The sequence below is a fragment of the Daucus carota genome, chromosome 4, assembly GCF_001625215.2.
Source record: "Daucus carota subsp. sativus chromosome 4, DH1 v3.0, whole genome shotgun sequence".
NCBI classification, from domain to species: Eukaryota; Viridiplantae; Streptophyta; class Magnoliopsida; order Apiales; family Apiaceae; genus Daucus; species Daucus carota.
The window spans coordinates 9722118-9783065 of record NC_030384.2 but is presented as its reverse complement, the minus strand read 5'-3'; the positions used below and the strand labels follow the sequence as shown (position 1 = coordinate 9783065).

Genomic DNA, 60948 nt, shown 5'->3' with positions numbered 1-60948 from the left:
TAGAGGTAAGACAATTGAGGAGCCAAGTTACACGATCGTCTCAATCCCCCAATGAGGGCTAACTCACCAGAATACAGGATTCTGACATATAATCGGCCTTCATGTTACCCCTGAGGGACTTCAAGAGCCATGATCACCTCAAGCCCCCACACGAGGGTTAACTCAGCAAATAGCAGGATTGAGGATTGTGGATCATGCCCGGATGAGCCCGGGTTCTATCAGATGAGCCCGATAACTACCAGATGAGCCTGGCAACTAGTCTTCATGTCCCCCAGAAGGGTAGGTCTTCGTATCCCTCGGAAGGGTCGTCATTGAGACTCACTCTCTCCCTCACACACATTATCCAACCATGGACGCGGCCCCTGAGGGCGCGTCCTAATCTTCAACCGCAACAATTTCCCGTCGTAAACATGCTCGCAACACGCTGCGCCTTGAGGGCCACGTTTTGAGGGAATGCCCCGAAAAGGGCGTGCCCTTGTCTCCACTTATAACCAAAATTGGCCATAACAAGTACTCCCCAAGTTTATAAGACATTAAAAATGTCTTGAAAACCTGTATCTCAATAATATTAAATGCTCAAAGGCGCGCCTTCATAACACACCGCATCCTTGCTCACGTTCAGTGAAACTACCCCTTCATGACAACCAACATATTTACTTAACAGCCCTCTAGGTGCTCGTACGAGAGGCGCTTCTTGAAAGAAAGGCGCGGCCTTCAATCTATCATATCGTTTGACACATCACCGGGCTGGAATTTGTAACGATTCTACCATTACAAAAGTTTAAATCTTTATTTTATTTCGCTCTGTGGGACAGTTGTCACGCGTGCACCAACCACTATAAATATCTTTTCACCCTCTTCATTCACCATTCTCACTCTTCTCATTCATCTCCGTCGCCACCTCACTGTTCCGGCCAAAATCACCGCCATTTCGCCCTCCTTTCGCAACATGTTCCCAGACTCCCAGTAAGGCACTTCCACTTATCGAAAGGTACGATTCTATCAATTTTTCATTAATTTTCATCGTTCTTATTGCTTGATTTTTCCGGCCGTCGTTTGGACTACCATAGGTTCTTCAGATTCTTGCATCACATATATGTATATATATATTTGTATATACGTTGTTCGATCTGTGAAACCCTAATCGACGGTTTAAACAAGTTGGTTTAAACAAGTTGTTTGTGCACGGAGCCCTCCTTAGTAATAAGAAGGCGTAACATACAGAGGGCGCGGCCTTCCGCACGAGACGCGCCCGCCCCGTATTTGACTAGAATTTATTCACATCTCTCACAAGAATCCTCGACGACATTCCTTAATATGCACGAGATTTCTTAGGTGATTAGGCTAATGGAGGGCGCGACCTTTAGCCCAGGCGCGCCTCTCAACTATCCTTAGGATCTTATCACATATCCCGTTTGCCCCTTTCAAGGCTCACATATGAGCCGTAGTCATCAAATTTTGCCAAGGAATTCTTCGCTTCTTCATCTTTTAAGGGCGCGCCCTCACTCTTTCTTCTATTTTTCTTTTTCAGCTGGCAAATGAGGGCGCGTCTCCTCATTTTTACCCATTTAGAGAATTTTCGAGTCGTTTTGCGATCTCCGTCTCGCCTCCTGAATACTGCCCACCTCCTCCATTATGTAGTCAACATAGAGTTCCCCAGGAGTTCATAGACGAGACCAACAGACGGCTAGCCGACGGGACCTTTTTAATGGACATGGACTCGTTTTCCTCACATTCTCAGGGCCAATCTCCACCTCATCCTTCTAATACCGATAATCCCTGGGCGCGCCCAGAAGACTATGACTCGGAGTTAGAGTCGTGGTTTGAGGACGCTGAGGCCGCACCCACCAAGACCAATAAGGGCAAGAAGATTGTCACCGATGACCCCCCAAATTCTCCAATCAGTTCACACCACAATCCTGGTCAAGGGGACTCCTCGCACAGCGAGGGCGCGCCCGGCGAGGAACTGTTCGACTTGAACATTACTTCTCCAGAAAGCTCCCCTGAGAGGTATGAACACCCAAAGATAGAATCTTGGGAAGAAGATGTAGAAAGGGTGAATTTTCCAGACAAGAATTCACTTTCCCCAAGGACGGTGGAGAACATTAAAAAGAAAGCCGACAAGATGTCGTGTGTTGATCAAGACTCCCTAATCTCGTGGGACGAGTTTGAATGGGTCCGGGACTACTATCATATGGAGGGTAAATCCGTGTTGCTTAAGGAAGGGATGCGCCCTCACAGATTTGACAAAGACAACATTAGGATCCCTAGAATGGTTACCACCCTCAGACACGTCCCTTTAGGGGTGAGTGCGCCATTGCCTACATTTTACCATGATGTGTGCAAGTCGTTCCAAGTCACGCCCATACAACTGTCCCCGAATTCGTATATGCTTTTGGCTGGCTTATGCATTCTTTATCAGAAGGTGGGATTGTCCGAACCTACTATGAGAGAAGTGAGATACTTCTTCAGATTAGCTCAGAGTGCCCCTGGGTATTTCTACTTAGTTGTTCAGCATGAACACAATAAAAAAGGGCTCTCTGAGGGAAGAAACACACATGTGAAGAAATGGAAAGAAACATTTTTCTATGTTTACAATGCCCTAAGAGTCACTACTTAGTTTACCCCTTTCCTTGTAAGGTTTCTCTTTTTTTTACATGGGCGCGCCCTTCATACTTCAAAGGAGAGGTCGCGCCCTCCATTCCTTCTATGCTTGTTAAGCATTTCAGTTTGTTAAACGCCATACCTCTTTTCAGTAAATCATCAAAAAATTATTCTCACCGAGGAAGAAAGTGTTCGAGCCACCAAGGTCCTTGAACTTCCCAGTGCAGAAAGGAACATTCCTTCCGTAGTCACAGAAGAGAACTTAATTAAGGTCGGCCTTCTTCCCAAAGAAGTGGGCACCAAAGTAAAGTTCAAGAAGTTCATAGATGGCCGTGCTGTTGGGGAGAAATCAAAAGGAATGAAGAGACACTACACCATAAAATGCCTTCTGCAACATAAAATTTCTGTTGCAGCAGGGGGTTTATATGTTGCTAAAGGCCCATAAAAGGGCTAAGGCAACATTTATTTTGTGATAGGATTTTCGCCATTGCCCTAGGGGGTCTAAGGCAACATTTACTTTTCCTAAAGCAACAAAATATATATGTTAGCATAGACTATTTAAGCCAACATTTTACTCTCCTACTCCAACATAAAATTATGTTACCTTGGAGTAAATCTTTTCCTTTTTAAATAATGGGTCCCATTGTGGGCCCCACAGTGTGGCAATAATATGATCCCTCTTATTTTTCAAATATTACACCTATATTAAAGCATATACTAAAACATTCTAAAAATATAATAAACCATTTATTCCAATTTATCAGTATATTACACAATCAATAACATAAATCACTCCAAACATACATACCCACTAGCTAAATCATAATCCAAACAATATCACTACACAACCCGAAAGCCAAGCATCATTATACTAAAACCTATGCAAACCAGTATAAATCTACATAAACTAACTACAATAGATATTTGTAAACAAGATTTTCTTTCTTCTACTTACGCGGTTTGACTTAACCGGTATTTCTCACAAATTAATACAGTGTCTAAATTTCCAACAGAATGTGTGTTATACTCTGAACTTGACCAATCTGTAGTTGCTTCTCTTTCTGAAATCTCAGAGTGCGTAGATACAAATTCGGAGGTTATTGGTTTGCCATGTTGCTCTTCTTCAACAGGTTCTTGTACTTCTAAGGCATTCCCAAAATTCTGTAAAAAAAGAAAGTAACCTTAAAACATATAAAATTGCTGCAGTCAACCACCATAAGGCGTACCACCAATTACCAATGACAGCCAACAATTTTCTTTTTAAGAAAAGTGAGATAGTAAAAATCTATACCATGCATGACAAGTAATTGAGCAAAAATAAAAAATGAACAGTTTCCACTAAATATTCCGCAACCATATAATCTGAAAACACTTCCATTCTTTAACTTTATATAGTGATTCAAACACTACACACTTCAATATTTACAACTAGTTAGATGTATGTTTACAAGTTAATCTGCATTAGTGGTCGTACATGTGTTCTGCCTAGACATTTCGAATTTGACTTCTCCCATCTAGCTTAGGAGTTAAACTACATTCATAACTATAATCAACATACTTGTTGCAATCACAGTATTCAAAAGGGGACTTGTGCTTTGCTGTGGAAATCTATTTCTCTGCTTCCAAATTCTCAATTGCGATGACATGACTAATAATTACTAGCTGAAATAATTGGTTGAGTGGTTAATGTTCACCTGAGAAATGAGAGCTCTGAATACTTATACTATTGCAATCGACTAGTATTAAAATTTGTGCAAATCTATCTAGATGTGTGTGTTTAGAGGAAATAAAGATGCAAAACTATACTAGCCACATGCAAAGCACTACATCAAAATTACAAGGCTAAACGCAACCAGATTAATTGTTGAGATGAAAAATAATGTAAAATTTATGCATATATGAAATCTGGAATACATATTCAATTAAGTTAAAAATAATAGAAAATGAAAAAGCCAGAAGTTCTTAGATATAAAAGTAGAGAACCTCTTTTAGGAAAAAAATTGTCAGATGATAAAGTTTGATGTTATATAAGACACGTAAACTATAACTGAGTTGACAAAAGGGTTCCCAAGGCAATCAAAGAAGCAAAGAAAGTAAGACTGACATACCTTAGAAACAAATTTAAATCATGACGATGACCTTCTCTGTTAAAAAAAACAGGGTATTCCCTTTATTTTGATCAAATCCTTCAGGAAGACTGAAAACAACAACAAAACTCACAGTGGTAATCAATGCTGCCACAACCATTAAGCCTTGATTCATTTCTTTCCCTGCTTTCTCAGCTGCTTGTTGTTTATTTTTGTAGTCTTTCGGCAACAAGTCTTCTGCAGTGTTCCCATCATTATTCCTAATATGCAATAGATGTGGAGAACAGTCATGTCCTGTACTATGTTTACTTGATAACGCTATCCCCTAGTTTTGGAGTTCAAATTAGCCAACTAATTACAAATCAGTTAAAAACTTCTCAAAGCATATCTAAGCATCTAAATATAAGTACCAGTAACCAATTTTAAGGTTTTAAACGAGAAATTTCTAATAAATATTACAAGATATTTTCAAAGAATAAAGACATTTAGAAAAAGGATGTTTAGTACGTGCAATAATAAATGTAAAACTTTCTTACATTAAAAATTTTAATTTATTATGAGATAGAAGTACCATGATCCGCATCATTAATTTGCAGATTGTATAAAACATGTGGTCTTTGCAATAGTGTCAATAGTCTCACTCCACTGCCATGGCCAGAAATAGTCTCGATATGATGCTCATTAATTTTGTCAATATTAAATTGATAAATTACATGTTAACAACCATAATCTATTGGTTTAAAATCTGAAACACGAAAACAATATGTAGTATGTTTTTTGTAAGTAAATCAGATCTCACAAGTAACATGACAATGTTAATAGTAAGAGAGTTAGGGAGACAACTAAATTAAAAACTTACAAATCAAGAACAAAATAAAACCTATAAACACAAACAAATATTTAAAAAACACCCACCCACGCATACAAATAACAACATATATACATATACTTGTGTTATATGCGAATTTGTCAAGATCAGCTAAATAGGCCGAGCCCATCAAAGGAGGTTTGTTCAGCCCAAGAAAGTCAAGATCACTCCAGTCTCAGGGTAACCCTGTCAAAAGATAGGGCGCGCCCTATCTTTAGGCGCGCCCACTTGCCAAGGAAAGTTCATTTTGTCATAGTTTTGAAGGGCAGTGAGAGGTACTTTATGTTTAAGGGGACGCCCTTGAGCACAGGTAGATCTCATTGTTAAATTAAGAAGACCCTACCTTGTAGTCTAGGGAGTTGTCCTCCTTGGGAGGTAGAGGATAGGGAAGAAGACACCCCGGGAGGTCCTATCTCTGTAGTCTGGCGGGTTGTCCCTGTCGGGGAGTAGGAGAGCGCCCTTGCATTTGGGGTAAGCCCAAATGGCTAGGCCTCATCGTATTGGGCCCCTTCCGGGAAGAAGATTCTAGAAGGGGAGGCCCAGCCCGCATGGGTCTCTTAGGAGAAAGAACTACGTAACGGCTTGATCCCCTATAAATAGGGGTACGTAGGCAGATTGTAGGCATCGATCATTCTTGAGAGCTATTCCAGTTAGCAATCTTGAACCCTTTGCTTACAATTGCAGCCACCTCTATAACAAACAACCAACCATCTCCTACATTCTCGCCAACAGAAATCTTGATCCACGCCGCGAACCTCATCTTTGTTAACCTACTAGTTTTCTCCGTTAACAAATTGGCGCTAGAAGGAGGGGATCGTTCAAGATTTTCCATCAAGGAGAAAGATGTCGAATCACGGCGAGACAACGCCCGGCGGGAATCAACCCCCCGATCCTAGATCAGGGATAGGCGATAACCCTCCCGTCGACAACACGCCGGTCGGGAACGCCTCTCAAGACAGGGCAATCATCATAACAGACGGAGAGTCTGGCGTTATGAGACGCCCCATCCCCGGCTCGCCGCCGGTATTCATAAGCAACGAGGAGTTACTCAAAGAGTTGCACTACTTGAGAAACGAAGCGAGAGAACAGCAAGGGCTCAGAGAGCGAGTCGCGCAACTGGAGTCCCTTGTTCCCGGAACACATCGTTCCGGGAAGCAGCCCTTTGAAGAGGAAAGTCAGTCAGGCCATCGCGATGATAGAAGGCCTGTGATTGTCCCACGAAACTTATTCGCGTCAGGCGGCCAAACTACCGCCGGAGGAGAGGGCGCCAGGGACGGAGGAAGACCCCCGCAAGATAGACGAGCGACTGCACATCTGGAGGAGGCCAGTCGAGATGTTAACGCTCTGGCGGAGAGATACAGAGGAAGAGTCAGTAGGGCGGATCTTTTGGCCCTGATCAAAGATCTTGAAAGCAGACCTGAATATGCGAGTACTGGGTCAAGAACGGCAGGCACGGGTCGAGAAGGACATAGGAAGGAGATTCCGCATGGATCAGACTCAAGAAGCTATGACAGATCGCAAGAACAAGAACCCCGTGGTTTGGGAGGAAGATCGGAGCGAGACCCGATCGTGCTTGAAGGACGGCAGGGTCAGGGAGGAACGCGCGAGCATGCGACGTCTCCGGGCAACGGAAAGACTCATCATCAGGTTCTTTTCTTGTCTCCTCTTTGTAAATTATCGTAAAAGTTATATTATATTTCGTTCTGGTAGTAGTAGAATATGTAATAATGAATGGTTAGGCAAATCTTGATCAGACCATTGCCGATCCACACATTCAAGCCTCGTCTCAGGCCAATGCTCATGCCAATCCGCATATTCAAGCCTCATCTCAGGCCAATGCGCCCCCATCTGCTCAGACTCACGCTAATCAATCCAATCTTCTTGCCACGGCAAGTGATCTCATGGCTACCGGAACACTACCATCAATGACTCTGTCACAGCCAAACGTTCAGACCATTCCAGGCATCGGAGCTATTGATGTCAACAGCCTAAGGAAACTTCTGGCACATTTCGACGGAAGCCAAATGTCTCTTTCAAGCCAAGCCCTATCACCATTCTCTGCTGAGGTGATAGAGGCTCCGCTCCCAGCCAATTACAGAAACACCACCTCCGATTTAAAGTTTCACGGCAACTCAGATGCTGTAGAGTTTCTTGGAAGATTCAATGTTGAGATGGGCGTCTACCAGATACCGGACCCTGTCAGGTGTAGACTTCTTGCGGCCACATTCAGAGACAGTGCCTACCAATGGTTCCGGAAATTGGAACCAGCATCCATCACTTCTTGGACAAGCATGCAGACTATGTTCTTGACTCAGTTCCAGGCAACCGTCAAGTACGCTCCACCAGTCACCACTCTGGCAAACATCAAACAAAAGGAAGGGGAGACTCTTCATGCCTACTTCAAACGTTTCAATGCAGAGTCGTCCAACGTTCGGGGGGCAACTGATGAGACACTGAAGAGCTTCTTGGTGGCTGGGCTTCGAGTGGGAACTGATTTTTGGAAGCACTTGCAAGGCAATGATCCCAAGTCTCTGGCAGATTTATATGCAAGGGCTGAGGCATATAAGAATGTTGAACAGTCATTGGCTGAGAGTCGAAAGAATGAGAGAAGCCCGGGTAAGGCCCGACAAAAGAGAAGGGACCGGTCCCCAAGTCCAGAACAAAGGGGGAGGCGACGAAGTCCCAACCGGGTCAACACCATGTATAGAAGGAATTATACACCTCCTCGAGATCATGAAGAAAGGGAAGATCGCTGGACACCACTTGCCGCGCCAATCGATCACATCTTCGAAGTTAATCGTGACAAGGGACTCTTCCGCAGGCCAGCTCCACTAAATTCTTGGCAAGCCAAAAATAAGGACAAGTACTGTGAATACCACGAATCAACCGGGCATGATACCCATGAATGTAGACAACTGAAAGAAGAGATTGAGCTGCTAATCAAAGAAGGCCAGCTTAATGAGTGGATAGTACGAGAAGCCCGGTCCCGACGAGATATTCGAGCCAAGGACAGAAGGGGGCTTGGCTATACTGGCGATCAAGAGAGGGGAAAGCAAGAGGACATCCAGTTCGTTAAAGAAGGAAGCATTCATGTCATCTTCGGAGGGCCACATTTGGCCGGTGAGGGGACCAGGGCTATGGAGAGATATGCAAAGGAAGCAAAAGAAGAAGATGCCAGATGGGTTCACCACCCGCATAATGATGCCCTAGTGATCGCCCTTCGTATTGGTCCGATGAATGTTCACCGCGTGCTCGTTGATAATGGAAGCTCTGTCAACATTCTTTATTATGGCACCTACCAGAAGCTTGGTCTCCCTGATAAGGATATGAAAGTTGAAGATGTCTATATCTATGGATTTGGTGGAGAGGCTGTAAAGGTAAAAGGGACCATTCGGCTCCCGGTAACTCTAGGAGAAGGAACATGCTCATCCACTCAGGTGATGGATTTTATGATTGTGGATCACGACTCATCACACAACGCCATTATTGGGCGACCGTTACTGAAAGAAATGAGAGTGGTCACGTCGATATATCATTTGTCTATGAAATTCCCAACACCTGGAGGGATTGGAGTTGTAAGGGGATGCCGATATGACTCCAGAGAATGTTACCTGCAATCCCTTAAAGGTTTCAAGAAGAGTAGACCACTGAAAGAGCCCTTCGCTGCCAACACTGGTGGGGAGATCAATATGACTTACTTTGTCCAATTTCCTGATGAAGGAGATAATCTCGGGCAATCAAAAGGGAAAGAACCGATGGAAGTAGATTCAGATGCCGAGCTTAAGCCTTGCTCTATATGGGAAAAAGGGGAGACATCTGGAACCAAAGAGGAGTCTGATCTAGACCCAAGGCTGCCCCTAGAGTCAACCAAGACTGGGCCAGCTGAAGATACCGTTGAAATCCAGGTTGGGGAGGCCAGAGAGGCCAAAACATTGAAGATAGGGTCTAAGCTGAAAGGAGAGTTGAAGGCAAGCCTTATCCGTTTCTTAAGAAGCAACTTGGATGTTTTTGCTTGGTGTCATGCTGATATGGTAGGGATCGACCCAGAAGTAATGAGTCACCATTTAAACATTGACCCTACCAAGAAAGGGATGAGACAGAAGAGAAGACCTGTTAGTGGAGAAAGGGCCCAAGCATTAAAGGAAGAGGTTGACCGGTTGTTGGGTGCTAAGCTTATCAAGGAGTCATTCTACCCTACATGGCTGGCTAACCCGGTCCTTGTCAAGAAACCTAATGGGAAGTGGAGAACCTGTGTTGATTTCACTGATTTAAATAAAGCATGCCCAAAGGATAGTTTCCCACTCCCAAGGATAGATCAGTTGGTGGATGCCACAGCTGGACATGCCTTGCTGAGTTTCATGGATGCCTATTCAGGATACAATCAGATCCCCATGCATGAGCCAGATCAAGAACATACCTCATTTATAACAGACAGGGGGTTGTATTGCTATATAGGGATGCCATTTGGACTGATCAATGCTGGCGCAACCTACCAACGCCTTGTGAACATGATGTTTAAAGACCAGATCGGTAAGACTATGGAGGTTTATGTAGATGACATGTTGGTTAAGTCCAAGGAGGCGCAAGATCACATTCGGCACTTGTCTGAGATGTTTGACATACTTAGGAAGTATCGAATGAAGTTGAATCCCCAGAAGTGTGTATTTGGAGTTGAGTCTGGTAAATTCTTGGGGTTCATGGTAAATCATCGAGGAATCGAAGCTAATCCTGCAAAAATCAAGGCATTACTCGATATGAAGTCTCCTCAGAATGTGAGGCAGGTTCAGAGCCTTACGGGAAGGATAGCGGCATTAAATAGATTTGTGTCTAAGTCCTCAGACAGATGCAAGGAGTTCTTTACGGCTATCAAGGAGGCTGGGAAAACGTTTGTATGGACGGATGAATGTGAAGAGGCCTTCCAAAAGATAAAGGAGCAATTGGGAAAGCCACCTCTCTTGGCCAAGCCTGTAGAAGGGGAAACACTGATCTTATACCTGGCTGTTTCAAGATACTCGGTCAGCGCCGTTCTTGTAAAGGAGGAGAAGGATGTCCAGTTCCCGGTGTATTATGTTAGCAAAAGGCTATTGGATGCTGAGACAAGATACACTAGCATGGAAAAGTTGGTATATTCCTTGGTCTTAGCAGCGAGGAAACTTCGTCCATACTTTCAGGCTCATAAGGTTGAGGTAAGAACTTCATACCCTCTCCGTCAGATTATGCATAAACCAGAAGCAACGGGAAGACTCATGAAGTGGGCTGTTGAGCTAGGACAGTTTGACTTGGATTATAAGCCTAGAGCTACTATCAAAGGCCAAGCCCTGGCTGATTTCTTATTGGAATTTGAGGATGATGCTCAGGAGTGGGCAATAGTACCGTATAGTCCAGTTGTTGAACCCATTGAAGGTCTTTTGGTGGAGGATGACACATGGTGGAACTTGCATGTTGATGGAGCTGCCAACTCTGATGGAGCTGGAGTTGGTATAGTTTTGGTTAGTCCCGGGGGGTGTCGGTTGTTGAGTGCCATCCACCTAGGGTTCCCCGCAACCAACAACGATGCAGAATATGAGGCTTTGATCAATGGTCTAGCCCTAGCTGTGGAAATGAGGGCTAGGAACCTTATTGTGTATAGTGATTCAATGTTGGTGGTCCACCAGGTAAATGGGGGGTTCTTAGCTCGAGGATGGAGGACGAACTTATACATGACCCATACACAAGAGTTAATGAAAAGGTTCAAAGAGGTACATTTGGAAAAGGTTCCTCGCGAGAAAAATGAAGGTGCTGATGCATTAGCCAAGGCCAGTTCCAGAAGGGACACCAAGTTATTAGGGACTATCCAATTCTGTGTTCAGGAGAAGCCAAGTGTGTCAGAAGCACAGAAGGTCACCCGGTTCAGAGAAGATCTGATGGAGGTGGAGGATGAAGTTGTGGATAACTGGATGACCCCTATACTTAGGTTCATCCAGGAGGGTCAGCTCCCGGAAAGTGTAAAGGAAGCCAGAAATCTCAGATACAAAGCAGCGAGATTTGTAATATACGATGGTGTCTTGTATAAGAGAGGGTTCAACCAGCCGCTGCTGAAGTGCATTGCAGGGGAAGAGTGCAATTATATCTTAAGGGAAGTGCATGAAGGAATATGCGGCAATCACTCGGGGGGTAGTTCACTTGCACTGAAAATCCTTAGGCAAGGATACTACTGGCCAACTATGAGGAGTGAAGCAAGCAAGTTCGTGCAAGCATGTGACAAGTGCCAGCGATTTGCCACATATTCATCTCGTCCTGCAGCAAGTCTGACTCCGTTACTCAGTCCATGGCCATTCGCTTTATGGGGGATAGACCTTATTGGAGAGCTTCCGAAAGCCAAAGGAGGAGTCAGGTATGCAGTAGTGGCAGTAGATTACTTTACAAAATGGGCCGAGGCCGCGCCTCTAGCAACCATTACTGCTAAGAAGATAACAAGTTTTGTATTCAATTCAATCGTGTGCAGATTTGGTATCCCATACAAATTGATATCTGATAATGGGAAACAATTTGATAGCAGAGAATTGAAGAAGTTATGTGATGACTTGAATATAAGGAGGAACTTTGCAGCTGTGGATCATCCACAGAGCAATGGACAGACTGAAGCAATCAACAAGATCATCAAACACACGCTGAAGGCCAAGTTGGAAGAGAAGAAAGGTGATTGGCCGGAGGAGCTTCCAATGGTACTATGGTCATACAATACTACGCCAAGGACAACCACTGGGGAGTCGCCGTTCATGTTGACCTATGGTTGTGAAGCAATGGTTCCGGTGGAGGTCGGAGCAGGTTCCTTCAGGAGAGACCACTTCCAGGAAGAGGACAATGTTGTTAACCAGAGGCTACATCTAGATATGTTGGAGGAAGTCAGGAGGGAGTCGCAAGTTAGGTTGGCAGCATACCAACAAAGGACAGCTCGATTCTACAACAGTCGAGTCAAGCCTAGACCGTTCAAAGTGGGAGACTTAGTATTGCGCAAGATGATGCCGGGAATGAAGGTGCCAGGTCACGGAGTGTTCGGGGCAAATTGGGAAGGACCCTACCGCATTCGGGCTGAGATCTTTGGAGGAGCATACTACTTGGAAGACATGCAGGGTGAGCCCATCTCCAAGGCATGGAATGCTGAGCACTTGAAGAAGTATTATCAATAAGAACAATATGGACTCTGCTAATAGGAATAGCATGTAGACCTTAGATGAGGAAGAACACCTTGTGTAATCACTTTTCAGTATATAATGGCAAGACTTTTTCATTCATTTTTACTGCCTGCAAACACAGGGCGCGCCCAAACATGGGGCGCGCCTACTTGCTAACAACTTGAAAGAATACTGAGTTGTCAAAGACAGTAACCCCTCTTAAGAATTCTGATTAAGAATAAGCCCGCGGGAAAAGTACTGAAGCAAAACGATCAATATACATATTAGACCAACTGCTCTTTCTGACTTAAGTGAGATCAAGGCTGGGCGCGCCAAGTGATACGGCGCGCCACGTGTTTCCTTGTAAGAATTTTATAACACAAGCATAGTCAGGGAGATTCTCATATACATGATGAAGTATAAGAAAAATGAACAAAAGCAGTTGATAATTAAGTGCAAGAACAGACAAATTATGGAAAGGGACATTCAATAATTAGGGGATCAGTACGGAAGGGCGCGCCCCAAAAATCAAATAAGCAAGTCCCAAAAGTCATAAGTTAGAACAATTTGCAGGGTTACAGGGTCCCGCGCCCAAATAAAATCCAGAACGATTAAATATAAAAAAAAAAGTCATACTTGATCTTGAGAAGAATCAAGATTACCCTGTTGGGAAAGGACGGTTTCAGAGACTAGGTTATCTTGGTTAACATTTTCAGTAGCAGCTTGTTCTAGCTGAAGGACTTGATCGTTCACCTCACCATCTGGGCGCGTCCCATCTTGAGGAGAAGGTTGTTGAAGAAATTTCTTAGCAGATTCTGATGCAGCTTCAAGCTCGATTTCCATCCTTTTCTCTTCAATAGCCTTGGCCTGCTCTGTCTTGAATTCTTCAATCCAGGTTCTGGTGGATGGGACGAACTTTCCCCAGTCATAATCTGGATCCACAGCCAAAAATCCTGTCACATAACTTCTGAACCCCTCAGCAAAAAATGTTTCATGGGCTACAGCAAGTTGATTCTCCATGTCCTCAACTTTAGTTTCCAGAGAAAGGACGCGCCCACTAGCAGCAGTAAGTTCCTGAGCTGTTTTATTTAGCTCTGTCCTAAGATTGTCTGCATCCAGCTTCAAACGAGGAATATCCTTCTCAGCCCTGGACTTATACCTCTCTAATTCAGCTTTGTCCTTGTTGGCAGTCGCCAGTTGTTTCTTCAACTCAGCATTTTCCTCATTAGCGGTATCCAGGAGCGCTTTGAGTTTTTCCGAGTCAGAAGGATTGCAAGTCAAGTGAAAAAACAGCTCGCCCGCGGCGCGCCTGCATGCTTCAGCCGCTTGTTCTCCATTTCGCTGCTGCCAGTTGTGAAACCTGCCTGGACCAAAGTAAGTGTCAGCCATCCGACCAAACCAATCACCTGCAGCAGTGACCGGGGCCTCATATGAAGATTCAGGAGTAAGGTTCGCCACTTTAGGTCTCTTGGAAGACTCAAGATTAATAACATTAGGTTTCCTTTTTTCCAGATCCTTCTTTTTTGGAGGGGATCTTTGGGAAATAGATTGGCCCACAGACACTTTATTGACAGCTTTAGAACCAGACGCGCCTCCAGACTGGGCGCGCCCAGTCTTCAAACCAAATCCACCTGGAAGAGACATGTCTGAAAATACATAAAAGAAAGATTAGTCCGGGATACAAGTACGTATGTATGAGTATACACGCGAAAATTAAAGCAAGGCAGCAATAAAGACAATTAGATAGGCAAGATAACAGTAAAAGAATACAAAAGTACAGGCAGATATATAAGTCAAGATAAAGGATGTAACCATAATCAGGCGCGCCCTGATCTGTAACACCATCAGAATAATCTTCCTCTTCCTCAACCTCGATTTCCTCGACCTCTTTGGCTTTCCTCTTGATAGGACGACCTCCGTAGAAGTCCTGGTAAGAGCAAATTGATCCTACCGCGTTGCTCAGAAAGCCATATTCTTTTAAACGCTCCGTAGTAACAAGATGATTAATAATCTTAGCCTCGTACGGAAGATTAATAATATTTTCTGCTCTTCTTTTGGCGCGCCCCGTGAGAACAGATTGTTTTCGCTCAACTAGACATATGAAAGAATTATTTAAGTATAGAAAATACAGGAGGTTACAAAGATAAGGCGCGCCTAATTAAAAACTTACTAGGAGTAGTGTTGAATTGGGTCCTGACCCTTTCGTCTGGCCAGGTATAGAAGAAAGGCTCCTTCCATTTTTTCTCGTTGCTTGTCTTTCCCTCAGACCATCCAGTAGAATTATGAGTTTTCCAAACTACTAGGTAGTAATAGCCTAGGCTGGATGCGCCCAATCTAAAGAAAAAGCTCAAGTCCTCCATGGTAGGGGCACGGTTATTATGATCTTGGTACAACATATACAAAGCAATGGCTAGCTTCCAGCCATTAGGAGACAACTGGATTGGTGCAATATCAAACCATTCAATTATTGATTTAAAATAGGGATGAAGAGGAGGGCCGATACCTAACTTAACCAACTTCGGCGTAAGGACCATCCTAGGGATACGGAGTCTGGGGTTGTAATCAAAAATGTGAGGTCTCATCCCAGGGTGAGGCGCGCCCAGATGCATCCTTTATCGTAATATCTGAGACACCATTCAATCTCAGCCTTGGAAGCAGTCGAAGATAATCCCACACAGGCCAGTTTACCTGCTTTCTTCCGTCGTTTGGCTTTAAGACTTTCACGAACTTCTTCTTCCTCATCCCAGTCGAAATCCAGCTCACTATCTAATATCCGGGGATGAGCGTAGGGGTTAGGAGAAGGAACAGGAGAAGGAGGGCGCGCCTCATTTGATGAGTCTTCTTCTTCCATGGCATGATAAAAAGTTCTGGCCTCCTCCTCAGCTGCGGCTTCTTCAGAATCTTCATCATCTTCATTAATCTCATCTCCTACTTCCTCTTCCATAACGTTGTCTGGATGATCCTCATCAAAGCTAACAACGTGAGTCTTTTTAAAAGAACTACGAAGATCTCGCTCGTCTTGGTCTAAAAGATCATTAATGTCCACCCGGTTGGTTTCTTGCAACTCAGGGGAAGAAGCTCCACTCTCAGCCATAGCCACGGGAAATTGAGGAGCAAGGGATCTTAATGGAATAGGTGAAGGAAGATATGGCGCGCCCAGATTAGCCAGCTGCAAAAGAAAGAAAATTGAATTGAGATCACTGGGCGCGCCGAGATGCAGATGAAGTAGGGGAAGAAGGAGTAACAATATAACAAAAAGACTGGAAAAGAGATAACATGTGCAGAGGGATTGATCCCAAAGAAGTACGGAAGAATTAGACAGCTATATAACATTAAGGGAAGAGGCGCGCCATGAGATAGGGCGCGCCATGATTAGGAAAGTAGAGAACCATAGAGAACGTAGGGACGCAAGTTATATATGGGCTCAATTACACGCATCTATTAGAAAGGCGAGAAACTACATAGCTTTCCCTACGAAGCGCGCCTAATATCAATATCCCATATTTCAGATATCACTAACATATGTTTCAAGCAACAAGATACTAGGAAACAAGATCAAACGATGATACATACATATATACATACAATCAACATTCGAAGAACACTGAAGAAGACGAAAGGACACATGCTCAGAACTAACAAATGACTCGGTGAAATAAAAGGATAAAGGCATGGGCGTGTACCTTAAGATGTGGCGAACTCTGGGCTGGTCTCAGAAAGAAGAATGAAGCTCGGACGAAGGCTGTGGAGCTCGAAGAAGGTGCGACGGCGACGAGGGTTTTAAAATTGAGAAAGTAAAAATGAAGGAGGATGGAAGAGGTCGGGTATTTATACCCGGGTAAAAAAAAAAAAAAAAAAAAGAAGAAAAAAGAAAAGGGGAAGAATTCAAATAAATCAAAAATAACAGAAAATAGTGGGGTACAGCTGTTCGCGTTAGGGCTTCAACGATTGGCAACACAAGGCGCGCCCAATCTGGTCACGCCCAAATTTGCTAGAAGACGTACAAAGGTAATTTAAAGAAGAGTTAGATAGACAGAGGAAAGATGTTTACAGAAGGCAAAGAGATCTCGCCAACATTTTCAATATTACCAAGATCTGGGGGGTAGTTGTTATATGCGAATTTGTCAAGATCAGCTAAATAGGCCGAGCCCATCAAAGGAGGTTTGTTCAGCCCAAGAAAGTCAAGATCACTCCAGTCTCAGGGTAACCCTGTCAAAAGATAGGGCGCGCCCTATCTTTAGGCGCGCCCACTTGCCAAGGAAAGTTCATTTTGTCATAGTTTTGAAGGGCAGTGAGAGGTACTTTATGTTTAAGGGGACGCCCTTGAGCACAGGTAGATCTCATTGTTAAATTAAGAAGACCCTACCTTGTAGTCTAGGGAGTTGTCCTCCTTGGGAGGTAGAGGATAGGGAAGAAGACACCCCGGGAGGTCCTATCTCTGTAGTCTGGCGGGTTGTCCCTGTCGGGGAGTAGGAGAGCGCCCTTGCATTTGGGGTAAGCCCAAATGGCTAGGCCTCATCGTATTGGGCCCCTTCCGGGAAGAAGATTCTAGAAGGGGAGGCCCAGCCCGCATGGGTCTCTTAGGAGAAAGAACTACGTAACGGCTTGATCCCCTATAAATAGGGGTACGTAGGCAGATTGTAGGCATCGATCATTCTTGAGAGCTATTCCAGTTAGCAATCTTGAACCCTTTGCTTACAATTGCAGCCACCTCTATAACAAACAACCAACCATCTCCTACATTCTCGCCAACAGAAATCTTGATCCACGCCGCGAACCTCATCTTTGTTAACCTACTAGTTTTCTCCGTTAACAACTTGTATCCCATGAAATACACACCCACTAAAAATAGACACGCTTACTAAAAATTAAAAGGGTAATACCTGAATTCGAAGCACAAAACTGATACCAAAGTCAAACTAAACATAGAAGTCTACTAACCCCTAGCTCCAATGATCCAAAACTCAAATAAAAGCACAAATCCACTAAATTTTAAGCTTCGATTCCCTGCAACAAAAGAGAGGATCGATTAATTAAGAGTAAGAAAATAGAATCAATTATAGCAAAAATTCAAAAACCGCAATTTAAAGAAGAATCCCTAATTTTAATCCAGTCAACCCAATGACTAAACCAGATCTTGAGAAGTTTCCCAATTACCAGGGCTGAAGAAGCCAAGTGCGTGATATTACTTAGAAGAATTGTATTGAAGAAGTGAGGATTTATGTAGCGAGAGAGAAGTGTAAGAGAGTGGAAAAGAGAATTACAAGAGAGATACAGAGTTGAAGGAGAGTTAAATGTTCTGTTAAAAGAAGATAAGGGTCAAAGAGAAGACGGTATTTTTGCCGCTGTAAACTGCTCAAACAATTCACCGGGATGTGTGCCTCTTTAAATTCTATTTTTGTACATGTTAAATAAGATAAATTAATACTTAAAATAAGTAGTTATATATATATATATATGTAAATTCTTAAATTTTAGTAATATATTATTATTTTAATTACTATATATATATATATATATATTTATAACAAATAATTATTTACTTAATTTGTGTGTATATATATATATATATATATATATATATATATAGTAAACAAATATTTTTATCAATATTAAAAAATAATAATTTACTTTGTTGATAATTTTTATCTTTTTTAAAATTTTGTATACTTATATATATATATATATATTTTAACACTTATAAAATATATTATTTATTTATTATTTAATATAAATAATTACCTTTGCTTTAATTTTATGAAAAAATTAATATATTAATCTTTGAAAACCCCAAATAATTACTTTTACATAAATTTACTTATTTAATCAATTTTTTAAACTTATTTTAAAATTTTAAATACATTTAGTTTTATAATTACATATTTTTTATTTTAATAAAAAATAATTATTTTATTTTTAATTATATTTAAAAAAAATAGTATATATACCTTATAATAGCCTAAGCTAACATATTTGCATGAATGTTGCAACCTCACACAAGTTCTAGCAAAGGCAACATCACGTTTGTTGTTAAGCTAACATAAAAAACAAAATGTTGTGATAGGGTAAAGTTGGTATGGCTAAGGTAACATAACCTAGCAGCATTCACGACTGTGGCGTTGCGATAGGCCATTTATGGTGTAGTGAGAAAAAGGCGCGAAGTCAGTGATTCGGACAACAACTACGAAGATGGTATAAATACCAGCGCGCCGCCTAAGGCGCGCCCTTTTACAAACAAAACACATCTCCGTATTTAACCTATCTTCGCCACATAATGTGATTTTATTTTATTTTTCTTTTTCTTATACTTGTGCTCGCACTTATTTGCTTCCGGCTTAAATTATCTTTAGTTCCCATGACGGCGCGCCTTCGGTATGGAGGACGCGGCGTTGCACATTTGTATAAAAGGCTAGAATTCTGACTTCTTTTCTCTTTATGTTCATTGTGCAGATGTGACGCGTCCTAGCTTGTTCACTCGCAAGAAACCTACTCCTCTTTCTCAGGCTCAGGGCGCGCCCTCGGGCTCCAAGCCACCTCAGGACAAATCCGCGCCCTCCTCACTGGTCAAGGTCACTCCTGATGTTCCTGAGCCTAACACCGAGCAGCCCAACAAGAGGCAAAAAGCTAGGGACATTGGTGACACCAATGTAACTGAAGAGGAGCTTTATCAATGGAGAAGGAAGACCCAAGAAGACAAAGATTCCTTCATCTTAAAGGGCACCTCCGAGTTACTAGTCCATCTGCACCACAGGGAGTAGCGTAGGCTCGAGGACGCGGCCAGCATGAAAAAGGCAGAAGAGGAGCTGACCAAGCTTAAGGAGGACTTCAAATCACAAAGGGTCCAGCTGAAGAAGGCCACAAGGGGTGGAAGAATTGCCAGAAAATATTAACTCAAGCGAAGGCGCGCCTTGAGCCCTTGGAAAAAGAAGTTGAAAGCTTGAAGAAGTCCAAAAAAGCCTTGACTACTGTCAATAATCAGCTTAAATAAAGTCAAGCCTCCCTCACAGTTGAGGCAAAAGAGAAGATCGAGGGCGCGGCCTTCAATGAAGGTGTTAACAGCTATGTGGCAACTTTTCTGGCGGGCGCGCCTGAGTTCGACTGGGCCCCTAAGTTTGGCTCTGGGATTGCCAAATTCATCGAGGACTTCAAGGTTGAGAAACCGGGGCTCATTGCCTTTAAAAAAGCAGAACTCGAGGGGATCTTGGCCGGCGAAGCTTCCACCAGCCAGGCGGTTGAAGAACAGGCGCGCCCTCAGGAGAATGTCACGAAGCACGCGTCCAATACTCAAGCTTGTTTACTTCATTGTTTATTTATTCCAAACTTAAGCATATTCTGAGGAGCGGGCCCACTTTTAATGCCTCGCAAGTTGTATTTGACTTAACGTTATTTTGAATGGTCGCCTCATGGGCGCGCCCAACTTACTTTGCACGTTTTCACTACGTTAATCTACTATCTCATCTTGCTAGATTATTTTTTGTTAGATGCGTTTACGTTTTGCTATATACATAGGGACTTTCGAGGGCGCGCCCTTTATGGCCCGTTATCTAGCCTTTTATATCATGTTTATGTTGTTTCCGCACATATTTTGGCGTATTACATGCTTAGTATAAATGGAGGGCGCGACCTCGGCTTTTGTTGCCTCGCAAGATGTAACAGATATCTAGTTGATGTCCCATACTTTGATGGCGCGCCTTCATACAGGCCATGCATTGGCTATGGATTTCCAATTGGCATGCTTAGTTACATGAGTTTATTATGTCTAGCATATATATGCGTTATTCCTGACTGTTATAGGTACCATATCACGAGGAGGGTAAGCCCGTTTAAAGTGGCTTTAGGCTATTTTAGATGAGCGGTTTAAGGAAAATGTTTAACACATCTTTGTATGGGAAGTAGAGTGGCTCAAGGCCTTTATTAAAGATGATTGAAACATAATATGGCCTTTGGCCCATAACTAAATACTCTGAAAATAATGCGCTCGAGTACGAAACCGCACCCGTCCCGAAGAGTTGTTAACTCCAAGGGGACATAAAAGGACTAGCAAGAGCCTTAGCTAGGAGAGAGCAATATATGTACTACTCCCCTACACTAGGGATGATATTCGCGTCATTGCTAGTCTATGCAGCCTTCGGCTACTGATAATATTTCTTCAAATGTTCCGCGTTCTAAGGGCGCGGAACAGGCTTTCCATTTAGGTCTTCCAATTTGTAAGTTCCTTTCCATAGTATGACTTTTACCCTGTAAGGGCCTTCCCAATTTGCACCGAAAACTCCATGCAAGGGGTTCTTGTAATTAAGCACAACTTTTCTGAGAACATGCAAGATCCCCAACCTGGAACGGATGAGCCTTCACCTTGCTGTTGTAATACCTCGCTGTCCTCTGCTGGCAAGCGGCCAATCGTATCTGTGACGTAGCCCTGATTTCCTCGATCATATCCAAGTAAAGTCTATGATTGGCGTCGTTGTCGAGTTTGTCAAAGTAATCTCTTCTGAACGATACAGCTCCAATCTCTATTGGGACCATGGCCTCGCATCCATAAGCTAACACGAACGGTGACTCCCCAGTCGTGGTCTTAGGAGTTGTGTTGTAAGACCATACCACCATTGGGAGTTCCTCAGGCCAGTTTTCTTTGCTATCCTCCAGCTTCGTCTTCAGCGTGTGCTTGATGATTTTGTTCACCGCCTCTGTCTGTCCGTTGCTCTGAGGGTGCACGGGTGCGAAGTCCTTCTTGATACCAAGGTCATCGCAAAGGCCCCTCAGCTCCTTGCTATCAAATTGTTTTCCGTTGTCCGAGATCAGCTTGTAAGAATTCCAAACCTGCAAACAATGGAGTTAAAAACGAAATCTTTTATCTTTTTGGTTGTGATGGTGGCTAAGGGTGCGGCCTCCGCCCAGTTGGTAAAGTAGTCCACGGCTACAACTGCATACTTCACACCTCCCTTGGATTTAGGGAGTTCCCCAATCAAGTCGATCCCCCATATAGCAAAAGGCCATGGACTGGTCATGGTGGTTAAGGATGTGGCTGGGTTATGGGTAATGTTGGAAAATCGTTGGCATTTGTCACATGCTCTGGCAAAGTCAAAGGCATCGCTCCTCAAGGTTGGTCAGTAGTACCCCTGTCTTAGAATCTTCATGGCTAAAGAGTTACCCCCCCCCCGAATGATTTCCACAGATGCCCTCATAGACCTCCCTCATCACATGGGTACACTCGTCTCCATCTATACACTTCATTAGCAGCTGATTGAAAGGTCTCTTATACAACTCCCCGTCATACTCCACATACCTAACCACTTTATATCTTAGTCTTCAGCCCTCGGCCTTATCCTCATCAAGATTACCTTCTTTGATGAAGTTCCATATAGGGGTCATCCATGTCGGACCTTCGGATCTGTCTTCCACCTCCATTACATCCAGCTCGGGAATGCTAGGTATCTCCTGAATTTCCAAGCGAATTACGCCCAACAAGGCCACGTCTTTCTGAGATCCTAATTTTGATAAGGCATCAGCGCCTCCGTTGAACTCTCTAGGTACTTTGTTCACCTGTACTTCCTCGAACTGGTCTAACAACCTTTGGACACACTTAAGGTACATAGCCGTCTTAGGCCCCTTAGCTTGATACCCCCCTTTAATGTGTTCTACTACCAACATCGAGTCGAGCTTCACAACGAGTCATTTTACTTTCATTTCAAGAGCTAATTTTAAACCTCCAACTAAGGCCTCATACTCTGCTTCATTGTTGGATAGTTGGAAGGTAAAGTGAATCGCATTCAAGAGTCTATGTCCTTTGGGACTTACCAGTACTATTCTCGCGCCTGTTCCTTCATTGTTCACAGCTCCGTCTGTGTGCAATATCCACCATAGTTCAGGGATTCCTTCCTCAGGGGCGCCCAGTTGTGATGGTAGGTCAGGGTCGTATTTGATCAACAGGCCAGAGTTTTCCCCATCTTCGGGAAACTCCAAAATAAAGTCTGTTAAGGCTTGCCCCTTGATGGCGGTTCTTGGTTTGTAATCAAGATCGAATTGTCCCAACCGGCGTATGCATGATCTGTGGTATGCGGTTCTGACCTCCACCTTGTGTGCTTGGAAGTAAGGTCGTAACTTTCGAGTTGCATGTACCCAGGTGTATACCAGTTTCTCCATACTCGTGTAGCGAGTCTCCGCATCCAGCAACCTCTTGCTCACATAATAGATCGGGGACTGACCTTCTGTGTCCTCCTTTACCAACACGGCACTAATAGAGTAATCTGAAACGGCTAGATAAAGGATAAGTGTCTCACCTTCCTGAGGTTTGGCTAAGAGGGGTGGCTCGCCCAACTGTTTCTTGATTTTCACAAAAGCATCCTCGCATTCCACTGTCCACTCAAAATCTTTAGAGACACCTTTGATGGCCTTGAAAAACTCCTTGCACTTCTCTGAGGACTTTGACACAAACCTGTTTAGGGCGGCTATTCTTCCCGTTAGGCTTTGTACTTGCTTGATAGTAGTTGGGGACTTAATATCCAACAAGGCCTTGATTTTCACCGGATTGGCCTCAATACCTCTGTGATTGACCATGAAACCGAGAAATTTCCCCGACTCTATCCCGAACACACACTTCTGGGGGTTGAGCTTCATCCTATACTTCCTCAGGATCTCGAACATCTGTGACAGGTGAGTCACATGATCATTGGCTTTCTTGGACTTGACCAACATATCATCTACGTACACTTCCATGGTCTTTCCGATAAGATCCTTGAACATCATGTTTACCAACCTTTGGTAGGTCGCGCCTACATGGATGAGCCCAAAAGGCATGCCAATGTAACAATATAGACCTCTATCTGTGATGAAGGAGTGTGCTCCAAATCAGGCTCGTACATGGGAATGTGATTGTATCCCGAATAGGCATCCATGAAACTAAGGAGGGCATGACCTGCTATCGAGTCTACCAGTTGATCAATTCTAGGGAGCGGAAAGCTATCCTTGGGGCACACCCCGTTGAGGTTAGTGAAGTCTATGCATGTGCGCCATTTCCCATTTGGTTTTTCCACGAGTACTGGGTTTGCCAACCATGTTGGGTAAAACGACTCCTTTACTAGTCCGGCTTTCATTAGGCGATCTACTTCCTCCTGTAGGGCCTCGGCTCTTTCTCCACTTATTGGTCTGCGCTTCTGCCTAGCACCTTTTTTGGTAGGGTCGATGTTAAGATGGTGGCACATAACGGCTGGATCGATCCCTATCATATCCTCATGACTCCTAGAAAACACATCAAGGTTGGCTTTTAGGAATTTTAGTAGCTTGCTCCTCACCTCAGGACTTAGTCGGGACCCTATTTTAAGGACCTTGTCATCACTCCCCGGTGTAACTTGCACCTCAACTGTGTCTTCAACTGGCTCCGTATTCTGCACATGCATGGGTGGTCTAGGGTCTAGATCAAAATCAAACTGATGCGGAGTTTCCTTGTGATCTGAGGGCGCGCCCTCGGTGATCTCTTCAATAGGTGAGGGCTAATCCAACTCCATGACAACCTTTCCTTCGTTTAACTTTCTAACTTTCTTCTGGTGACGGGACATGAGGCATGTCCTCTGTTTCGCTATCTGGGTATTGTACAAGGTAAAGGGCATTGACTGTCTATTCTACCTTTGGTGATCCTCCCCTTCTATCTCTAAATCCTTTGACCGACCGGCTGTAGCAATCGCGAGACTCGTACTGACTTCCTTTCACACAGCCAACTCCCTCGGGAGTGGGGAACTTCATAGTCAGATGGTAGATAGAGGTGACAATTCTCATGTCCTTCAAGATGGGACGTCCTATGAGTGCGTTGTGTGTTGATGCTTGGTCGATGATTACAAATTCAGCCACTTGGGTGGCTACCCGGGGGAACTCTCCTGGGGTGACTGGCAAGCAGATGGTACGCTTGGCTTTGATGGCTTTTCCTCCAAATCCATATAAGTATAGGTTTTCCACGGTCATGTCCTTATCTGGTAGCCCCATCTTCTTATAGGTGTCGTAGTAAAGGATGCTGACTGAGCTTCCATTATCCACAAACACTCAAAGGACATTCCAGTTTGCAATGCGGATGGCGACTACCAAGGCGTCGTTGTGAGGATGGTGTACCCACTTAGCGTCATCCTCAGTGAAAGAGACGTCCATAGTTTCTCCTCTAAACAATCTTGGAGGCCTTGCCGAGAGATAGTTCACATTGGTCAGCAGGTTGTCCCTTGCTTCTTTAGCGTACCTCTCTATTGCTTTTCGACTTCATCCACCGATGTATGGACCGACAAATATAATCCTGATACAACCCTCTCTCGCAAATTAAACGTCGGCTTGCTTCTCATCATCCTTGCCTACTTGTGACCTCCAGCGGCCGCGTCTCTTTGGTGGGTGATCAGTTCTATACTTCCTTACCCACTCGGTCAAGTAACCTTCTCTGATCAACTCTTCAATTTCCTCTTTAAGGTGTCTACAATCCACGGTGTTATGCCCGGGTGATTCATGGAAGTCACAATACTTCTTCTTATCTTTGGTGACGCCGTGGGGAACGGGTTGTGGCCTTCGGAAAGGGACCTTGTCCTTATTTACAACATAAATGTGTTTGGATGTGGCTGCCAATGGGGTGTATGTGCCTGGTGTAGGAACAATCGGACCTTGGTCCTGCGTTTTATGATACTAATTAAAAGTTCGAACAGAATATTAACCTTAATCGCTACGGCGCAAGCGATTCAAATCCACGTCTTCTACTGTATTCCTTGATTCTCCTTGGACGAAGTGTGGCCTTCGATCTCCCAAGGTGTGCCTCTCGTTCAAGCTCCGAAAACCCAAAACCCTAGCTGTCTCCTTGGGAAAAATGTCTGCCTCTCTCTGACTCTAGGATTAATTTGTTTTGGTGTGTCTTTCAGCTTTAGGAGAACGAGAATATATATAGGCTACAGCAGGGATCATGGATCATTAGGTCAGGCCTTCCAATGACATTCCGGGCCAGGCCCAATGTCATTAAATATTAATTCTATCCACTAAAGAACTAATATTTGCACTACCTTTCCTAATTCCGTAAATTAATTATTTAATTCGGCTCCCATATTAATTGCTTATAAATTCCCCATGTTTAAGATATCGCATGTCCATTAATTAAATTAATTTATGACAATTAATTTAATTAATATCTTTTATCCTTGATCATCCACTCAACCTTATAATTATGCAAGAACAAATCTGCCTGCAGGACTAAAGCATAATTATCTTTATGAGCTTTCAAGAGGACATCATCACCCGAATATATTTTTCGGACACGGTTTCCTTTTATAGTCAATATCCCACTCTGTATATAATGTCATTGCCCAATACATAAATTCGTAATTTAAAATAAATTACTTAATTTATGAGTCAAGGCATGTGCATTAAATACAAGTGTCAATCACTATATCCGAATTAAGAACTTAAGCATTAATAACATCATAGAATCTTAGTTCTTTATTGTCAGAATTAAAGAAACAATTATTCTACTATTTTGATCCCGTTCAATATACACAAAGTATATAAGTATTATTCAATAGTCAAGATAAACTATTTCCAAATAATACTTCAGCCGTTCCAGTGGTTTGTCTAACACCACCTCGACTGTGAACCCTTATTATATTATATAAGGAGTCTGACAATCTAATCTTCTGCTATCCCATTTGATACTAGATTGTCTACAATATATAATATACAGACAATGTGAAAACATGCATTCAAGATCCTCAAATAATTGTTATATACTTCAAACGAATATTTCAGTATAACCCTAACAATCTCCCACTTATACTCAAGATATTCTTTGAGTATATCAGTGTTTATTACAAGCAATCCACTACCAACTATAATAACTATGTGACCAAGTATCTGACTCATATCGCTTCCACGTGCTCCTGAAAAGCCTTAGCTGGTAAGCTCTTCGTGAAAGGATCTGCCCGGTTATCCTTCGATGCTATGTCAGCCACAATGATATCTCCTCGCTTAACGAACTGTCGTATGAGGTGATACTTACGCTCTATGTGTTTCGCTGCCTTATGGGCCCGCGGTTCCTTGGTATTCGCCACAGCACCAGTGTTCCTTGGTTCCTTGGTATGAGGTGATCCTTATCCGTCTGGAAATCCGAATCGGTATATCCCAGAGGCACTAAATTAGAGGACTTGTAAACCAGCATATACTCCTTAGTCCTTCGCAGGTACTTGAGTATTGCTTTTACAGCACTCCAATGTTCTTGTCCTGGGTTTGACTGGTATCTGCTAACCATGCCCACGGCAAAACAGATAACAGGCCTCGTACATAACATTGCATACATTAGGCTCCCACATGCCGAAGCATAAGGAACTGCCTTCATGTTCTCTATCTCCTTAGGTGTCGAAGGACACTGCCTCTTTGATAGAGTAACTCCATGTCTGAAGGGTAAATTACCCTTCTTGGAGTCCTGCATGTTAAAACGAGCTAATACGTCATCTATGTAGGGCTCCTGAGATAAAGCCAACATCCTTTTCTTGCGATCCCTTATAAGTTTGATCCCAAGGATGTATGCTGCTTCACCTAAGTCCTTCATTTCAAATTGTTTGAACAACCATGCCTTTATTGAAGACAACATCTTAACATTGTTTCCAATGAGTAAAATGTCATCAACATAAAGCACTAGAAAAACCACTGCATTTCCCTCACATCTCTTATACACGCATGCTTCGCTTGGACATTGATCAAATCCATATGACTGGACTGCCTGATCAAAGCGAATGTTCCAATACCTAGAAGCTTGTTTAAATCCATAAATAGACCTCTTCAGCTTACAAACAAGATGCTCTTGGCCTTCTTTAATGAATCCCTCTGGTTGCTGCATATAGATGGTTTCCTCAAGATTTCCATTAAGGAAAGCTGTCTTGACATCCATTTGCCAAATCTCATAATCGAGATGAGCTGCTATAGATAAAAGAATACGGATTGACTTAAGCATGACTACTGGCGAAAAGGTTTCCTCATAATCGATACCTACTTTCTGAGTATACCCTTTCGCAACAAGTCTTGCTTTCCAGGCTTTCACCTTTTTGTCTGATCCCCTCTTTTTCTTGTAGACCCACTTACATCCAATAGGTTTTACACCTTTGGGTGGTTCCACGAGCTCCCAGACCTGATTAGAATACATTAATTCCATCTCAGAATCCATTGCCTTTTGCCAAAGACTTGCATCTTTGTCCTGTATTGCCTCTTCGTATGTCCGGGGATCATCATCATGTTCACCAGAGACCAAGTCCGAAGACTCTCCCAAAAACATGAATCTGTCGGGCTGTCGAACAACCCTCCCACTACGACGAGGAACTGTTGCGGTATTAGTGACCGGTTGCACAGTCTGCTGTAGTTGTTCTACTTGTACTACAGGTTCATTATTCGTCCCTCCCACTAGTTCCTCTAAAACGATACTACTCTTGGGTTTGTGATTCATTATATAGTCTTCCTCTAAGAATCTTGCATTGGTGCTAACAGTGACATCCCGATCCTTAGGACTATAAAATAAATAACCTTTTGTTCCCATGGGGTAGCCTACAAACAGCTTTACTTCTGTACGAGATTCTAGCTTAGTCGCGTTCTTGTTCAGCACATGTGCTGGACAACCCCATATCCGAATGTGTCTCAGACTCGGTTTGTCCCCGGTCCACAATTCTAAAGGGGTTTTAGGAACCGACTTAGAAGGTACTAAGTTCAGAAGATAAGCTGCTGTTTCTAAGGCATGTCCCCAAAAGGACTTGGGTAAATCCAAATAACTCATCATCGATCTAACACTCTCTAAAAGAGTCCGGTTCCTTCTCTCTGCTACACCGTTCTGCTGGGGTGTGCCTGGTGCAGTCAACTGGGATTCTATCCCATTCTCTGATAAATATTCCCTGAATTCCCCAAGCAAGTATTCGCCACCACGATCAGATCGTAGTGACTTGATACTTTTATTATGTCGCTTCTCCGTTTTAGCTTTGTACTCTTTGAATTTCTCAAAGCACTCAGACTTACGGCGCAACAAATAAATGTATCCATATCTAGAATAATCGTCAATAAAAGTGACGAAATACTCATAACCACCTCTTGCTTGGATATTCATAGGTCCACACAAATCAGAGTGAACCAATCCTAACACTTCTTTGGCTCTATTCCCCTTTGCCTTGAAAGGCCTATTGGTCATTTTACCTTCCAAGCAGGATTCACAAACTGGAAATGGCTCCACTGCCAATGAGCCTAAAGGCCCGTCTACTACCAGTCTTTGAATCCTCCTCAAGTTAATATGACCTAATCTCAAGTGCCAAAGATATGTTTGGTTCAAACTAGAAGGTTCCTTTCTTTTATTAGAGGTAGAAGATGTGTTATTCAATACCCTATGTTGTAGTTGCAGTGCGGGTTGACTAGGATTAATTATATACAAATTGTCTTGCAATGTACCAGAACATATAATCCGTTTATTCATCATAATAGAAACATTACGATCCAAACAAACATTATAACCATCCATAGCAAGTTTAGAAACCGAAATCAAATTCCTTCTAAAAGAAGGTACATAAAGACAATTGTTCAAAACCAAAATCCTATTAGAACCAAAAGATAAATGAATAACTCCTACTGCAACTACTGCTACTTTCGTAGCATCTCCCATGAACACGTAGATCTCACCATCTCTAAGCATTCTGGATTGCTGGAACCCCTGCATAGAGTTACAAACATGATCAGTGGCTCCAGTATCTACACACCAAGTGCTCATAGATATAGCCGCTACAAATGTTTCTGTAACTAGAGAAAGAGACATACCAGTATCGTTTGTCTTCTTAGGAAGAGGACAATCCTTTTTCCAGTGACCCGACTGCTTGCACCGGTAGCACTTCCCTTTAGGCTTTTTCACACCACCTTGAACTCCCACTGCCTTCACAGCTTTCTGTGTCTGAGCCTTTTTCTTCTTCTTATTGCCTTTCGGCTTAGAGGAAGAACCTTTCTCAGCCACATTCACTTGAACACTCTGGCGAAATAATCCTTCAGCTGCCTGAAGTTCTGTCAGCAGTTCCGCAAGACTATACTGCCTCTTGTTCATGTTGTAATTCAAGCGGAACTGCTCAAAACTCTTGGGCAAGCTCATAAGGATAATGTCAATCTGGGTTTCCCCGTCAAGCTCTGCACCAAGGATCTCTATCTCATTCAGATGTGACATCATCTTGAGAACATGATCCCTTACAGGTGTACCTTCAGCCATCTGAGTGTTCATTAAAGCCTTCATGGCTACTTGCCTAGCAGCCCTATTCTGATCTCCAAAAAGTTCTTTGAGATTAAAGAGCATATCCGAAGCAGTGGCCATAGCCTGATGCTGATGCTGCAAAACACCCGACATTGCTGCCAGAATGTAACATCGCGACATCTCATCAGCCTTTGTCCACCGCTTATAATACTCTTTCTCCTCATCAGGAGCATTAGCAGCAGGCTGCTCAGGCTTGGGTTCATAAGTGCAAAACTTGTACTCCTCAGCAGTCAACACAATGTCCAAATTACGTTTCCATTCAATATAGTTAGGTCCGGTAAGTTTGTTATCCTTAAGTATGGTGAACAGTGGATTAAATCCCATTATATCCTGAGAATCATGCATGAAAAAATCACATTACACATAAAGAAGGGTGCATAAAAAATTAAGTCCTATTGGTTCCTCTAACAATTATTAAAATTAAATGCACTAACGTTTAAGCACCATAAGTTTCTGGTACGTCACGATGGGTGACATGTATACCACCTAAATTTGTTTAAACGTTACTTCGGTCCTATTACTAAACAATAAGCCACGTTGGGGTGGTCTATATTATTTTTCATAGCTAAGTGTATACCATCATCAAATCTTAAATTACCCGAAACCTATGGAACTTGGTACGCCACGATGGGCGGCATGTATACCTTCCAATATTTCTGGAATAGAATACTTCAATTCAATATTCGTGTCTGGTTTGATTTCTAGGCAGTGGAGGAGTCACATCGGTCTCACTTAATACCCATAAGCCTTCGAAATCGCCCCAAATCAGAGATAAAGAAAATCCGTATCTATTCGTATTAATTTTAGAAGTTTGTTCCAGTAATATCTATAACATTCTAGGCACCATAAATTACATGCCACGATGGGTGACGTATACATAATTTATATTCGCCTTTATGTTAAATTACATACAAACAATGATGGAGACCATGGGATTCAATACCATATTAACTCCCTCTCCCACTTAGAATTTACTTTGAGGATTTTAATCTAGATGCATCGCCCTATGTTATTTCTTCGAAGTCAACATGCATACTATCATGGTTATAGCAACATAAAGAACACATAAAGAACACATAACATGGCAGCATACTAGCATGATTAAAGCATTAATTAAAAACTTCCCTATGTCCATGTCATTCTAGCATGCGAAGGGTTAGTATCACATGGCATAACAACACAAACAAGAAACACATAATAACAATAATCAAGAATCATAATAAAGCACATCCACTATTATGGCCCCGGAAAAATCAGCTTCGAATTCATCCTTCGTCAGAATCCAGATCTGTCCAGAAAACTTCGAGAGCCCGTTTGGAGGCCTAAACGGCCTCAGAATGCCTCGAAAAATCCCGAAAAACACCTTCGAAATCAGCTCAACCGAGGTTTCCCGGGTTGTGGCTAGCTCCGTCTCGTTCTGCCGTCTCCGAAAAGTGCTCATTCGCCCAAATCGGACACCGTATGCAAAAGTTACCCCCAAAACAGTGCTGCACCCCCGAAACCCTAATCGCAGCAGCGGAAGATCCTTGTTTCTTGCAGCCCCGTTGATCAAACAATTACATACTAATTGTACAGACGAACCAGCCTATTCTATTACATCAGATCATAATCTAAAACAATTACAAATTGAATTACAAGATTAAACTATCACGATCAACCCTCGTGATTTACAACAGCCACGATAAACCACGTGGAATCCAAACATAACAGAATAATTAAAACACGGCCATAATAGTGGACAACGACCTGCATCACAGAATCACTATATACATGCATATATAATCATGACATGGACTACATATCATAAATCGCAGAACCGCAACCTCGCTCTCATACCATTGTAGGAACAATCGGACCTTGGTCCTGCGTTTTATGATACTAATTAAAAGTTCGAACAGAATATTAACCTTAATCGCTACGGCGCAAGCGATTCAAATCCACGTCTTCTACTGTATTCCTTGATTCTCCTTGGACGAAGTGTGGCCTTCGATCTCCCAAGGTGTGCCTCTCCTTCAAGCTCCGAAAACCCAAAACCCTAGCTGTCTCCTTGAGAAAAATGTCTGCCTCTCTCTGACTCTAGGATTAATTCGTTTTGGTGTGTCTTTCAGCTTTAGGAGAACGAGAATATATATAGGCTACAGCAGGGATCATGGATCATTAGGTCAGGCCTTCCAATGACATTCCGGGCCAGGCCCAATGTCATTAAATATTAATTCTATCCACTAAAGAACTAATATTTGCACTACCTTTCCTAATTCCGTAAATTAATTATTTAATTCGGCTCCCATATTAATTGCTTATAAATTCCCCATGTTTAAGATATCGCATGTCCATTAATTAAATTAATTTCTGACAATTAATTTAATTAATATCTTTTATCCTTGATCATCCACTCAACCTTATAATTATGCAAGAACAAATCTGCCTGCAGGACTAAAGCATAATTATCTTTATGAGCTTTCAAGAGGACATCATCACCCGAATATATTTTTCGGACACGGTTTCCTTTTATAGTCAATATCCCACTCTGTATATAATGTCATTGCCCAATACATAAATTCATAATTTAAAATAAATTACTTAATTTATGAGTCAAGGCATGTGCATTAAATACAAGTGTCAATCACTATATCCGGATTAAGAACTTAAGCATTAATAACATCATAGAATCTTAGTTCTTTATTGTCAGAATTAAAGAAACAATTATTCTACTATTTTGATCCTGTTCAATATACACAAAGTATATAAGTATTATTCAATAGTCAAGATAAACTATTTCCAAATAATACTTCAGTCGTTCCAGTGGTTTGTCTAACACCACCTCGACTGTGAACCCTTATTATATTATATAAGGAGTCTGACAATCTAATCTTCTGCTATCCCATTTGATACTAGATTGTCTACAATATATAATATACAGACAATGTGAAAACATGCATTCAAGATCCTCAAATAATTGTTATATACTTCAAACGAATATTTCAGTATAACCCTAACACCTGGATGACTCGGGGGGCTCCAATTTCTTCTATCCGTTGTAATGTGTATCTTGCCTGGAGAACGGGGGTACGGTCCTTTCTCTTATACTTCGACTTAGCAACCTCTTTTTGGTTCTCGGCAAGTAATTGCTCTACCTTTTTGAAGGACTCAGCTGCTGCATATAACTCTGAAGAGGTTGCCGGGTCTTTTCCTTGGAGATGTTTCCAGAAGTCAGTGCCAACTTTCAACCCAGCTATGAGGAAGTTCTTCAAGGTCTCGTACGAAGCTCCTCTTAATCCCATAGACTCCTAGTTAAACCTTTTGAAATATGCGGTTAAGGTCTCGTTATCACGTTGCTTAACGTTGGCTAAAGTAGTGACTGGTGGAGCGTATTTGGTTGCGGCCTGAAACTGCATCATGAACATCCGTTGCATGTCCTCCCATGAAGAGATCACACCTTCCCCTAGTTTCTAGAACCATTGCTGAGCGCTATCCCTCAGACTTGCCGCAAGGAACCTACATCTGACAAGGTATGGGATCTGATATAAATCCATCTCAATATTGAACCTAATTAAGAACTCACGGGGGTCTGCATTTTCATGGTAGCGAAGGTTTGCATTCACGTGTCTAAATCCTGTTGGCAGTTGAGCCTCGCGAACTGCAGCGGTGAATGGTGAGGGGATGATTGTTACTGCTGTGGAGTGTCCGGCATGTAGGAGGGCAAGTAATTTCCTTAAGTCGTCTCCGTTGATGGTTTCGAATCCAGGGATAGTTTGCATAGTTACTGAAGTGGTGACAGATGTGACTACTGGGTTTGCGTTGTTCACTAGGTATGAGTGATTGGCGTAGCGAGAGTAGTTTGTGTTCCTATGGGTGTTTGTTGTTGTGGTTAGACTATAGCGGTTTGTTGGTTTGATATGATAGGAGTGGTCTGTTGGGGATTAGTCACGATGGGGATAGCCTGCTGAGGATTGGGTATGATGGGTAGTGGTGGCAAAATCTGTGATCGGTTTGGTTTTGGTTCTCATAAAATGGATTTAGTTTGGATAAATGAACCAAAACCATTTTCGAACCATATATTAATAAATGTGGTTATGGTTTTAGTTTGAATTATAGGTAAACTATTTTAATTTGTCTGTTAGCATGACCCTGCAAGTCGAAGTGGAAATTACCTTTTTGTATTAACAACGTACTCCTTACAATGAAATTAAAGGCGTTTCCTCCTTGAGTTGTGCTGATTTCTGCATACTTTATAATTCATGGATTAATTATTTTATCATATCACTAGGCTAATACTATACATGCATTAGTGATAGCAACGCAGTATAGTATTTGACCATGGCCAGTCTTATATCTGTTAGTTATTTGTACAGGCTACTGTAGGCTGATACTGAAATTTGATTGATTCTCCCACAATTCTATACCCAAATAACCAAACCAAACCTATTTTTCTAAATGCGATTATAAACCAAACCAAATCCATTTTCCTAAATATGATTTCATATTGATCCAAATTTATAATTTTGGTTTGGTTTGGATTGGTTTCAAGGTTTTACAAACCATATATCCACCTCTAATGATGGGGATGGTCTGCTGAGGATTAGATTGAGGGTTGGTCGAGGGTGTGTTTTGAAGGGTCGCGCCCGTATGACCATTAGGAGGGCGCGTCCTTCTTCGACTTTGCTGGTTTGGCGTGTGTTGGCTAGACTTACTTTGATATGGAAGGTATTCAATCAGGGTTGGTGGTCCATGTCCTCCTCTCGCGGTTGATGCACGGTCTCTACCTCAACCTCTCACTCCCCGGTAAGTCCTGCCAGTACCCGCATCTTTTCTTTGCTCTAAGGGCGCGCCTTGACCCCCTTGGTGTCCCCTTTGTTCTTCTCCGACCATATGCACTATCATGGCTAGACTATCTTGAGTAATGCCTAGCCTTTCAGCCAGCGGTCGAACATTCTTGCTCTGGTTGCATGTCCCTCGTCTCAACCCTCCTGGCTGAGTGATGGGTACGGCTACGGCTAAGGGCGCGCCCTCTGCATTATAGGCTCCTTGACTTATGATGGCTCCTGGAGGAAGGTTAGCACCAGGGGTCACTTCTTCATACTCTAGCCTTCGAGGGGTGGGTTGTGTGAAGCGTCCACGTCTCCTCCTGCCATGACTCCTGGAATGGCGAGAGTTCCTGGGGGCAAGTTCTTCAAGTATGGATTCCATGGTATTCAGCCTAGTTTCATACCCGGCCTAGTTTTGTTCCATATGATGGAGGGTGCTAAGAAGTTCCGTGTTGCTGACCACAACTGGGGGTTGGCTGTTTCGTAGGCTGCGGGGGTCTTGAATGTGCACCGGCGAGTAAACCTTAACGGATTCATCTTCGACGTAGTAGTCTCCTTCATACAAATCATCGTCATGGTTAGACATCTTTTCCTCTACAAGTTTTCACCTTGTTCCCCTCCTAGCGCCAATTTTTTGATAGAGGAATTTGGTGAATCAACAAACGTGAGGTTCGTTGCCGGAATACGGTGTAGCGTGGTGGTGATTTGACGAAAACCCGCCGTAGGGTGGTGGTTTTAGGTGTTTGAGGGTGGCTGAGACCAAGGGAATATATTTCGGCTCTCGTCCCCACAACTCTTGATATATCCCCTTGATGTGTGATAAGCGTGCATTTTATCTTAATATTGTCCCTGTATTTTAGTTATTTTGTACTTAATTGGATTTTTATTTATTAAATTTTAATGTTTTATTGTAGGATGCAAGGAATTCTAATCAAATATGGATTGGAGTTTAAATAGCAAGAATTGGAGTTTAATTCGAATAAAATTCGGATTTTAAGGCTAGCTGCGCAGCATTCACTGTTTGGGCCATATCTGGAGTTCTAGAAGTCCAAATCAGGCGATTCAAGAACCCACGCGAAGCTTAGAACAAGGCCTTTAATTCAGAGGTGGACTTGGATTTTTATCCCAGTCTAATCAGCCCAGAATCAGAGTCAAAAAGTCAACTGCGAATTTCCTCTTTTGGAATTCTATTCTGATTCGGAAATCTCCTTGTATTTTCATTAATTCATTAAAAATACTTTTGAAATAGTTATTAGGGTTGGGTATTCAGACCTAATTAGAGAGAGACACCGTACGAGATAGAGAAGGGAGGCACAAGCTTAGAGAGAAAGAAGTAGCGAGACGGAAGATTTTTCGGCCATTGAAGACATTCAGTGGATTTGTTCCTTCATCTCTTTGTTTAGAATTCTCTCCTTAACTCTTGTTATCATGAACATGTTTTTCTTATTCTTGGTTGATTTTGATATTTTGAGTATGAACTAATTGTATAAAGTTGGGATTTTTATGGAACCCTAGCATGAGGATTTTGGTGTTTTGTTAAAGACTATTGTATGCGATTTTGTGGTTTACTCATTCAAGTGTTTTTTATGTTAATACTTGCTATTGTCTGATCAACTTTAGTGGGTTATCGAGTTACTCATAATACCGAGAGGGTTATGATTAATTGACACAAGACTTGAATGGTGCATGATTATATCTTTTGATTATAATTAGTTACGGTATAGACATATATTGTGACCATGCATAGCTTTGTGAATTGATGCTTAATTAGATTCCGAATATTAAATTGGCATAGACATATGTTAGTTTATTTGTAGGAATTATATCATAGTGATTTCGAGAGAAGCCTATGACCATTGAATTCTGGCTAGTAAATTGTGATTTGCTACAATATTTCGTGACTCTTTTGCCGATATTCTTGTGTTAGGGGAAAGTAATTATCCTGACTTATCTTCTCATATTTGAAACTCGTTAAGCTCTTTAGCATAATTTTAGTTTGTTAATTTAGTTTTAGTATAAAAACCATCACCAATTTATTGTGTGTTCGATAACTAGACTGTTAGATTTTATTTGTGATTGATACGTTTAAATAGTCCTTGAGGAACGATATCTGGTATTTATTACTATATTACTTGTTTGCGATTGTGTACACTTGCACATTAGTATTTTACGCAACAAGTTTTTGGCGCCGGTGCCGGGGACTATTTTAGTTATTAATTGCGAATTTGATATTCTTACAGTTTAGTATTTTGTTACTTCTGTTCTAACGGGAGTAATTTTTTGTGTTCATCAGGTCTCTTTGTGCATGAGCAAAAGACACCCAGTGATATTTGCTTTTGATCCTGAAATTGAGTGAACATTCAATAGAAGAAGAAAAGCACAACGCAAGATCAAGCAAACACAAGCAGCTATGGATGACAATGTTAATAATGGATGTTAGGTCCAAAGTATCGTAGAAGGGGGGGTTGAATACGATACTCACTACAATTTAAAATTCTTTTGAATCTTGCGGATAAATAAATTGCAGTCCTGTAATGGGTTTCGTGTTCCGGATATTTATTGGGTCGGTTTCTGAGGATATGAAAATATTAAACCAACACACAATATTTTCCAAGGTATATCTGTATATTGATAAATACCTCGAAGGTGCTACAAATCCAAACCCGAAGGTTGGCTACAATGACCACTCCTCTAAATATTACAAGCCCTATCCACTACAAATATTTATGGTACAAAACTAGGCTAGGGTGTGTGTATATTTGAGAGAGTTTGTGCATAGCACTTGGCCATCCATCCCGAAGGATGATGTAAATTGTGAGAACCACAATCACATATTTATAGGCTTTCATAAACTAACCATGGTTAACGAGTTCGTCCTGGACGGATTGAGTTCGTCCTGGACGGATTCGATTTAACAAAATAAATCTAACTCCCAAGTACTTGAATTGGCGCCAGGAGATGTTGGATTGGGGCGCAACATTTGACCAAGTCAAATGTTGCGCTTCAACAATGTTGCGCTTCATTGCTCCTCTGTTTGGTACTTAGAAATAATTCCAGTAACAAAAGTTGCGCCATGATTGTTGATTAGAGGAGCAACATTTGACCAGGTCAAATGTTGTTCCAATATAGTGCATCCCTTGTAGAGTTGTGACTTAGAAATTATTCTAAGTCACAAAGGGTTAGTGCCAAGAGTTGTTAGTAGAGGAGCAACATTTGACCGGTCAAATGTTGCGCCTGGGTCAAATGTTGCGCCCGGGTCAAACCTTGCGCCTTGGTCAAATGTTGCGCCATAGAGTGTGCAAGAGGTATATGGTGACTTAGAGAAATTCTAAGGCAAATATGAACTTGCTCCACCATTGTAATGCTTCCCCTGTTATCTCTCATCTCTTGGGGACGAACTTTGACTTTGGTCAAAGGTTGCGCCTCAAGAGTGCTATGTCTTCACTGTGATGTACTTAGAGAATTTTCAAAGTGAGGAAGAGCTGTTGACTTCGGTCAAATGTTGTTCCTCACATAGTAAGAGCTTTCCTTGTTATCACTCCTTTGACTGAGATTGACTTGAGTTTGCTCCATCCATATATTTATATTATATTCATAATATTATATAAATATATGTATAAATAAAGATATATATATAAATGTATATAAATAATATTTATATAAACATATAGTAATATATATACATACATATATTTAAATATATTCTCATATATTTAAATATATATAATATACATAAAATTATATGTAAATATAAATATAAATATATATAGGGATATATATATAATTATCTATAGATATAAATATACACATATTTATGCACATAATATAATATATATATATACACTTAAATATATAAATGTTTATGTAAAATATAAATACATATACTATATACATATATATTTATTTAAATATATATACATATAAATATACATATACATATGTTTAAAAACATATATACATATATATTATATATATTATATTTAATTAAATATACATATATACATATATAATTATATTTGTACATATACAAATATATAAGTGCACACATATATAAAATGTCACTTCCTGATATGGCTTTCTGTGGAAGCTTTGACATATGGCATTTGAGCAGTAAGCTTTGGCATAGCTGACATTTGGCTTGTCTTGACTTTGGAACAAATGACTTGTTATGACTAGATCAATTCTTCGATCGATAAATACTTTGCAAAGCTCCGTACGTGCTGACGCTTAGTGCACTGGTCTGGTTCACAAGCGACTAACACTGAAGTTAAACATTGTACCGTCTTTGTCAGCAAACATTGATCAGTCGGTTCCGGGTTAGTTTATGCTTCAGTTTGTTGATTATAAATAACCAACCAAGATATATAGAAATATCTTGCTTCAGGGGTTGCACTGAAATCTTTCGAGTACTTGGACAACATCTTCATTGCTTCCACAATCTTGAATACTTCAATCTTTATTCTTCACTGAGGCATGAACATATTAATGAACTTCTTCCAGTGAACTTATTCCTTCAAGACTGTAGATGGCTTCTTCAACCTTTGTCTTCGTATCTTCCGATTCCGGTGCAGGCGTAGTATTATTTACTTGTCCTGTTCTATTGTTGAGTTATCATCCCTATGTAACAGATAGGGTTGTCTTTACATTTAGACTTAGACATTCCTATTGTTCCAAGGGGTGCATTTATTGTGGATGATAAAGATCGTGCTATTCGGCAATATGCGGCACCCCGTTTCGAAGAATTAAATTCGGGGATCATAAGACCCAATATTCAAGCAACACAGTTTGAGTTGAAGCCGGTCATGTTCCAAATGCTTCAGACTATTGGTCAATTCAGTGGGATGCCTACTGAGGATCCTCACCTTCATCTTCGTCTATTCATGGAGATCAGTGATTCTTTCAAATTTCAAGGAGTAACTGAAGATGCTTTGCGCTTGAAATTATTCCCTTATTCTGTGCGAGACAGAGCTAGAACCTGGCTTAATTCTTTACCAGCAGGATCAGTCACAACATGGAATGATTTGACAGAAAAGTTCTTGAGCAAGTATTTTCCTCCCAATATGAATGCAAAGCTCCGGAATGAGATCAATTCTTTTCAACAGCAGGATGATGAATCTTTGTATGATGCATGGGAGAGATTTAAAGAATTACTCAGAAAATGTCCTCATCATGGTATTCTTCATTGCATTCAGATGGAGACTTTTTATAATGGTCTCAATGCTCAAACAAAGATGGTGGTGGATGCATCAGCAAATGGGGCTCTTCTCTCTAAGTCCTATAATCAGGCTTATGAAATTCTTGAGACAATTGCTACCAACAACTATCAGTGGCCATCTTCCAGAGCTCAAACAGGTAAAAAGGTAGCTGGAATCTATGATGTGGACTTTATAACTTCGATGAAGGCTCAACTAGCATCTATGGAGCATATGCTCAAGAATCTGAGCATGGGCAATAATCAATCGAAGGAGCAATCCCTCAGTTCACGGATTAATCAAACCAAGAATGTTTCTTGTGTATATTGCGGTGAGGCTCATACTTATGATAGTTGTCCTTCAAATCCAGAATCTGTCTTTTACATGGGAAATCAAAATAAGGGTGGCCCTTATTCAAATACTTACAATCAGTCATGGAGGCAACATCCTAACTTTTCTTGGAGCAATCAAGGGGCAAATTCTGGAACTTCAAATGGCAACGTAAAGTCCAATTATCCACCCGGATTTTCTCAACAAGCACCTCAGTCTAATTCACTTGAAAATATGTTGAAGGAGTACATTATCAAGAATGAAGCTAGTAGATCTCAGACTGAAGCTCTGGTCCAAAGTCAAGCGGCATCCTTACGAAACTTAGAGAATCAAGTTGGGCAACTAGCTAATGAGCTGAGGAATCGACCACATGGTACTCTCCCTAGCGACACCGAAAAGCCTAAGGGTGTTGGGAATGAACATTGTAAGGCCATGACATTGAAGAGCGGAAAAGTATTGGGGAACGCTACTACTGACGCTAAATCGGATGATTCTGTTGAACCGAGTGGCAATGAGGAAAATTCTGAAGGTAAGGAAATCGAGAATGACAAAGTATCTCCACCAAAGGCTTCTTCTGAAAAATCACACATTCGCCCACAACCTCCATATCCTCAGCGGTTTCAAAAGCAAAAACAGGATGTTCAGTTCAAGAAATTTCTTGATGTCTTAAAGCAACTTCACATCAATATTCCTCTTGTAGAAGCTCTTGAGCAGATGCCTAATTACGTGAAATTCATGAAGGACATTCTTACAAAGAAGAGAAGGCTAGGGGAGTTTGAAACTGTAGCTCTAACGAAGGAGTGTAGCTCATTCTTGCAACATAAATTGCCTACAAAGATGAAAGATCCAGGGAGTTTCACTATTCCTTGCACTATTGGTGACTCTTATTGTGGGATGGCATTATGTGATTTGGGGGCTAGCATAAACTTGATGCCTATGTCGGTGTTCAGAAAATTGAGGATTGGAGAAGTTCGGCCTACTACTGTCACTCTTCAACTAGCTGATAGATCTCTTGCTCATCCAGAGGGAAAGATTGAAGATGTTCTGGTCAAGGTAGACAAGTTCATATTTCCTGCTGATTTCATCGTGTTGGACTATGAAGCTGATCGAGAGGTTCCCATTATCTTGGGAAGACCATTTCTTGCTACAGGAAGAACTCTCATCGATGTGCAAAATGGAGAGCTAACTATGAGGGTTCAAGATGAAAAGGTGACTTTTAATGTCTTCAAGGCAATGAAATATTCTGATGATGTAGAAGATTGCTCAGCTGTCACTTTATTTGATGAGCTAATTTCTGATAAATTAGACTCTAATTCTTCTCACGATCCTTTGGAGCAATTAATATTGAATGCTTCTCAAGAGGGAGATGATAATGTTGAACTCTTAGCTTGGTTGGAAGCTAATTCACAGGTTACAAGAACTAGGGGACGCTTTGAGTCATTGGATCTGTCGTCAAGGGAGTTCAAGACTCCTAAGACATCAACTGATGAACCACCAGAGTTAGAACTAAAGGCTCTTCCTTCTCACTTGAAATATGCTTATTTGGGACCTTCTTCCACTTTGCCTGTTATTATCTCTGCTGAATTGTCTCTTGCTCAAGAAGAGAAATTGGTTGAGCTTCTGAAGAATCACAAGAAAGCTATTGGGTGGAGTATTGCAGATATCAAAGGTATTAGCCCTTCTATTTGCATGCATAAAATCTTGTTAGAAGATGGTGCCAAAGGTTCAATTGAAGGCCAGCGCAGACTGAATCCTATTATGAAGGAAGTGGTGAAGAAAGAGGTAATTAAGTGGCTAGATGCTGGAATTATTTATCCGATCTCGGATAGTGCATGGGTGAGCCCAGTTCAGTGTGTGCCTAAGAAGGGTGGAATCACGGTGATAAAAAATGAAAATAACGAGTTGATCCCTACGAGAACAGTCACCGGTTGGAGAATTTGTATTGATTATCGGAAGCTGAACAAAGCCACCAGAAAGGACCACTTTCCATTGCCCTTTGTTGATCAGATGTTAGATAGACTGGCTGGACGAGAGTATTATTGTTTTCTTGATGGGTATTCTGGCTATAATCAGATAACAGTTGCTCCTGAAGATCAACACAAGACTACTTTCACTTGTCCTTATGGTACTTTTGCCTTCAGAAGGGTGTCATTCGGGCTATGTAATGCCCCTCCAACTTTTCAAAGATGTATGATGGCTATCTTTTCAGACATGGTTGGTGACTTTCTAGAAGTATTCATGGATGATTTCTCAGTATTTGGGGATTCTTTTGATGATTGTCTTTATAACTTGGGGAAGGTTTTGGAGCGATGTGAATACACCAATCTTGTACTCAATTGGGAAAAATGTCACTTTATGGTGAAGGAAGGAATCATGTTGGGGCATAAAGTTTCAAGGAAGGGAATTGAAGTTGATAAGGCGAAGATTGAAGTCATCGAGAAGTTACCTCCTCCTTCCTCTGTTAAGAGCATTCGAAGTTTTCTTGGGCATGCAGGTTTCTACAGACGGTTCATTAAAGACTTCTCCAAAATTTCTAAGCCTCTTTGCAAGTTATTGGAGAATGATACTCCTTTTCTTTTTGACGAAGCATGTTTAAAGGCTTTCGAGGAGTTAAAGCGAAGGTTGATTTCTGCACCTATTATCATTGCACCAGATTGGAGCTTGCCATTTGAATTAATGTGTGATGCTAGTGATTATGCCGTGGGAGCAGTGATGGGTCAAAGAAAGAACAAGGTATTTCATCCTATATACTATGCAAGTCGTACTTTGACTGGAGCTCAATTGAATTATACAGTGACTGAAAAGGAGCTTCTTGCTGTGGTATTTGCCTTTGACAAGTTTCGCTCTTATCTGGTTGGCACGAAAGTGATTGTCTTCACTGACCATTCAGCAATCAAGTATTTAATTGCAAAGAAGGATGCAAAGCCTCGGTTAATTCGTTGGGTGCTTCTACTTCAAGAGTTTGATATCGAGATACAAGATAGAAAAGGTGTGGAAAATCAAGTGGCTGACCATTTATCGAGAATGGAGTATATTGATGAATCTTCCTCAATGATTCCTATCAAAGAGACATTTCCGGATGAACAAATGTTTAAGGTACAACTCTCTGATTTTACACCATGGTATGCTGATTTTGCTAATTATCTAGCTACTGGATTGATGCCACCGAATCTATCTAGCCAACAAAGGAAGAAATTCTTACATGACATGAAATCTTATTTTTGGGATGAGCCTTATTTGTTCAAACAAGGTGCTGATCAGATGATAAGAAGATGTGTTCCTGACTATGAGGTGGAAGATATTCTTTTCCACTGCCATTCATCTCCTTCTGGTGGACATTTTGGTGGACAATGCACAGCTGCAAAGGTATTGCAATCTGGTTTCTTTTGGCCTTCTTTGTTTAAGGATGCTCATGCCTATGTTGTTAGATGTGATCGTTGTCAAAGGGTTGGAAATATATCAAGAAGGAATGAGATGCCTTTAACAAATATTCTTGAGGTAGAGTTGTTTGATGTGTGGGGAATTGATTTCATGGGTCCGTTCCCTCCTTCTTACAAAAATGAATACATATTGGTTGCTGTTGATTATGTCTCTAAATGGGTGGAAGCTGCTGCGTATCCCACTAATGATGCCAAGGTTGTCGTCAAGTTCTTGGACAAACACATCTTCACTCGCTTCGGAACTCCTCGAGCAATCATCAGTGATGAAGGTACTCACTTTGTGAATAAATTGTTGTCCAATACATTGGCTAAGTATAATGTGAGACACAAAGTGGCCACAGCCTATCATCCTCAAACTAATGGGCAAGCTGAGTTGTCCAATAGAGAAATCAAGGGTATTCTTCAGAAAGTTGTGAATCCTAACCGCAAGGACTGGTCTACAAGATTGGATGAGGCTCTTTGGGCTTATCGTACTGCATACAAAACTCCTTTGGGTATGTCTCCGTACCGCTTAGTTTTTGGGAAAGCGTGTCATTTACCAGTTGAGCTTGAACATAAAGCTTATTGGGCTCTGAAAAATTTAAATTTTGACATGCAACCGGCCGGTGAAAAGAGAAAGTTGCAGCTTGATGAGTTAGAGGAACTCAGATTTTTTTCTTATGAGAATGCTAAGCTCTACAAGGAAAAGACAAAGAAATGGCATGATAAAAACATTCAATCTCGAGTGTTTGAGGTGGGGCAACAAGTCTTATTATTCAACTCCAGGCTAAAATTATTTCCCGGTAAGTTGAAATCTAGGTGGTCTGGACCCTTCACTATCATCAAGGTGTATCCTTATGGAGCTGTAGAATTGCGCGATAATCAAGGGGGTGAATTTAAAATGAACGGACAACGGTTGAAACATTACTGGGGAGGTCAAGTTTCTCGTGACAAGACCTCTGTTGATTTGGTGGAGCCTTAAAAGAAGGTACATCTAGCCAAAGACGTTAAAGAAAAGCGCTTCTTGGGAGGCAACCCATGATCTTTGTACGGTTAGTAATTTATATATATATATAATATTTTTAGTGTTCTATTTAGCTATATATATATTTTAATATATTTTTTTCGACTCCCGCGAGATGCCTTGATGAATTTTTGTGAAGTGTTTCAGGTATTTTTGGAGCTATAATAAGTTATTTGAGACATTTCGCGTCTTATTTAAATTTAAAGTTCATGACTTCGAAAGTTTCAGGATTATTAAAAAAAAAAAAAAGTAACTGATTTGTATTTCTGAGGGGCGGCTAGACAGTGGAGTTGGAACGGGCAGCATCAGTTATCTGCCGGCCGTATGGATCCTGCGCTTTCATCAGTAGATTTCGCACGGTAGGCAGCTTGCTTCGTTATTCATCTGTGCTCTGAAGTGTGTCCTAGATTCTTGGCGCACTTCTACTTCTACGCTCAGGTGCTAAGAGAAGAGTGCATGTGTTTCAGTTGGGCTTCTCAATTCCAGGGCCTCCGCATTCAGCCCAAGCTCATTCCCCAGCCCATCAGTGCAATCAAGGTTCGGCCCATCTCTCAGGGAAGATCTCGCGTGCCTTAGTCCAGACTAGCAGCCAACTTAGTTGCTAAGTATACTAAAAAGAAAGAGCATGAAAGGAATTGAACCTGGGACCTCTATGATCCAAACTTTATGAGCCACCATACAACCACTGTGCCAACTACTGTTGCTGTTAACTAAGTGAATCAAATTAATAAAGAGTTATGGAGCCTGAATCAGTTCACTACAAAACACGGCATTTTCAGGGGAGTTTTCATCTCAACTTTTTAATAATATTATTATTAATTATTAATATTATATTATATTATATTATATTATATATTATTATTATTTTTATATTCATTGAGGACAATGAACCACTTAAGTGTGGGGAGGGGTTTTCAAATTAAAACAAAAAAAAAATAGTTAGATTTTTTTTAATTTTTTTTTTAAATAAAAGTTGTTTTGCCTTGTCTCATATTAGTTGCATTAATTGTAGAGCATATAGATGCATATTCTTTTTTTTTTTTTTTTTTTTTTGTAGACCAATTCTCTTTTTTTTTTATTATTTAGGTGCATTTTCATAATTCCATGAATGTGTGTTAGACCATGTTGACATCCTATGATGATTTATTTTGCATAACGTCTTGGTTAGTAATCTTGATTATATGTGATGTTGTGCTTGCTTAGAAGTTGTTTGTGCGGATTTAATTACACTATATAATGCTCTAGAGACAAGATTTTAGACCAGCTTATTTCTTGAGTTTTAGCTATGAGCCGGGCGTAGAATTTTGACTATTCCCTTTTAAGCTTAGAGTCTATATTTCGTAAGCAAGGGGGAACTTTGGGATACACATGTCTTTCTAAAAAAAAAAATGAAAAAAAAAATTGAAAAAAAAAGAAAGAAAAAATTGAAAAAAAAAGAGATTGTAGTAGCAATAAAGTTCACGAAAAAAAAATGGTGGTATAATTGACTAGGTTGAGCTCATTAATACTCGAGTAATTAAGTCTGAGGGGACTTTGTGCCTAGTAACCTAAAGCCTTTTATGGTTTGGGATTGCTGACCCAACACTCGTTAAAAGGGTATTAGTGGATAAATCTTTAGGGATCTCAACCATTGCACGGTCAAATAAACCACCTAAATAGCATGTGTGAACAATTTGGTTGGTGAAGTCTTATGGTGGTCGTAACTCACTTAACCTGAGAAGCGTCCCGACCTTAGACCGAGCACATACACACCAAATAATAGGTAGTGAAAAAATAATGTAGGAGAGGCATAGAAGTTCCTTTGTGACTAAACGAGAGTTGACTCTAATGTAACGGAGTGTTTAAGCATTATTCTGATTAACGACTTATGATTAAGACTCTGTTGGAGTTTGTTGGTCTCTACTTTGTTTCACTAGAGAGCATGTTGAACACACACGATGCACTCCGCACTTGCAATGAAAGAGTAGCATGACTAATATGTGAGATAGATGAAGACCTTGACTGTTGCATTTTCTGAGGATTATATGTTAACAAGGTTGATACTTGCATGATTGGAGTTGTGATATATTCATTTAGTTTGCATTCATGTATTTTGCATATTTGGGACTTGGCACACAAAAAAAATGAATTTTGTGGGTATATTCACTATAAACCCTCACGAGACCTTACTCGTCCACTAGAGCTGTCTAGGGGTTTAAAGGGCTTGTTGCATATGCCAAATGCAATCGTGATCACCTACGGAAGTGGTACTAGTTAGTTTAGGCATAGTTTTTTTGTTTTTTCTTTGCCCGAGGACGTGCAAAATGCTAAGTGTGGGGATGTGATAAGCGTGCATTTTATCTTAATATTGTCCCTGTATTTTAGTTATTTTGTACTTAATTGGATTTTTATTTATTAAATTTTAATGTTTTATTGTAGGATGCAAGGAATTCTAATCAAATATGGATTGGAGTTTAAATAGCAAGAATTGGAGTTTAATTCGAATAAAATTCGGATTTTAAGGCTAGCTGTGCAGCATTCACTGTTTGGGCCATATCTGGAGTTCTAGAAGTCCAAATCAGGCGATTCAAGAACCCACGCGAAGCTTAGAACAAGGCCTTTAATTCAGAGGTGGACTTGCATTTTTATCCCAGTCTAATCAGCCCAGAATCAGAGTCAAAAAGTCAACTGCGAATTTCCTCTTTTGGAATTCTATTCTGATTCGGAAATCTCCTTGTATTTTCATTAATTCATTAAAAATACTTTTGAGATAGTTATTAGGGTTGGGTATTCAGACCTAATTAGAGAGAGACACCGTACGAGATAGAGAAGGGAGGCACAAGCTTAGAGAGAAAGAAGAAGCGAGACGGAAGATTTTTCGGCCATTGAAGACATTCAGTGGATTTGTTCCTTCATCTCTTTGTTTAGAATTCTCTCCTTAACTCTTGTTATCATGAACATGTTTTTCTTATTCTTGGTTGATTTTGATATTTTGAGTATGAACTAATTGTATAAAGTTGGGATTTTTATGGAACCCTAGCATGAGGATTTTGGTGTTTTGTTAAAGACTATTGTATGCGATTTTGTGGTTTACTCATTCAAGTGTTTTTTATGTTAATACTTGCTATTGTCTGATCAACTTTAGTGGGTTATCGAGTTACTCATAATACCGAGAGGGTTATGATTAATTGACACAAGACTTGAATGGTGCATGATTATATCTTTTGATTATAATTAGTTACGGTATAGACATATATTGTGACCATGCATAGCTTTGTGAATTGATGCTTAATTAGATTCCGAATATTAAATTGGCATAGACATATGTTAGTTTATTTGTAGGAATTATATCATAGTGATTTCGAAAGAAGCCTATGACCATTGAATTCTGGCTAGTAAATTGTGATTTGCTACAATATTTCGTGACTCTTTTGCCGATATTCTTGTGTTAGGGGGAAGTAATTATCCTGACTTATCTTCTCATATTTGAAACTCGTTAAGCTCTTTAGCATAATTTTAGTTTGTTAATTTAGTTTTAGTATAAAAACCATCACCAATTTATTGTGTGTTCGATAACTAGACTGTTAGATTTTATTTGTGATTGATACGTTTAAATAGTCCTTGAGGAACGATATCTGGTATTTATTACTATATTACTTGTTTGCGATTGTGTACACTTGCACATTAGTATTTTACGCAACAATGTGCCTACGTACCCCTTTATATAGGGGATCAAGCCGTGCGTAGTTCTGTGGAGCCAAGACTCCTAGTTTGATCAGGACTAGGCCTCTTAGGGATAAGACCAACCTTAAGCCGGTGACTTATCTCTTAGAGTTCTACTACAGTTAGAATTAAGCCTTGAGGCTGACTACCTCAGACTCCTTGTCCAAGCACATCACGGATACGGCATTATCTCCACTATGAGAGATAACACTAACCGCTACATTTCGTAGCATGGAGGAGACGTCTAGTAGAGCCGTGACCAATTCCTTGAGGTGTAGGGACGCGTCCTTACCCCCTAGTGAAGGTTCTCACAAAGAGGTAAGACAATTGAGGAGCCAAGTTACACGATCGTCTCAATCCCCCAATGAGGGCTAACTCACCAGAATATAGGATTCGGACATATGATCGGCCTTCATGTTAAACCTGAGGGCCTTCAAGAGCCATGATCACCTCAATCCCCCACACGAGGGTTAACTCGGCAAATAGCAGGATTGTGGATTGTAGATCATGCCCGGATTAGCCTGGGAACTATCAGATGAGCCTGATAACTACCAGATGAGGCTGGAAACTAGTCTTCATGTCCCCTAGAAGGGTAGGTCTTCGTATCCCTCGGAAGTGTTGTCATTGAGACTCACTCTCTCCCTCACACACATTATCCAACCGTGGACGCGGCCCCTGAGGGCGCACCCTAATCCTCAACCGCAACAATTTCCCCTCGTAAGCATGCTCGCAACACGCTGCGCCTTGAGGGCCGCGCCTTGAGGGAATGCCCCGAGAAGGGTGCACCCTTGTCTCCACTTATAACCAAAATTGGCCATAACAATATCATTGTAGTATATGTTGATGATTTAAACATCATTGGAACCCCAGATGAACTGCATGAGACGATTGGGTATTTGAAAATAGAGTTTGAAATGAAGGGCTTGGGTAAAACAAAACTCTGCCTTGGTTTTCAAGTTGAACATTTATCTAAAGGAACCTTTGTCCACCAGCCTTGATATATTGAAAAGATTCTTAAAAGGTTTATTATGGATGAGGCATATCCTTTGAGTACACCCATGGTTGTACGATCCTTAGAAAAGAATAAGGATCCATTCTGCTCAAGAGAAAAAGGAGAGAACTTCTTGGTCCTGAAGTACCATATCTTAGTGCCATTGGTGCACTAATGTATCTTGCCAATTGTACACGTCCTGATATTGCAGTTTCCGTTAACCTTTTGGCAAGACATCGTTCTGCTCCAACTCGAAGACATTGGACTGGTGTGAAACGAATATTTAAATATCTTCGAGAAACAATGGATATGGGTTTGTTTTATTCTAAAAACTCAAAAATGGAATTAGTTGGTTATGCAGATGCTGGATATCGGTCTGATCCCCACAAAGGTAGATCTCAAACAGGTTATGTATTCACATATGGTGATACCGCAATATCTTGGCGGTCTACAAAGCAGACTCTTGCAGCAACCTCTTTAAATCGTGCTGAATTATTGGCACTACATGAAGCTAGTCGGGAATGCGTGTGGCTAAGATCTTTGGTCCATCATATTCGGGAATCATGTTGTCTTTTAATCAATAAAGGAAGCCCTACTGTTTTATTTGAAGATAATGAAGCATGCATCACTCAGACTCGAGACGGTTGCATTAAAGGTGATAGGACAAAGCACATTGATCCAAAGTTCTTCTTTACCCATGAACTTCAACAGAGGGGTGAAATTGATGTTTGTCAGATTCAATCATGTGAAAATCCAGCAGACTTGTTCACAAATACGCTTCCTACAACTCCTTTCGAGAAATTAGTTCACAAGATTGGGATGCGTAAATTTAGAGATTTATGTTAAAATGAGGAGGAGACATGATAGTAAAATATGAACACCACATGTACTCTTTTTCCTTCACTAGGGTTTTTCCCACTGGGTTTTTCCTAGTAAGGTTTTAACGAGGCATGATGTTTGTACGTGTCATCTAAGGGGGAGTGTTATGTATAGTGTGTGGATGACTCTTGTGTTTCCCACTTTTGTATCCTCTCATCATTAGCCAACCTTTGGCTCTCCAATTTCCTTGTAACATACATCCTACTGGCCTATATAAGGCTTGCTTGTACCTTGATCATATGCATAGAAACAAGATGGTCTCCTCCATTGTTAGTTAGTTCTCTCTCAAAGTCTCTTCTCTTATATATTGTATATAACACTCTATATTTCTTCTCTGTATCATTTTTTATTGATGTTGGACTCCACTATAACAAAGAATCAAATTCAAAAGCGGAGATGAATTGGAGGGAAAGAATTTTTTATTCATAAAATAGGTTAAGAGCCAAGTTGTAACAGGGCGGGCTTAATCATATTTGATGCCCTAAGCAAAACTTAAAAATGAGGAGGCCTTGCATATTTATATATAAATTTTTTTAATACAATATAAAATTATTAATAAAAGATCATTACCCCAATATTGGATGTTGAATGATGAAGATGAGAAAGGTACCCAAAAAGAGATTATTAAAGTTTAGTAGATTACATTAGAGCCGTAGAGGAAGAGTTATGAACAGATGCACACACAGCAGTGAAAACTGAAAAGACAAGCTCAAAGAGTAATTTTATGTTCTTAATATTTGATCATTTATATAGACAAAGAAAAAAGGCGTTAGTAGCTTTAATATTAATAATTAATATTTACTTTAGCAAACTTTACATTTACTTAGACGAGTTATCTATGACACATACTTGTCTTTAAACTTCTTTTACGTCTGTTACTATTTCTTTTTATATTATGCATATAAATAAATATAATAATATTTTTCATCACAATTATTCGTGATATATTTTAACTTTTTCTGTACAAATATTTACATAAATATGATAAATATTATTTATAGTAACATAATAAAAATAATTTATATTTCAAAAAACTTTCAAAAAATCTATAAATTATTTAATTATTTTCATTTAAATAATAACTCAATTTTTTTATATTAATTAAATATAATTAAAAAAATTAAAATTGTTTGGTAAAAAAAATTTTACAATAATTTTTTAATAAAAATTTGGGGGCCCTTTTTTGTTTGGGGCCCTAAGCCACCGCTTAGTTTGGTTTAGGGTAGAGCCGACCCTGAGTTCTAGCTCCTAAAAGAGAAAAGAAAATGAGCTCTAGTTTATACATGTTTTTTTATCTTTTTGAATAGACAGCGTCTTGGAGATGCTCTAAGAACAATGTTATCTAGCCGAAGTCCTAAGATGTATAAAAAAATACTCTAACTATCCTAGTGATTAACTAAATCACCATCACATTTCCAAATTTTACAGGCATTACCTATTTTTAGGTAACTTCTGCTCATTACCTATTTAATATTTGTGAATAAACAATTCATCTCCTTCCTTTCTTTCTTTATTATTTCCCTTCTTTTCCCCTTCTTTCGCTCAAATGTATTATTAAATTAATAATAAGGAACAAAAAATAGGGATTGTTATTGAAATTGACACTAAAGGGGTGTATTGGATTGGAATTTTAATGGATTATTTTAAGTGTATGGGTTTAAATGGATTGTATGTAATTTTGATTTTGTGTGAATTCTTGATAAAATGTCGTACAGTTGATATAGATTCTTTAGGATTTAAGCACAATGCTTCAAAATCTAATGGATTTTGATGGGATTTCAAAGAACTTAAAATACACTGAGCAATGCCACAAAATCCATTATTTTATAAAATCCAAAAAAATCTATTAACATTTGAATACCATCAAATTTTAATGGATTTTAAACAATCCCAATTGAATACTTTAAGTATAATTTAAAATCCTGATTGAATACTACCAAAATTTGTAGCATATTTTAAAATCCCAATTGAATACCCCCAAGATTTTAATACATTTTAAACAATCCCAATTGAATACCTCCGATATCAAGAATGAAAAAAAAAGACTGATTCTAAACAAAGATAGTATTAATTTTGTAGTATTGTTTAGCAAGATCAAAACATTGTTTGCCATCAGTAGACTTGCAGCAGACAATTTGGGATTGGTTTTATGATTTTAACTGTTTACAACATGGTATTAGTCACTGAGGGAATGAGATGCTCTTATTTTTAAATAAATACTTTATCTTTATTGTTAGCCAGATTCAATTGTATTGCATTTAGATATCCAATTATCAACAGTTTGTTTAGTGACTACTTTTGGAAAAAAATATTAGTCATATTGTTGATTAAACCTTATCACTTACATTAAATTTTTATTTTGTCAGACAATAGCGATCCATGTTGTTTCGTATGGCTACACCATTTGTAGAAATTTCAAAAATAAACTACAAAACGAAAAGTACATTTAACATACATTTAACATAGGACTTGATTTTCTCTGCGAGTGGGTATTTACTCTGAATTCTTGAGTGGATATCTACATATGTAAAACAAAATAATTTTGGTTAAGCAATGAAAGTATGTTTAGCAGTAAAAAAATCAATTATCCTGCTTCTGCAGAGATAAGCTAGTCTATCACCTTTCACAAAAAGACCGTATCTCAGCAATCTCTTGATCTATGAAGATCTTTGAGCCACCGTTGACACCGATTTGAATGGTCCCTAATTTAGATGAATTAAAAACAACAAAAACATTAGAGAGGTAAGTGTAGTTTATATATTACATAGTAACATTATTGTTCCATTCTCTTGTACTTACCCATGTTTAGGAATGGGCGCATACCAGCAAGTATAACGATGAGATTGCCCTTTTTTAAGTGAGGTAGAAGAGGCAAAACTTGTGAAAGAGGTTCACCCTAAAAAGTTACTCTAGATGAATTCCTAATGACGTTTTTAGATTGAACACATACTTTAAGATATCAGTGATCCAAAAACTAAATAGTTGTATTTAAATAATAGATTAAGTTGAACAATTAAACTTTTTCTGCCAAAATACCTTCCATCGGTTATATTAAAAAAAATAGCATTCTCATCACGAAACAATGCAGGAAGTTTTTGGACTGGTTCAATATCAACAACTTTGCCGATCAAGTCTGTAGAGTAAATATAAAGAATTCAACATGTAACAAAATAAAATTATAAAATTAGGTGTACTTTATAAAGAAACAAAATTACCCGGTGAAAACCCTGAAACTTTTCCAAACTCATATGGCTCTGCAACATTATATAAGTCATCAAGTTTAACAATTTCAAACTTATGCAGGGGTATGGAATGATCTTCGTCGCAGATTTTGACATTTGTTGAATCTGTAAACCTAAAAGATATATCTGATTTTACTGGTCGATGTCCGAGTTTGGAGATTCTGGCCTCAAAATTTTTTATTTCATATATCTTTCCGATGTGTATATGATGGATTCCAAGCCTTCCCACAACTTAGCACCGACAAAAGCATGACGGTGAGTATCCTTTAAATATAGAATCACACATTAGAACACCCTTTCATCATGTAAGAGGAGTACATGTTGAAACATATAAGGAAGATAAAACAATTGTTTCACACACCTGTGAATCCAGAATCACTAAATGGGTGCCAATCAAAATGCCTTCATCGAATGACTTGGTCTGCCACATTCGCGTGACTCTAAATAACATACCAATCTTTTTTTGTATTGTTGACAACACCAAGATTATCGAACTCCATGTCTCTAATTTTTTTTTCCTGTATGCAGTCTAATGTAATCTTTTCCTTCTATCAAATTTTGAACACTAATACTCAAAACTTGAATTTGTCAATCTGATTATTAATGATGGTGAGATGACACTTATATTTGGTCTATATCATTAAATATATTACGTATGGTATGATTAGTTACACAGCATCAAAGCTTATTTAAAAATAGAATCAAAATTTGATTGTGCATGTCAATCAAATATATTCTGTTTGTCGATACATAATCAAATATATTCCTACAATGATCCTTTTGTGGATTTATGTATAAGGATTGACGCAACTTAAATTTGATATATAATATTAAATATATTCTGATTGGTATGATAGCTTACAATACACGTTCTTTTTGTTTATGACATAATCACTATTTTATTACAACAAAATATTACCGTAACTGTATCCTTTATTTACACACCAAGGAATAGGGGAACTTAGATTTTGCATTCATCAAAATAATATACTGTGATCTTTTAAATTATGGATTCTGTTAAAACAACTTTTATTTATAGAACAATACCTAAATGTAAAAGATGTAATTACATGTATAACAAAATAAGAACTTTTATGGATTGTAAGTAAAATAAATTTGGATAGATTGAAATTAATATATAATCAGGTAGACTTCATTGTAAAAATAAACTGTTAGGATACTACACAATTTAAAATAATATATTATATTAATTATTTAGCAGTTAATATATTTACATTGGTATAAATAGTGCAAAATCAAGACATTTTTTTCGGAATGTAATCAATTATTTTGCTCGAATATTGGACTTACGTGATAAAACAATATTTATTATTAATGCAGTAAAGTAAAGACATTATAATATTTGCAATTTAGAAATACGAAGTATATAACTGAATTTGGTATAATAATTTCAATAATCTCGACATGTTTTAGCTATATAATCAATGTTTCTCCGTAAAGATAGATTTCAGATGTATATGCTTCAGTAAATTTCCCAAAGTTTATTATTATTTTTTTTATAACAGAAAGACATTGAAAGAAATAAAGGTATTGTATTTTTTTTAAAAAAATAATCTTAACCGTATTAAAAAAACATTTGCATTTTTATTAGTATTTGAAATCTAATACCTTTTTGATAAATATTTTTCATCTGGCTTTAAATTTTCTTAAATGAAATTTTGATTGTGGTGTGTTATGAAATTCCTTGGAAACAACTAATTAACTTATAAAAGAATATAAAAGGCAAATTAACTATTTAACTAATTATAAGAAAGAACTGAATGGAAAAAAACTTCAATATTCATATTAAATAACGATAAACATCATTCTAAAATGTCTGAAACTGAATAACTGCAGCAATAAGGGCACTTCAGAATATATTATTATGTTTATTACGCGGCTGGTATCCACAGCAGAGGACGTATCAGCCGAGTACCATTTCACAGCTAGGCCTTTGAGGACTGTGGAGAATCTTCCTACAATGAAAAATCAAGACAGTGCGTTAGTTTCTGTCTTCTGAGCAAGCATAATCTGTACAAACAACACACTTGTGGATGTTACTCACTATAGACCTATATATTCAGAAAGTAACTAAAATGCATAATCAACGATAAGACACACATAACACATACGGTCTTTATTTTCCATCATTGATGTATTCTTCACAGAATCTGGAGTTTCAAAGAGATCTATGCAATGAACAGCCTGCACTTCAAAATATAAAATTAGGAACATCTGATTCAAGGCTTGCAATCTATTTTAAAGTAAGAAATGCATTATCAAGGAAACGTACCTCAGCCTGGCTAAAGGATGGACATTTTGGAATGGGAGAATGTTGAGAAATCATATTTGGCTGTGCAGCTGGATCAAAAAGATCAGTAGCCTGGTATATATTGCTGTCACCACTAATGTTCGATTCTGACAAAAGAATCTTCACCGTGATCTCCATTCCCACTATATCCTTAAGAACAGCAGGTGGTGAACCGTTTGCTTCCTCCTACATTACGAATAAACTAGCTTACTTTTCTTCATCAGTTGTTCACCAGTGTGTCGGAAAGCACAAAGTAGCAATAACTAATATCATGCATGCGTAGATAATTCTTACATTCTTTAAAGCAGCAATAACATTTGTAGCTATTGTCCTGATCAAACGCTTGACAACGCGATCGGAGAGGAGCACATTACTGGTTAAATTGTTGTCATCAGCCATGATTATAAGCCTAAACCTGAAACAAAAAATATGTCAATAAATCATCAGAATCTAAGAATATTAATTATTGTATGCATGGTGCTTTGATGAAAGATATTTTATCATAATATTTGAATAAACTTCTTTTCAGCGTGTGGAAAGCAAAATACCACCAAGATTCTTCCTCTAGCTTTGTCATTCTTTTCAACTTCTTCATGACATATGTTACAACCAAAATACCACCAAGATTCTTCCTCTAGCTTTGTCACAGTGAACGTGACCACCACGTCGGGCTGATACATAGATATATTTGCATATGTATCTCATTTGAGTTCAATTTAGAACCTTAAATTGATAATGCAAAAATACCAATATAGTGCATAATAATTATTAAAAACCTGTGATCAAAATTCAGCTGATTTTTCAATGAGTTCCTTGAAATTGGTTTGGATTAATGTGTTCCTCACAATTGTCTGAGCCTTAGTAGAATTTTTCAAGTAACTCATTGAGTTCCTTGAAATTTTTCAAGTAACTTACTGTTAAACAAAGTTACTTTGCTACCCCACATAACTCCAATCACAGATTTCTGTAGCTAACGATTATAATCATTACTAACTGTCCTTGCTAAGTCTCCCCACACAGTGACTTTGTGTGTGAAACTAAAAAACATTATTAACATGTATGAGAACTATAATCATAAATGAGTCTAATGTTAAAAACATAAAATGATAGAAAAGTATATTGCCTTCCATCCATCAGTTTGAAATAAACAACGTCTCTCTCCCCGTATCGTGTTGGTATTTTATGAACTTGAACAAAACCCGCCACTGCACCAATAACATCTGTGACACAAAAACATTTTATGGTTTTGGTATCAGTTTGACAAAGAACATATCTACTATTACACAGAAGGGACTATTCAGGTGCAGACATGTAAAAACCTGTAGAAAATTCTGGGTTCTCTACATTAGCATTACGTTCGGCTTCCCCCAAGAGATCAGCGAGATCCATAAACTCAAACTTATGATATGGAATCATTGTATCATCGTCTACTTCATCAATTGTGGTTGAACTTAGGAGACGAATACATTTTTTGTTAGACACAGGCCTCAGACGTCCAGTCGAATCCCTCACTTGGAAATTCTCGACTACGTATACCTTACCTTCCAATACTGACTTGCCAATGGCAGTCCAGTTATCAGGATAAGCATATGCATGAATGTTTGAATTCTGACGCAAATGGCAAATATAATTACTACAGGGAGTGTTCATATTAATTATATATAACATGGTGTGTAACATGTTTTTAGGAAAGCTTAATACAGTTTTTACTTACATCTTCATCGAGAAAAATCATATTATACCCTCTGACCGCAATAGCGTCAGCAACGATTGTTGGCCAGAATTTTGTCAGACGAACCTTAATCTTCCAGTTGATTCGAGCTTTCTCAAGAGACTGGATGTGATTGAATAGAAGTCCTTGCATGATTACCCGAGTCAATGAAATTACATAAATCAAAAATAAAACGTAAAAGTATGCAAAGACATGTTCAGACTGTGATATATTACCAGAAGTATTGTATGTGTTCTTCTTTGAAAAAATGATGTATTTATAGCTGCGAGGAACAGAACTGCTAGCAATCAAAATCCTTGATTAAAGGAAAATGAGCTGGGCAACTTTTGATTCAGAAAAATCAAATATGCATGACTTGTGGTGCTGATTTGCTGGTGTAATCTTTTTACCTACATAGAGTGTAGGTAAAACACATTGTACTAAAATAAATATAAGAGACATTACAGGATCTTTGCAAAAACAATAATAAATCGTAATCTTTAACGCATTATACTAACACATTGTCCAAGAATAAACACATTTTAAATGTAATCTAATTTATTTAAAGTTCTCAATAAAATTTAATATTTTTTTAATAAATCATCAAATAAAATAACTTTTAACAATTATCTGCAGAGGAAACGTGTAGACAACCATATATAACTAAAAAACGTAAATAAAGTAAATCGATATCTGATAGTTAATGACAATCAACTAATATAATTTAGGAATTTTTTCCGGATGTTATTTATTATATGTTATTATATACTCCCTCCGTCCCAACCATTTCTTTACACTTTCTTTTTTGGAAAGTCCCATCCAATTCTTTACATTTCAGGATTTACCAAAAATAGACAATAGGTCCCGCCACTTCTTCACTTTTTTCCTCTTTTCACACTACTTTTACTCCACTATCTTTTTTTATACATTTAAAATCAATGGGTCCCACCACTTCACCTACTTTTCTTTCTCTATTCAACTTATTTTATACATATTTCTTAACCTCCGTGCCCAACTCATTTGATAAGAAATGGGAGGGACGGAGGGAGTATCTCACAATCATCTCCAGATAATAGTAAGGGGTTTAATTTTGTTTATAAGGGAAACATGTAACACACATGACAGCTTTGATAATCACTAATTATACTATATAGCCTTTAATAACCATGACTTTACTATTTTTAATAGTTGTAATGATCATTAGAGTTCTATTTACTCAAAGAATATAACTAATATCGTTGAAAGAGATACAGTCATGAGTTATTATTTTTTGGATAATTAAATTAATAGATTATAAATTATAAAGTATATATATAATGCATAACTTAACCTTGTGTACACTCAACATTATTTTATATTATTTTATATTGTCTCTATAAGAAAAACTAATAAAAAAGTATTAGACTTAAATTATATTGATGTTAAAAGTTTATTACAAATCACTACTATCATAAAACTGTAAACAGAGTTACGCACAAAAGAAACTACGTGTGTTGTTTCAATATACATATCTTTAAGTATTCTTAAGAATATATGTTAGTTGACTCTGGACTTAACTTCAGACAAAACAATAAAATAAACACATTTTTTTAAAAATATATTGTACTATCATTTAAATGAAGTATTAATACAGGAAATCGTATGAAACTTTTGATATGGAAATTTTCAAAAATGGATGACATGTGGTACTGATTTTCAGGTGGAATCTTTTAATATACGACGATTTGGTACACACAGTATTTTATTTAAAGGGTTTAAATTTAATCTAAATTAAACAAAAATTCTCAATATAATTTATTATATTTTTATAAGTCTCAATATAAATTTTTCAATGTAAAAGAAACGTGTAAACAACCATATATATCCGCAAAAAATGTTCAAAGGAGCAAATTTTCATAAATTATTTTTCATAAGTGCTCTACTGAACGAAAAATTATATATTAGTTCAAAGGAACAATGTCTCATTTTAATTAGCTATTTTGTTCCTGGAGATATTCTCGCAGTGCAACAAGGTGGGGGAAGATATAATGTGCATGAAAATAGGGCGTTTGTTAATCAAGAAGATTTGAATTCAAAAAAAAAGCAGCATCAGCGCGGTAGGAGGCAATATTTCGGATTTTTTAAATGGGCCTGAGGAAGAGGAACAACATGGGCTTCATGTGGTGGAGCGAAAAAGAATGAGAGGTGGGCCTGACCAATTTGAAACAATGGATACTGAAGGAAGGTTAAGAAGTGGAGATGTTATAATGAGGACAATAAATATGGAAGCTACTTTTTCTGGAACGGATTGTGTAGCATTCTCAAAAAATGATTTGGCTACGCCTGCTGTGCAGGCTAGCCAGCAGCAATGAATATCCTTAGTTGGAACTGTCGAGGGTTGGGGAACTCTTGTGCAGTTCGGATTCTTGGTGATTTGATAAGATCACATAAACCTGACTTTTTTTTCCTTTCTGAAACTTTGGTTACGTCTAATAAGATTGCTACTTTGTGTTCTAAATTTCATTTTCACAATTCGTTTGCAGTAGATTGTAATGGTAGAAGTGGTGGTTTAGCTATTTTTTGGAAGAGAAGCTTCAATTGCAATGTCCAAGACTACTCTTCTAATCACATTAATGTTCAAGTAAATTGGTGTAATAATGTCAACTGGAGATTGACTTGTTTTTATGGCTTTCCGGAGCGATCTAGACGTCATGAGTCGTGGGAGTTTATCAAATTTTTAGCTGCTCAATCTAGTCTTCCATGGTGTATTTTGGGTGATTTCAACGACATGATGTACGCTTCTGATAAGAAAGGAACTCATGCTCATCCGCAACATCTATTTAATGGGTTTTGCAAGACCATTGAGGATTGTCATCTTATCGAGTTGGATTTAGCAGGTGGCAGGTTCACATGGGAGAAGAGTAGAGGGTCTTCGAACTGGATTAGCGAAAGACTGGATCGTGCATTTGCTTCGGAGGCATGGTGGACTTTGTTTCCTCTGTGTAACCTTACAGTTCATCACACAACGCGTTCAGATCATGACCCCATCAAGCTCGATCTTCTTAGCACTTCTCACTCAAAGAAGCAGTTTCATATTTTGGTTCGAGAATGCCTGCCTTAAAGAGGAATCTTTCACGGCTGATGTTTCTAAGACTTGGAGAGATTTACATCCTTCTTTACTTTTACCTAAGCTGCTATCAGTTTAGGTAAAATAAAGTTTCGAAATAAAATAAAGAAAAAGAAAGAGGAATTTGCCATGCTTGTCAATTGTGAAGATGAGGAAGGTGTACGTAAGTATTTTGAAGCATCCACTCAGCTTAATGATTTGTTACTCCAAGAGGAGCTGTATTGGAAGCAGCGTGCAAAAGCATTTTGGTTGGAGGA

General features: G+C 39.5%; 2 protein-coding genes, 1 long non-coding RNA gene and 1 other non-coding gene across 5 annotated transcripts; 1 reads left to right on the top strand and 3 right to left on the bottom strand.

The window, feature by feature from the left end:
* Nucleotides 1-3329: 3329 nt before the first annotated feature.
* Nucleotides 3330-18042, bottom strand: LOC135152014 (uncharacterized). 2 transcript variants are annotated; one of them, XR_010291074.1, is made up of 4 exons: nucleotides 17871-18042; nucleotides 17597-17720; nucleotides 4713-4951; nucleotides 3330-3765 (listed from the first exon to the last, which is right to left on the bottom strand). It is a non-coding gene; the product is annotated as an uncharacterized LOC135152014 (long non-coding RNA). The 2 variants fall into 2 exon arrangements; XR_010291075.1 differs by having other exon boundaries at nucleotides 4825-4951; nucleotides 17871-18031.
* Nucleotides 18043-23482: 5440 nt separating this feature from the next.
* Nucleotides 23483-24686, bottom strand: LOC108203373 (uncharacterized). The gene is made up of 2 exons (XM_017372281.1): nucleotides 24333-24686; nucleotides 23483-24094 (listed from the first exon to the last, which is right to left on the bottom strand). The coding sequence occupies exons 1-2, from the start codon at nucleotides 24684-24686 to the stop codon at nucleotides 23483-23485; spliced, it is 966 nt and encodes a 321-aa protein (XP_017227770.1).
* A 15167-nt stretch (nucleotides 24687-39853) lies between these two features.
* On the bottom strand, nucleotides 39854-39960 carry LOC135152464 (small nucleolar RNA R71). Its single transcript, XR_010291642.1, has one exon. It is a non-coding gene; the product is annotated as a small nucleolar RNA R71 (small nucleolar RNA).
* A 9656-nt stretch (nucleotides 39961-49616) lies between these two features.
* On the top strand, nucleotides 49617-50288 carry LOC135152162 (secreted RxLR effector protein 161-like). Its single transcript, XM_064091993.1, has one exon. The coding sequence runs from the start codon at nucleotides 49617-49619 to the stop codon at nucleotides 50286-50288; it is 672 nt and encodes a 223-aa protein (XP_063948063.1).
* The last annotated feature ends 10660 nt before the right edge of the window (nucleotides 50289-60948 follow it).

Coding starts and splice junctions, on each gene's coding strand:
- LOC108203373 (XM_017372281.1), bottom strand. CDS start 24,686: ATGGGGCTACCAGATAAGGACATGACCGTGGAAAACCTATACTTATAT. Junction 24,095..24,332: donor GAAGGGGAGGATCACCAAAG/GTAGAATAGACA, acceptor ATGCATGTGCAG/AATACGGAGCCAGTTGAAGA.
- LOC135152162 (XM_064091993.1), top strand. CDS start 49,617: ATGTATCTTGCCAATTGTACACGTCCTGATATTGCAGTTTCCGTTAAC.